The 72,089-nt window shown below is 32.9% G+C and overlaps 3 protein-coding genes across 4 annotated transcripts; all 3 read right to left on the reverse strand.

Moving 5' to 3' along the window:
* Positions 1–29,705: 29,705 nt before the first annotated feature.
* On the reverse strand, positions 29,706–32,560 carry LOC139852818 (peptidyl-prolyl cis-trans isomerase FKBP18, chloroplastic-like). Of its 2 annotated transcripts, none has more exons than XM_071842155.1 (6): positions 32,257–32,560; positions 31,762–31,835; positions 31,579–31,665; positions 30,315–30,464; positions 30,148–30,207; positions 29,706–30,041 (listed from the first exon to the last, which is right to left on the reverse strand). In XM_071842155.1, exons 1-6 carry the CDS (start codon positions 32,507–32,509, stop codon positions 29,979–29,981), a joined length of 687 nt encoding a protein of 228 aa, XP_071698256.1. In that variant the 5' UTR covers positions 32,510–32,560; the 3' UTR covers positions 29,706–29,978. The 2 variants fall into 2 exon arrangements, with proteins under 2 accessions (XP_071698256.1, XP_071698257.1); XM_071842156.1 differs by having other exon boundaries at positions 31,762–31,832; positions 32,257–32,559.
* Positions 32,561–33,150: 590 nt separating this feature from the next.
* On the reverse strand, positions 33,151–37,051 carry LOC139851729 (MLO-like protein 9). Its single transcript, XM_071840882.1, has 15 exons — positions 36,858–37,051; positions 36,668–36,725; positions 36,351–36,574; positions 35,732–35,848; positions 35,508–35,565; positions 35,338–35,426; positions 34,998–35,072; positions 34,815–34,903; positions 34,676–34,725; positions 34,356–34,396; positions 34,001–34,174; positions 33,800–33,835; positions 33,650–33,717; positions 33,505–33,565; positions 33,151–33,414 (listed from the first exon to the last, which is right to left on the reverse strand). The coding sequence occupies exons 1-15, from the start codon at positions 36,978–36,980 to the stop codon at positions 33,178–33,180; spliced, it is 1,500 nt and encodes a 499-aa protein (XP_071696983.1). The 5' UTR covers positions 36,981–37,051; the 3' UTR covers positions 33,151–33,177.
* Positions 37,052–37,636: 585 nt separating this feature from the next.
* LOC139852061 (protein S-acyltransferase 21-like) lies at positions 37,637–43,597 on the reverse strand. The gene is made up of 10 exons (XM_071841279.1): positions 43,121–43,597; positions 41,542–41,655; positions 41,318–41,438; positions 40,792–40,991; positions 40,554–40,622; positions 39,905–39,976; positions 39,685–39,813; positions 39,383–39,463; positions 38,754–38,963; positions 37,637–38,631 (listed from the first exon to the last, which is right to left on the reverse strand). The coding sequence occupies exons 1-10, from the start codon at positions 43,163–43,165 to the stop codon at positions 37,756–37,758; spliced, it is 1,917 nt and encodes a 638-aa protein (XP_071697380.1). The 5' UTR covers positions 43,166–43,597; the 3' UTR covers positions 37,637–37,755.
* Between the last annotated feature and the right edge of the window lie 28,492 nt (positions 43,598–72,089).

Consider the following 72,089-nt stretch of genomic DNA (forward strand, 5'->3'; position numbering starts at 1 on the left):
ATATATTGCGGGGAACCCAAATGCTATTTTACGCAATGGGTTAAGAAATTATTTTGACTCAATATATCCGAATATTGGACTTCGTGATTTAGAAAAAGCGGCTAACATGCAACATAAAGAAGCATGTTATGCTTACGGATTAGTAATGTTCGCTTCTCACCAAAGTGAGAACAAGAACATCGGCCTACAACTATTAAACAAAACGTTCCCACAAGTGACAGAGTCGGTAATTGGGGTAAGAAATGAGGTTTTTAGATTGTTACGGGACTGTTGGACATTACGTAACCCTCGTCCCTTTGACGACGTTACAACACGCTGTCTTATCAACGGCCATAACGGTTATGTTCCACAAGACCAAGGATGGGAAGTAATCCTAGTAAAACCAGAATGCATGACTTGTTTCTGGACGTATGAATTACGTTTCTTTATTGCCTTTGCTGAACGACTTGTGTACTAGCTAGAATTATCTTCACAACTATCTTGTATCAAAGTTATTGTGTGCTATATTTCATGCTTTATGTAAAATAAGCGGTATTGTAAGTTTGTATAGTATTGTATAAAAGTTTGAACGCGAAATATTATTATAATCAGTTTTTCATATAGAATTGTAGTAGTTGAATTGTATATTAGCTACTAAGTATGAACTTAACGGGTAGGTACTACCCGAATTTAAACTTATAAAACGCTAATATGAAGAAAAAGCTTTTATAAATGAGTTCATATTGTGCTATGAAATACTATTAACTACTCTTAATATTCTGTATGATTAACTTGTTCCATTTGACTATTTTGAAGGAAATAGCACCGACTACTCGACACACTGTGAATATGAATGAAGAGGAATTCCGTACTTTTCTAGCTTCAAACATAGCCGCAGTACAGGCTGCGCTACATACCAACAATAACCTTGGATCTAGCAGTACAGGAAATCGTGTAGGATGCACCTACAAAGAATTCACTTCCTGCAAACCTTTGGAATTTGATGGAACCGAAGGACCGATTGGATTGAAACGGTGGACCGAGAAGGTCGAATCGGTGTTTGCCATAAGTAAGTGTACTGAAGAGGACAAAGTAAAGTACGCTACGCATACCTTCACAGGTTCTGCGTTAACATGGTGGAATACCTATCTAGAGCAAGTGGGACAAGACGATGCGTACGTACTACCGTGGTCAGCATTCAAGCACTTGATGAACGAGAAGTACCGTCCCAGAACCGAGGTCAATAAGCTCAAGACAGAACTTAGAGGGTTACAAACCCAAGGATTTGATATTACCACGTACGAAAGACGATTCACAGAATTGTGCCTATTGTGTCCGGGAGCATTCGAAGATGAGGAAGAGAAGATCGACGCGTTTGTGAAAGGATTACCGGAAAGAATCCAAGAAGATATAAGTTCACACGAGCCCGCCTCCATACAACAGGCATGTAGAATGGCTCACAAACTAGTGAACCAGATTGAAGAAAGAATTAAAGAACAGACTGCTGAAGAGGCCAATGTGAAGCAAGTCAAAAGAAAGTGGGAGGAAAACGGTGATAAGAATCACCAATACAACAACAACAGCAATTACAACAATAATCGCAACAATTATCCCAACAATCGCAACATCAATCGTAACTACAACAAACGGCCCAACAACAACAGCAACAACAACAACAACAACAACAACAGCAACTACAACAATCATCCCAACAACAATAATAACCGCAACAACAACAACAACAATCAGAAGCAGCTATGCCAAAGGTGTGAAAAGTATCACTCGGGGTTCTGCACCAAATTTTGCAACAAGTGTAAAAGAAATGGTCATAGCGCGGCGAAGTGTGAGGTCTACGGACCAGGGGTTAATAGAACGAAAGGAACAAATGGTGTCAAAACGAGTAATGGCGGAGCAAGTAGTGTCGGAGCCAGTTATGCCAATGTAGTTTGTTATAAATGTGGAAAACCGGGCCACATTATTAGAAATTGCCCGAACCAGGAGAACACGAATGGACAAGGCCGCGGAAGAGTTTTCAATATTAATGCGGCAGAGGCACAGGAAGACCCGGAGCTTGTTACGGGTACGTTTCTTAATGACAATAAATCTGCTTACGTTTTATTTGATTCGGGTGCGGATAGAAGCTATATGAGTAGAGATTTTTGTGCTAAATTAAGTTGTCCATTGACGCCTTTGGATAGTAAATTTTTACTCGAATTAGCAAATGGTAAATTAATTTCAGCAGATAATATATGTCGGAATCGAGAAATTAAACTGGTTAGCGAAACATTTAAGATTGACTTGATACCAGTAGAGTTAGGGAGTTTTGATGTGATAATCGGTATGGACTGGTTGAAAGAAGTGAAAGCAGAGATCGTTTGTTACAAAAATGCAATTCGCATTATACGAGAAAAAGGAAAACCCTTAATGGTGTACGGAGAAAAGGGCAACACGAAGCTACATCTTATTAGTAATTTGAAGGCACAAAAACTGTAATGACCCGGACTTTTTCGATCGTTCTATACTTATAAGATTAATATTTACATAAATTAAACCTTACCAACATGATAAGCAATCCAAATTGTTTAGACTTATGTTTTTGAAAAGAGTTTTACACAACGTTTGACCGTCTAGTTTGACCGATGATATCACGAACTATATAATATATGATAATTATACGTTTGTATATATATATGTATATATACATATTTAACATGATTTATGGATGTTTTAATATCTTATTTTGTATTAATAACAATAAGTTATAAGTATATTTTGAACCTACTAACTTAAGTTTTCAAAACGATAACCATACGTAACGTTAGTTGACATAAATACTTATGACCTATAATGTTTATACATATATCGTATAAGTAATGTATTTAATCACTTTTTAAGGATTTAAATACATAAAACAATATAAGTATATTCACAAAAGATAGCTATATTTGAATTCTCATTCCATTTTCACAAGAATTCTATACGTATATCTAGAGTATATGTACCCGTATCATACCTAGCTTCTATACGTATTTACTATTGGTATATACACATCAAATCACCACCAACCAGCCCTTGTTCATGCCTTATGTATAAGGTAATTGAATTTGGAAGCAAGTATGACAAATTGCACAAAAGAACAACCTAAAATCTTGTCCTTGTTTCCCTTTGAATCACGTTTTTAAGGACATGGGGGGGATCATCATTTGATTCAAATTCTATCTTCATTTCTTAGTTAAACACCCACACACTTATAAGCCTTAAACCCTTAATCAATTCAGCAAAGTTACCATGAAGATCTAGCTTCAAAAACATCACTTAATCACCATAAGAAAACCCTTACAAAAACACTTCAAGAATCCTTCCAAGAACACAAGTTTACTTCCAATCTTTCATCCAACTCCACCACTCTTTTGGTTCTAGGTTTTTACTCCTCTTTTACAGCAATCTTGTCCAAGTAACTTGAGGTAGTAACTTTGTTCATAACCTTATTCGATTCATATATATATAGCTATCTTATTTTATGGTATAAAATTTTAACAACAAGAACATAGTTTGAATGTTTTCAAACTTGTTTGCAAACTAAATAGATCCTTCTAACTTAACTTTTAAAATACTTCAAGACATGTAATATATCATAAATATATGCTAATTTAACAAGGTATAACTTGGTTTTTCAAAGAACACCTTAAAAACTGAATTTACGACGTCGGAGTGCAACCGGGGGCTGTTTTGGGTTGGATAATTAAAAACTATTTTGAACCTTGAATTGGAGGTTTATTTTCTGGAAAAATGATATTTACTATGAATATGATAACACATAAAAATTTCATGATTTAACTCAAAGTATAAGTATTTTTAGAAAAATAATCATTTAATGTTGTTTGCATAAGGGAAAATGATTAACTTCATAAGTTTCACCAAAGTTTGACCTATGACCTGTGATTTCGAATACAAACTAAGGTATTTACAGTTCATATTCTTAAAGAGGGACTCGATCCAAGGAAGTGGCAAGTTGAACCAACGAAAACGGAGTTGTAACGAAGAAACTATGACCAAAACAAGATCGGATATCCAAAACTAGTTTAGCCACGAAAATAATTGGAGAAAAATTAAATAAATCACATCTTTCTAAAATAACATGATATTTTATATATATGTACTCATAATTTAATTTTATATATTTCAGGATCACCCGTAAACAACACGAGAAGATTAATCATAAGATCCCATGATTGTACGCAACACGTCATTTGACAACACCGGTACTTTATGTACGCAACACGTCATTTGACAACACCGGTACCGTGGGTCAAGATTAATCCCGACCAATACGAATTTCAATGGGGTTTTATTTATTTCGATGGGGGTTTTATTTATTTATTAAACACCTAAATATGAACCATTAAAATTGAATTGCTAACTACGGACTAAGAAGACATTAAAAGTATTATAAGTATATATATGAGACGATTGTTTAAAATGAAAATATATTGATATATTATATATGGATAGGTTCGTGATATCAATCGGAGACCAAGTCGAAATTACATATCTTCAAGACAAAAGTGAGTATATAGTCCCACTTTTAAACTCTAAGTATTTCGGGATGAGAATACATGTATTTTATGTTTTACGTTATGGACACAAGTAACTGAAAAATATATTCTACGTTGAGTTGTACCACTGGCATACTTCCCTGTAGCTTGGTAACTATTATTTACAGCGGTATTGTAAACGCGAATCCTGTTGATAGATCTATCGGGCCTGACAACCCCAACCGGACTGGACGACCAGTATTCAACGGTTGCACAGTACTTCATTTCGTAACTACACTTGGTACGGTGTAGTAAGATTTCATAATAAAGGGAATATGCGACGTGATTAAATGTTAAGTATGGTTACCAAGTGCTCAACTACTTAGAATATTTTTATTAAAATGTTTACATATGAAATCTTGTGGTCTATATTTATATCGCTGCCGGCATTAAACCTATATCTCACCAACTTTATGTTGATGTTTTAAACATGTCTATTCTCAGGTGATAACTAAAAGCTTCCGCTGCAACATGTTGAATTTAAGCAAGATCTTGCGTACGCATATTTGTGTCAAAAACAAAACTGCATATCCGAGGAGTTGTATTGTAAAATATGCTAGAAATCGTATTGTTATCATCATATGTAAAGTTTGTAAGTCTAAGATTATCGCTAAACGATAATCATCTTTATATTGTCTAAATCTTGTATTAAAATAAGAGTTATGGTTTGTAATGTAAAATAAATGAAGTTGTTCTTTTGAAAATGTCGCATATAGAGGTCAATACCTCGCAATGAAATCATACGTTATCTAACTCGTTCTTATGGTTAAGGACGGGTTATGACATGTGGTATCAGAGCGGTGGTCTTAGCGAACCAGGTTTGCATTAGTGTGTCTAACCGAGAAGTCGTTAGGATACATTAGTAAGTCTGGACTTTGACCGGGTCTGATTTAAAAACCATTGCTTATCATTGTTGGTTAAAATTTATATGTAAATATTATGTAGTACTAATGGGTTAGTTGTTGTGTGATAGATGTCGGGCTCAAAACTTGTTATCACATTCAGCGACTCCGAACCAGAATCTTCAGATGGTGTTCCAGTCATTAACCTATCCGATGACGAAAATGATATCTTTGGGGAAGACTCACAAATTCCGGATGAACCAACTATAGGGAACCCGGAAAGTGAACCCGAGGAGGAAAGTGAACCCGAGGAGGAAAGTGAACCCGAGGAAGAAATACAGGAAATTACAAAAGACAAGTTCGAACTAGGAAAGAAACGAACAGCTAATGAATTAGAAAATTCAAATCCCGAAGAGGATGATGTGACACCAACTCCACTAGACACTACCACCCCTATTCCCGCTATTCCTATTCGTTCTATCCCGGCATCTAGTTCTTCAGCCCTATAGCCAAAATATAGGCAGACAGCTAGGATAAGCGTTAGGCCATTCCTTGAACCTAAACGTCCTAGAAAATAGACGAAACGATGCGCTGCTGTATTAAACCATGGGATCACATACTGTTTTGTATAATATTACTAGTGTGGTTTGCTTAATGTTCGATGTAAGATAAGCATATGTAAAATAGTGAAGTATGAAATGCAATAATTTTCCATGGTTAAGTATTATTTAGATGGTAGTAATTGGTTCTGTACTAAGCTATTAAGTATGGACATTAACGGGTAGGTACTACCCTAGATATAATTATAAAATGCTAATAAGAAGAAAAGGCTTTTATAATAATACCTGGTTCATATTATTAACAAGCTATAATGTACTATAAACACACACTACATCTATAATATTCCATGTGAATAATTATTTTCTTTCATTAGGAAATGGCGCGATTGAATCGAATGACGGAACAAGAAGTCGAGGAATTCATCAACCAACGAGTGAACGACAGAATGTTATGGGTCGAGGCTGCAAGAGCTGCTGCAGTTAACTCAAATCCTCGTGTAGGATGCACCTACAAAACTTTTCAAGCTTGCAAGCCCTCATCATTCAGTGGAACAGAAGGACCGATCGGTTTAACCCGGTGGATAGAAAAGATGGAGACTGTGTTTAAAATCAGTGGTTGTGTTGAAAAGGACATGACCAAGTATGCATCGTGCACTTTACAAGATAGTGCACTCACGTGGTGGAAAAATTATGTGAAGGCTGTAGGAGGAGATGTAGCTTATGATACTTCATGGGAAGAATTCAAAATAATGTTAATCAACGAGTATTGTCCAAGGAACGAGGTTAGGAAGTTGAAAGATGAATTACGAAGCCTGAAGGTTGTTGGTACTGAAATCACCAACTACAATCAGCAATTCATGGAATTAGTTTTGCTATGTCCTGAATTGGTTCCAACCGAAGAACGGAAGATTGAAATGTACAAAGATGGTTTGCCCAAAAAGGTCAAGGCAAATGTTACAGCATCAAAACCTAAGACAATTCATGAAGCTATAACCATGGCAAACGAGCTAATGGATCAGGTCATCATGGATAAGAAAGCATCCAATACTGATGTGAAGGTATCAGGTAACAAAAGAAAGTGGAATGGAAATTATGATCGAGGTAACCAACAACAATCTTTTAAGAAACAAGAAATCACGCGAGGTGCGGGTAGTGGTTTAAGCTTGGGTTATAAAGGACAAAATCCTTTATGCAACCGATGCCACAAACATCACTCTGGTTACTGTAATGTGGTATGCAACAAATGTAATCGAAAGGGTCATCTTGCTGAAGATTGTAGGACTCTCGTTACAAATACAAATGGTACCAAGACTCCTGCCACCATTGCAAATAGAACTGCTTTAGCTACTGTTACTTGTTATGGGTGTGGGAAACAGGGTCATTATAAGAGCTAGTGCCCGAATCCAGAGAAGAATATTGGACCTGCACGTGGGAGAGCATTTATTATTAATGCTAGAGAGGCACGTGAAGACCCGGAGCTTGTTACGGGTACGTTTACCATTAATAACTTATCAGCATCTATTATATTTGATACTGGTGCCGATAGAAGTTACGTGTGTAGAAATTTTTACACTAAATTGAATTGTTCATCATTACCTCTAGATGCTAAGTACATGATTGAGTTAGCTAATGGTAAACTAATTAAAGCCGATAAAATTTGTCGTGATTGTGAAATAAATTTAGCCGGAGAAACGTTTAAAATTGACTTAATACCCGTAGAATTAGGAAGTTTTGATGTAATAGTCGGCATGGACTGGATGTCCAAAATAGGAGTTGAAGTTGTGTGTGCCAAGAAGGCAATTCGTATTCCTTGTAAAGATAAAATGCCGGTGATGATTTATGGAGAGAAGGGTAATTCAAAGCTAAAACTCATTAGCTGTTTGAAAGCCAAGAAGTGTTTAGAAAAAGGATGTTATGCTATTCTAGCACATGTTAATAAAGTCGAAAAGAAAGAAAAAGAGAAGTGCATCAACGACGTGCCGGTGGCAAGAGATTTTCCTGAAGTTTTTCCGGAAGAGTTGCCGGGATTACCTCCATTTAGATCTGTAGAATTTCAAATAGATTTAGTACCAGGAGCTGCACCAGTGGCTCGTGCTCCATATAGACTTGCACCGTCCGAATTAAAAGAACTTCAAGATCAGTTAAAAGAATTACTGGACCGTGGATTCATACGACCAAGCACTTCACCGTGGGGAGCTCCAATTTTGTTTGTTAAGAAGAAAGATGGATCTTTTAGGATGTGTATAGATTATCGTGAATTAAATAAGTTAACTATCAAGAATCGGTATCCACTACCGAGAATTGATGACTTATTTGATCAACTGCAAGGATCATGTGTTTATTCGAAAATCGACCTAAGATCGGGTTATCATCAATTACGTGTCAAAGAAGAGGACATTCCGAAAACTGCTTTTCGGACACGTTATGGTCATTACGAATTTTTGGTCATGCCGTTTGGGTTGACAAATGCGCCAGCTGTATTCATGGACCTCATGAATCGAGTTTGTGGTCCGTATTTAGATAAGTTTGTTATCGTTTTCATTGATGATATTCTTATCTATTCCAAGAGTGAGCAAGAGCATGAGCAGCATTTAAGGTTGATATTAGAGTTGTTGAGAAAAGAACAGCTATATGCTAAATTTTCTAAATGTGCTTTCTGGTTGAAAGAAGTGCAATTTCTTGGCCACGTTGTTAGTAGCAAAGGAATTCAGGTTGATCCAGCAAAAATTGAAGCCATTGAAAAATGGGAGACTCCTAAGACACCAACGCAGATACGCCAATTTTTGGGTTTAGCCGGTTATTATAGAAGGTTTATTCAAGATTTTTCCCGAATAGCTAAGCCGTTGACAGCGTTAACGCAAAAAGGGAAGAAATATGAATGGACCTCTGAGCAGGAGAGTGCATTTCAATTACTAAAGAAGAAGTTAACTACGGCGCCTATTTTATCGTTACCAGAAGGGAACGATGATTTTGAAATATATTGTGACGCTTCGCGACAAGGTTTTGGTTGCGTTCTTATGCAACGGAAGAAAGTTATTGCATACGCATCCCGACAATTGAAGATTCACGAGCGGAATTATACGACGCATGATCTAGAACTGGGAGCAGTCGTGTTTGCATTGAAGATATGGAGACACTACTTGTATGGGGTTAAATGCACTGTGTTTACTGATCATAAAAGTCTTCAACATATTTTTGATCAGAAACAGCTGAACATGAGGCAACGTAGGTGGGTCGAGCTGATAAACGACTATGATTGTGAAATTCGTTATCATCCCGGGAAGGCGAACGTGGTGGCCGATGCTCTAAGCAGAAAGGAACGAGAACCAATTCGAGTACGAGCGATGAACATAAAAATTCGCATGAATCTCAACTCACAAATCAAAAAGGTTCAACGAGAAGCACTTACTAAAGAAAACATAGGAAATGAAATAATGAAGAAGTATGAGAAACAACTCGTTATACGGGAAGACGGAATTCGATATTTTGCAAACCGTATTTGGGTACCAAAGTTGGGTGGATTAAGGAAGTTGATATTGAATGAGGCACATAAGACAAGATACTCGATACATCCTGGAGTTGGAAAGATGTATCAAGATCTTAAGACACATTATTGGTGGCCTAATTTAAAGACAGACGTTGCAACATATGTTGGGGAGTGTTTAACTTGTTCCAAAGTCAAAGCAGAACACCAGAAGCCGTCAGGGTTACTTCAACAACCAGAAATCCCAGAATGGAAATGGGATGGTATTACCATGGATTTCATCACGAAGTTACCAAAGACTGCCTGGGGATACGACACCATCTGGGTAATAGTTGATCGTCTCACCAAATCTGCACATTTCTTGCCTATAAAGGAAACGGATAGAATGGAGAAACTATTACGATTATATATAAAGGAAATTGTTTCAAGGCATGGAATACCTATTTCCATTATATCTGATCGTGATAGTAGATTTACCTCAAAGTTCTGGCAATCACTACAGGAGGCATTAGGAACTCGTTTAGATATGAGTACCGCATATCATCCGCAAACTGACGGGCAGAGTGAAAGAACAATTCAGACTCTTGAAGACATGCTCAGGGCATGTGTGATCGATTTTGGAAACGGATGGGATAAATATCTACCATTAGCAGAATTCTCGTATAATAATAGTTATCATGCGAGCATTAAAGCTGCGCCATTCGAAGCATTGTACGGAAGGAAGTGTAGATCTCCTATTTGTTGGAATGAAGTAGGAGATCGACAATTAACTGGTCACGAGATCATACATGAAACTACTGAAAAGATAGTACAAATCAAGGAGAGATTGAAAACATCCCGTAGTCGCCAAAAGAGCTACGCCGATGTCCGAAGGAAACCATTAGAGTTTCAGATCGGGGACATGGTTATGTTAAAGGTGTCACCGTGGAAAGGTGTAATACGCTTCGGAAAAAGGGGTAAACTGAACCCAAGATATGTAGGCCCGTTCAAGATCATCGAACGCATTGGACCGGTAGCTTATCGACTCGAGTTACCGCAACAACTTGCCGGAGTACATAATACCTTTCACGTCTCAAACCTTAAGAAGTGTCTTGCAAAGGAAGACCTCACCATTCCTCTTGAAGAAATCCAAGTTGACGAGAAATTACAATTCGTAGAAGAACCGGTCGAAATCATGGACCGTGAAGTTAAACAGCTCAAGCAGAGCAACATACCGATCGTTAAGGTTTGTTGGAATGCTCGAAGAGGTCCCGAGTTTACGTGGGAATGGGAGGACCAGATAAAACGAAAGTATCCACACTTGTTTCTCGATGACGCAAAATAGGTACAATTTTAAAATTTCGGGACGAAATTTATTTAACGGGTAGGTACTGTAATGACCCGGACTTTTTCGATCGTTCTATACTTATAAGATTAATATTTACATAAATTAAACCTTACCAACATGATAAGCAATCCAAATTGTTTAGACTTATGTTTTTGAAAAGAGTTTTACACAACGTTTGACCGTCTAGTTTGACCGATGATATCACGAACTATATAATATATGATAATTATACGTTTGTGTATATATATGTATATATACATATTTAACATGATTTATGGATGTTTTAATATCTTATTTTGTATTAATAACAATAAGTTATAAGTATATTTTGAACCTACTAACTTAAGTTTTCAAAATGATAACCATACGTAACGTTAGTTGACATAAATACTTATGACCTATAATGTTTATACATATATCGTATAAGTAATGTATTTAATCACTTTTTAAGGATTTAAATACATAAAACAATATAAGTATATTCACAAAAGATAGCTATATTTGAATTCTCATTCCATTTTCACAAGAATTCTATACGTATATCTAGAGTATATGTACCCGTATCATACCTAGCTTCTATACGTATTTACTATTGGTATATACACATCAAATCACCACCAACCAGCCCTTGTTCATGCCTTATGTATAAGGTAATTGAATTTGGAAGCAAGTATGACAAATTGCACAAAAGAACAACCTAAAATCTTGTCCTTGTTTCCCTTTGAATCACGTTTTTAAGGACATGGGGGGATCATCATTTGATTCAAATTCTATCTTCATTTCTTAGTTAAACACCCACACACTTATAAGCCTTAAACCCTTAATCAATTCAGCAAAGTTACCATGAAGATCTAGCTTCAAAAACATCACTTAATCACCATAAGAAAACCCTTACAAAAACACTTCAAGAATCCTTCCAAGAACACAAGTTTACTTCCAATCTTTCATCCAACTCCACCACTCTTTTGGTTCTAGGTTTTTACTCCTCTTTTACAGCAATCTTGTCCAAGTAACTTGAGGTAGTAACTTTGTTCATAACCTTATTCGATTCATATATATATAACTATCTTATTTTATGGTATAAAATTTTAACAACAAGAACATAGTTTGAATGTTTTCAAACTTGTTTGCAAACTAAATAGATCCTTCTAACTTAACTTTTAAAATACTTCAAGACATGTAATATATCATAAATATATGCTAATTTAACAAGGTATAACTTGGTTTTTCAAAGAACACCTTAAAAACTGAATTTACGACGTCGGAGTGCAACCGGGGGCTGTTTTGGGTTGGATAATTAAAAACTATTTTGAACCTTGAATTGGAGGTTTATTTTCTGGAAAAATGATATTTACTATGAATATGATAACACATAAAAATTTCATGATTTAACTCAAAGTATAAGTATTTTTAGAAAAATAATCATTTAATGTTGTTTGCAAAAGGGAAAATGATTAACTTCATAAGTTTCACCAAAGTTTGACCTATGACCTGTGATTTCGAATACAAACTAAGGTATTTACAGTTCATATTCTTAAAGAGGGACTCGATCCAAGGAAGTGGCAAGTTGAACCAACGAAAACGGAGTTGTAACGAAGAAACTATGACCAAAACAAGATCAGATATCCAAAACTAGTTTAGCCACGAAAATAATTGGAAAAAAATTAAATAAATCACATCTTTCTAAAATAACATGATATTTTATATATATGTACTCATAATTTAATTTTATATATTTCAGGATCACCCGTAAACAACACGAGAAGATTAATCATAAGATCCCATGATTGTACGCAACACGTCATTTGACAACACCGGTACTTTATGTACGCAACACGTCATTTGACAACACCGGTACCGTGGGTTAAGATTAATCCCGACCAATACGAATTTCGATGGGGTTTTATTTATTTCGATGGGGGTTTTATTTATTTATTAAACACCTAAATATGAACCATTAAAATTGAATTGCTAACTACGGACTAAGAAGACATTAAAAGTATTATAAGTATATATATGAGACGATTGTTTAAAATGAAAATATATTGATATATTATATATGGATAGGTTCGTGATATCAATCGGAGACCAAGTCGAAATTACATATCTTCAAGACAAAAGTGAGTATATAGTCCCACTTTTAAACTCTAAGTATTTCGGGATGAGAATACATGTATTTTATGTTTTACGTTATGGACACAAGTAACTGAAAAATATATTCTACGTTGAGTTGTACCACTGGCATACTTCCCTGTAGCTTGGTAACTATTATTTACAGCGGTATTGTAAATGCGAATCCTGTTGATAGATCTATCGGGCCTGACAACCCCAACCGGACTGGACGACCAGTATTCAACGGTTGCACAGTACTTTGTTTCGTAACTACACTTGGTACGGTGTAGTAAGATTTCATAATAAAGGGAATATGCGACGTGATTAAATTTTAAGTATGGTTACCAAGTGCTCAACTACTTAGAATATTTTTATTAAAATGTTTACATATGAAATCTTGTGGTCTATATTTATATCGCTGCCGGCATTAAACCTATATCTCACCAACTTTATGTTGACGTTTTAAACATGTCTATTCTCAGGTGATAACTAAAAGCTTCCGCTGCAACATGTTGAATTTAAGCAAGATCTTGCGTACGCATATTTGTGTCAAAAATAAAACTGCATATCCGAGGAGTTGTATTGTAAAATATGCTAGAAATCGTATTGTTATCATCATATGTAAAGTTTGTAAGTCTAAGATTATCGCTAAACGATAATCATCTTTATATTGTCTAAATCTTGTATTAAAATAAGAGTTATGGTTTGTAATGTAAAATAAATGCAGTTGTTCTTTTGAAAATGTCGCATATAGAGGTCAATACCTCGCAATGAAATCATACGTTATCTAACTCGTTCTTATGGTTAAGGACGGGTTATGACAAAAACTAATAAGAAAAGGTTGTTATGCTGTTCTAGCACACGTCGAGAAAGTACAAACCAAAGAAAAGAGCATCAATGATGTTCCCATTGCAAAAGAATTTCCCGATGTATTTCCGAAAGAATTACCGAGATTACCCCCACATCGATCCGTTGAATTTCAAATAGATCTTGTACCAGGAGCTGCACCAATAGCTCGTGCTCCTTACAGACTCGCACCCAGCGAGATGAAAGAACTGCAAAGCCAATTACAAGAACTTTTAGAGCGTGGTTTCATTCGACCAAGCACATCACCGTGGGGAGCTCCTGTTTTGTTTGTCAAGAAGAAAGATGGTACATTCAGGTTGTGTATCGACTACCGAGAGTTGAACAAACTTACCATCAAGAACCGCTACCCACTACCGAGAATCGACGACTTATTTGATCAACTACAAGGCTCGTCTGTTTATTTAAAGATTGACTTACGTTCCGGGTATCATCAAATGCGGGTGAAAGAAGATGATATTCCAAAGACTGCTTTCAGAACACGTTACGGTCATTACGAGTTTATGGTCATGCTATTTGGTTTAACTAATGCACCAGCTGTGTTCATGGACCTTATGAACCGAGTGTGTGGACCATACCTTGACATGTTTGTCATTGTTTTCATTGATGACATACTTATTTACTCAAAGAATGACCAAGAACACGGTGAACATTTGAGAAAGGTGTTAGAAGTATTGAGGATGGAAGAATTGTACGCTAAGTTTTCAAAGTGTGCATTTTGGTTGGAAGAAGTTCAATTCCTCGGTCACATAGTGAACAAAGAAGGTATTAAGGTGGATCCGGCAAAGATAGAAACTGTTGAAAAGTGGGAAACCCCGAAAACTCCGAAGCACATACGCCAGTTTTTAGGACTAGCTGGTTACTACAGAAGGTTCATCCAAGACTTTTCCAGAATAGCAAAACCCTTGACTGCATTAACGCATAAAGGTAAGAAATTTGAATGGAATGATGAACAAGAGAAAGCGTTTCAGTTATTGAATAAAAAGCTAACTACGGCACCTATATTGTCATTGCCTGAAGGGAATGATGATTTTGTGATTTATTGTGACGCATCAAAGCAAGGTCTCGGTTGTGTATTAATGCAACGAACGAAGGTGATTGCTTATGCGTCTAGACAATTGAAGATTCACGAACAAAATTATACAACGCATGATTTGGAATTAGGCGCGGTTGTTTTTGCATTAAAGACTTGGAGGCACTACTTATATGGGGTCAAAAGTATTATAATACCGACCACAAAAGTCTTCAACACATATTTAATCAGAAACAACTGAATATGAGGCAGCGTAGGTGGATTGAATTGTTGAATGATTACGACTTTGAGATTCGTTACCACCCGGGGAAGGCAAATGTGGTAGCCGATGCCTTGAGCAGGAAGGACAGAGAACCCATTCGAGTAAAATCTATGAATATAATGATTCATAATAACCTTACTACTCAAATAAAGGAGGCGCAACAAGGAGTTTTAAAAGAGGGAAATTTAAAGGATGAAATACCCAAAGGATCGGAGAAGCATCTTAATATTCGGGAAGACGGAACCCGGTATAGGGCTGAAAGGATTTGGGTACCAAAATTTGGAGATATGAGAGAAATGGTACTTAGAGAAGCTCATAAAACCAGATACTCAATACATCCTGGAACGGGGAAGATGTATAAGGATCTCAAGAAACATTTTTGGTGGCCGGGTATGAATGCCGATGTTGCTAAATACGTAGGAGAATGTTTGACGTGTTCTAAGGTCAAAGCTGAGCATCAGAAACCATCAGGTCTACTTCAACAACCCGAAATCCTGGAATGGAAATGGGAAAACATTACCATGGATTTCATCACTAAATTGCCAAGGACTGCAAGTGGTTTTGATACTATTTGGGTAATAGTTGATCGTCTCACCAAATCAGCATACTTCCTGCCGATAAGAGAAGATGACAAGATGGAGAAGTTAGCACGACTGTATTTGAAGGAAGTCGTCTCCAGACATGGAATATCAATCTCTATTATCTCTGATAGGGATGGTAGATTTATTTCAAGATTCTGGCAGACATTACAGCAAGCATTAGGAACTCGTCTAGACATGAGTACTGCCTATCATCCACAAACTGATGGGCAGAGCGAAAGGACGATACAAACGCTTGAAGACATGCTATGAGCATGTGTTATTGATTTAGGAAACAGTTGGGATCGACATCTACCGTTAGCAGAATTTTCCTACAACAACAGCTACCATTCAAGCATTGAGATGGTGCCGTTTGAAGCACTTTATGGTAGAAAGTGCAGGTCTCCGATTTGTTGGAGTGAAGTGGGGGATAGATAGATTACGGGTCCGGAGATTATACAAGAAACTACCGAGAAGATCATCCAAATTCAACAACGGTTGAAAACCGCCCAAAGTCGACAAAAGAGCTATGCAGACATTAAAAGAAAAGATATAGAATTTGAAATTGGAGAGATGGTCATGCTTAAAGTTGCACCTTCGAAAGGCGTTGTTCGATTTGGTAAATGAGGGAAATTAAATCCAAGGTATATTGGACCATTCAAGATTATTGATCGTGTCGGACCAGTAGCTTACCGACTTGAGTTACCTCAACAACTCGCGACTGTACATAACAATTTCCACGTCTCGAATTTGAAGAAATGTTTTGCTAAAGAAGATCTCACTATTCCGTTAGATGAAATCCAAATCAACGAAAAACTTCAATTCATCGAAGAACCCGTCGAAATAATGGATCGTGAGGTTAAAAGACTTAAGCAAAACAAGATACCAATTGTTAAGGTTCGATGGAATGCTCGTAGAGGACCCGAGTTCACCTGGGAGCGTGAAGATCAGATGAAGAAGAAATACCCGCATCTATTTCCAGAAGATTCGTCAACACCTTCAACAGCTTAAAATTTCGGGACGAAATTTATTTAACGGGTAGGTACTGTAGTGACCCGAACTTTTCCATGTTTATATATATTAATTGAGATTGATATTTACATGATTAAATATTTCCAACATGTTAAGCAATCAAACTTGTTAAGACTTGATTAATTGATATATGTTTCATATAGACAATTGACCACCCAAGTTGACTGGCGATTCACGAACGTTAAAACTTGTAAAAACGACATGACGATATATATATATATGGATATACATATGGTTAACATGAGATTATGATAAGTAAGTATCTCCATAAGTATATTAACAATGAGTTATATACATATAAACAAGACTACTAACTTAAGGATTTCGAAACGAGACATATATGTAACGATTATCGTTATAACGACATTTAAATGTATATATATCATATTAAGATATATTAATATATCATAATATCATGATAATATAATAATTTAACATCTCATTAGATATAATAAACAATGGGTTAACAACATTAATTGAGATCGTTAACTTAAAGGTTTCAAAACAACACTTACATGTAACGACTAACGATGACTTAACGACTCAGTTAAAATGTATATACATGTAGTGTATTTAGATGTATTAAAATACTTTTGGAAGACTTCAAGACATATATCAAAACACTCATACTTAACGAAAATGGTTACAGTTACTTTCCCATTCTTTTCTTTCATCAAGAATTCTAGTCGTATTCTTACCCGTATTATACACAGCTTCAAAACGTACTTACTATAGGTATATACCAATAGGAACTAGCATGGGATTCCACTCTTGATTATGTCATGTATGACTAATCAATTTTAACTTCTACCATGAGCTAGTCAACTAACTAGAACTCCTTTTAACCCCACTCACCACTCACCAATTACCACTCATCATTCACTCCATTTCACTTCCAATTCTCTTTCTAATTCTCTCTCAACACACACACACACTATTATGAACGTATTTTTCCAGTAGTTAATCATCATCTTCATCAAAAATCACTTCAAGAATCAAGCTATAATCATCATAGGAAGAACACTTCAAGAACACTTCAAAAATCCCTTCAAGTTTACTAATTTACTTCCAAGCTTTCTAATCCATTCCAAGTAATCATCTAAGATCAAGAAACCTTTGTTATATACAGTAGGTTATCTTTCTTATTCAAGGTAATATTAATATTCAAACTTTGATTCAATTTCTATAACTATAAACTATCTTAATTCGAGTAAAAATCTTACTTGAACTTGTTTTTGTGTCATGATCCTACTTCAAGAACTTTCAAGCCATCCAAGATCCTTTGAAGCTAGATCATTTCTTGTCACTTCCAGTAGGTTTACCTACTAAACTTGAGGTAGTAATGATGTTCATAACATCATTTGATTCATATATATAAAACTATCTTATTCGAAGGTTTAAACTCGTAATCACTAGAACAAAGTTTAGTTAATTCTAAACTTGTTCGCAAACAAAAGTTAATCCTTCTAACTTGACTTTTAAAATTAACTAAACACATGTTCTATATCTATATGATATGCTAACTTAATGATTTAAAACCTGGAAACACGAAAAACACCGTAAAACCGGATTTACGCCGTCGTAGTAACACCGCGGGCTGTTTTGGGTTAGTTAATTAAAAAATATGATAAACTTTGATTTAAAAGTTGTTATTCTGAGAAAATGATTTTTATTATGAACATGAAACTATATCCAAAAATTATGGTTAAACTCAAAGTGGAAGTATGTTTTCTAAAATGGTCATCTAGACGTCGTTCTTTCGACTGAAATGACTACCTTTACAAAAACAACTTGTAACTTATTTTTCTGACTATAAACCTATACTTTTTCTGTTTAGATTCATAAAATAGAGTTCAATATGAAACCATAGCAATTTGATTCACTCAAAACGGATTTAAAATGAAGAAGTTATGGGTAAAACAAGATTGGATAATTTTTCTCATTTTAGCTACGTGAAAATTGGTAACAAATCTATTCCAACCATAACTTAATCAACTTGTATTGTATATTATGTAATCTTGAGATACCATATACACGTATACAATGTTTCGACCTATCATGTCGACACATCTATATATATTTCGGAACAACCATAGACACTCTATATGTGAATATTGGAGTTAGCTATACAGGGTTGAGGTTGATTCCAAAATATATATAGTTTGAGTTGTGATCAATACTGAGATACGTATACACTGGGTCGTGGATTGATTCAAGATAATATTTATCGATTTATTTCTGTACATCTAACTGTGGACAACTAGTTGTAGGTTACTAACGAGGACAGCTGACTTAATAAACTTAAAACATCAAAATATATTAAAAGTATTGTAAATATATTTTGAACATACTTTAATATATATGTATATATTGTTATAGGTTCGTGAATCAACAGTGGCCAAGTCTTACTTCTCGACGAAGTACAAATATGTGAAAGTGAGTTATAGTCCCACTTTTAAAATCTAATATTTTTGGGATGAGAATACATGCAGGTTTTATAAATGATTTACAAAATAGACACAAGTACGTGAAACTACATTCTATGGTTGAATTATCGAAATCGAATATGCCCCTTTTTATTAAGTCTGGTAATCTAAGAATTAGGGAACAGACACCCTAATTGACGCGAATCCTAAAGATAGATCTATTGGGCCTAACAAACCCCATCCAAAGTACCGGATGCTTTAGTACTTCGAAATTTATATCATATCCGAAGGGTGTCCCGGAATGATGGGGATATTCTTATATATGCATCTTGTTAATGTCGGTTACCAGGTGTTCACCATATGAATGATTTTTATCTCTATGTATGGGATGTGTATTGAAATATGAAATCTTGTGGTCTATTGTTACGATTTGATATATATAGGTTAAACCTATAACTCACCAACATTTTTTGTTGACGTTTAAAGCATGTTTATTCTCAGGTGAATACTAAGAGCTTCCGCTGTTGCATACTAAAATAAGGACAAGATTTGGAGTCCATGTTTGTATGATACTGTGTAAAAACTGCATTCAAGAAACTGATTTCGATGTAACATTTTGTATTGTAAACCATTATGTAATGGTCGTGTGTAAACAGGATATTTTAGATTATCATTATTTGATAATCTACGTAAAGCTTTTTAAACCTTTATTTATGAAATAAAGGTTATGGTTTGTTTTAAAAATGAATGCAGTCTTTGAAAAACGTCTCATATAGAGGTCAAAACCTCGCAACGAAATCAATTAATATGGAACGTTTTTAATCAATAAGAACGGGACATTTCATTCTCAGCCCAAAAATATATTGCAAAAGCAATTAAAAAGGGAGCAATGAAACTCACCTTAGCAGCACATAAGGTCATTCATCAAAAAGTGACCGTAACTCGGAATACAAGATTAACCGTAGATCTCAACCTAGAGAACATATGTTGGTCAATACATGTCCAATAAACTAGGTTGGGTTATAGTGTATCACAATCCTAATGCTCGAGATCGACATACAAAAGTTATCAAAAGTCATTTCAAAAAGTCAATTTTGACAATTATTCAACAAAACGAGACGTGCCTTATATAAGGATTCATTTACTTGGCTAGTAGTATTTTATCAATCTCATAAACAGGTTGTTTAAATATTAATTGCAGATTCAAAAGCAATTCCAATTAACGTCAATTATAATTCAGTTGACCATATCTTTTGATTCGTTCATCGAAATTACGCGATTTCTAAATGAAAAGTTATTGATTTTTCGCCAGCTTTCCAAAAACATGTATATCATATACCTTTTACCAGTAATATATGTATTTAATTCGTGATTCATTATAAACTGTTTAACGACGAAATTTAGCATACAAGCATGTATAAATATATACTCGAGCACTAGACATGTATACACTATTAATATATAAAAGATAAGATATGAATGCTCACGTATCAATATTGAGATTCAATATTGCAGGAAAGTACGTAGATGCAACATAGATGACAAATACTAGGTTTGACTTGCGAACAATACCCATGAACATTACCCATAACCTTCATAGCTATAACCCATAATTTCCTTAGTTCTATCCCGTTTGAAGCTTGTTTTGAAAGTGACACGCTCATGACCTCGTCGTAATATTTTATTTATATAATATTACTAAAAATATTAAGATTAATAATAATAATAATCTTAATAATAATAATATAATAATAATAATAATAATAATAATAATAATAATAATAATAATAATAATAATTATAATTATAATTATAATAAATAAATACTTATGGAGTAATATATGTGTAAAAAAACTCGAGCAGAAACCTGGTATTTATAGCCATAATTCCTGATTCTGATGCCCATGCGAGTGCATGGGATTTTAGTGCAAATCTCATGCACTTGCATGAGCTCATGCACTCGCATGGGTTTTATGCCTATTTCCCATGCGATCGCATGGCCGTCAGATCCAGCTCACATATTTTTTGTTTTCTTGTTTGTCGACATAATTAAATATAATATATATAATATATAATTTAAATAATTAATTATATATTATATTAAATTCATGTGCATAGTTGACTTGTAATTTTCGTTCCGATGACTCGTACGTTGTCACTCGACTTATGTCCCGGTTCCGGTTTCTCGAACGCATTTTCAAACGCTTAGAAAACTCTCAATTTACGTTTTGTGACTCGTACCTTTGTCAAAATATAGTCTTAAATTATCAATAAACTATATCATTCAAAGTGTATCTTAAACTTTCGAGTGTTTTGGTCATTTACTTCTATAAATCATTGTCTCGCTATTTGTTGATATATATATATATAATAACAAATCGTTTTATTGTGACGACCCGGAAATTTTCGACTAAATTTAAACTTAATCTTTATATGTTTTCGACACGATAAGAAAAGTCTGTAATATTGAAATCTCAAAAACCTTGAACTGTGTTCATTTATACATTTGACCTTTAGCTGTTTCCGGCGATTCACGAACCTATAAACGTAAATAGAAAGGTACATATAATTAACTATACATATAAATAATTATATATTGTAAAATAATTATAGTAGAGAACTGATATATGATTTAGTTATTATGAAAGATAATTATAATAACAAAAATTTATTATTTAATGATTTCGAACATAATTCGTCAATGATTAACAAACAATAAATGTCTAATGTTATACTTTGAATTTAAATTGTTTTACTGTATATAATTAACACATCTATCTAAGTAATAAATTAGGATATGTAAAACATAATTATGTATAATAATTGAAATATACATATGATATATAAACATGATTACTACTATATGTATATTGATAAAATGTATAAAGATTATTAAATGAGTATTAAATAACACATAATTAATAATAGGTACTGTAAATATATTAAATTTAATTGGAAGTAAGACATAAATGTTACACCAATATTACTTTCATTATTATCAGTAAATATTAACATTAATGTCTGTATTGTTATTATCATAATATATTGAGATAAAAAGATTTAAAACATGTAAATTGTTATATCTTTATTATTACTAAAATATTATTAGATATTAGTATTATTACTATTATTGAGAATTATTGATATTGATATTATAAATTATTAATAATGTCATATTATTAAAGTTATTATTAGAAATAATACAATACAATTTATTATTATTATTATAAATAATATCATTACTATTTTTATGATTAGTGTATTGTTATTATTTGTTATTATTAATATAACTATTATTATTATTTTTATTTATCTATTTATTTCATTTTTTTTACCGAATATATATATATATATATATATATATATATATATATATATATATATATATATATATATATATATATATATATATATCAAATAAATAAATGGGAGCAGTTTCAAGTAACAATCAAATGTACTAATTTTGTCTTAGGCCCCCATCTGAATTATTTTCTTTGTCATATTTTTCCTGCTTGTGAACAAAATGTCGACGTATACATCACTTCACTTACATCAATCGACCAATTCCAAATATTAAACAAATCATTTGATCATCCATTAACTTTAACTTTATCAATTATACAAATTCTCTAAATTGCTATTCGAGGGATTTAATCAGAAAGCAAGAAACCCAACCACCCCATATTATGCAAATTCCTTTCTGTTTCCAACTCATTACAACTAACTTTTATATAAAATTATCTATATAACTACATATACATATACTAGAAAACACGATACATATGACTACACTTCATTATCATTCTCCATCTTCTTTTCAAACCACAACCCCCATCAAGGTTTTACTCACTACAACAATTATTTCTTGCTACTATTACTGTATGCTTTCTCCTATCTCTGCTGTCCCACTACTCGAAAAGAACCCACAAAGGGGCTGCTGCATCTATGATTGCTGTTACAGCAACGAATGGCCATTTCTGTTCGACGGGTTATAAGCTTAAACCATAAATCACCATCCCAACCGTTTTGTTGCCTGCAAATCGAAGTATAGCTATTACAAAAGCTGCTGTCGCCACTTTTCTGTCTAAAAACCATCACCCATGACCCAGCAAAACACCACTGTTTCGCTGTTGAACCCGTCACATTTGCTTCTGCTATTATATCCATTGCTCGTCTCTTGCTGCAGGTCAATACCACCCAAAAGCCACCATAGGTATCGTCATTTATCTCCTACTACTACTACTACATACAATTAAACAAACTCATGAGGGAAATGATTATACGAAGAACAAAAGAAACGTTAAAGTATATTATTTATTGTAAAGAGAGAGGTATCAAAAGAAGAACACGATTGATTGGGTTCCAACTATCATCACGTTTAAAGAAAAGAACCCTCATCCAAAACCGAAACCACCACCAACCTTAAAACTTCAAACAGACCACATCACTTACTACAATGGTTGCAGTTTTCTTTATGATACCCATTGCCGTGCACCACACAACAAACACACCCCTGCAACCTCTTTTGTTTCGCTATTCGATCAACACAAACATATCTTCCTGCTCCTGCTCTTATGCTATTATCTGTAACTCATCATCACCCCATTCAACGAACCTGCAACACACATTCAATATTACTGATTTACTACGGTACGCGTTATGAAACCCTCAAACACCACAAAACTATATAGAACTACTATGTATTTTTTTTCTTTTCTGTTTAGTCTAGTAGTGAAGACCTAAAAACCACCTCATCATCCCTCTCTTCCTCTCTTTAAATCAACCTATAAACTGCGAATCCACGATACTACTATACTGTATATTATTCGACCACATAAACTACTGTAACCAATTCTAATTTTGAACCGACAACAAACAAATATATATACATAAAATTCGGCATAAACAAATTCAATTGTACTAATAAGATCCCTAGCATTCGAATAAATTAAAAGTGAATTGAACTTACGTACATAGATCCTTAATTGTGTGTATCGATTGAAACAGAGAATTGAATCGAATCTGATGGCCGATGAAGAATAATGATGTAAATGATATGACGATGATGATGATGAATAGATGGCCTGTTATACTCCGATGATGGTTGATTGATCGATTGATCAATTAATCGATCGAAGAACCGAAGACCCAAGAACCCTAATTTATTCTGCCTTTTTCTTATTATCTCGATCTGTTTTTGGAAGCACAAAAAAAAAACGCGTGAGCTGTTATATATTAGGTATCATTATCATTATTATTATTATTATTAATTATTATTATTAATTATTATTATTATTATTATTATTATTATTATTATTATTATTATTATTATTATTATTATTATTATTATTATTATTATTACTAATAAAAATTATCATTTATGTTACTAAAAGTATCATTTTTATTAAAGACTATTTTTTTTTAAATATTATTTTTATTAATACTAGTATCATTATTTTTATCATAACAACTATTATTATTATTATTATTATTATTATTATTATTATTATTATTATTATTATTATTATTATTATTATTATTATTATTATTATTATTATTATAAAAAGAAACAACTTTATGGGTATTATTATTAATATTATCAAATAACTATTAGTTATATAAAACTATACTTAATACATATAATATAACTATATTTTATTTATTAAAGTACATAAAATGAATACATTTACGAAATATATAAGTTAGTAATGTAAAATGATATCATTACTAAATATATATAAATTTATTCGATTACAATCATATGTGTTAATATATATATAAATGATATAGGTTCGTGAATCCGAGGCCAACTCTGCATTTGTTCAATATCGTAATATGTATTTTTACTACAAAATACATTAGGTGAGTTTCATTTGCCCTTTTTACTCTTTACATTTTTGGGCTGAGAATACATGCAAATGCTTTATTAACTGTTTTACAATATTTATATGCGTGAGTTTCATTTGCTCCCTTTTTAAATGCTTTTGCAATATATTTTTGGGACTGAGAATACATGCGTTGTTTTTATAAATGTTTTACGATATAGACACGAGTAATCGAAACTACATTCTATGGTTGAATTATCGAAATCGAATATGCCCCTTTTTATTAAGTCTGGTAATCTAAGAATTAGGGAACAGACACCTAATTGACGCGAACTCTAAAGATAGATCTATCGGGCCCAACAAGCCCCATCCAAAGTATCGGATACTTTAGTACTTCGAAATTTATATCATGTCCGAAGGAGGATCCCGGAATGATGGGGATATTCTTATATGCATATTGTGAATGTCGGTTACCAGGTGTTCAATCCATATGAATGATATTTTTGTCTCTATGCATGGGACGTATGTTTATGAGAAATGAAAATATGAAATCTTGTGGTCTATTAAAATTATGAAATGATTATTTATGTTAAACTAATGAACTCACCAACCTTTTGGTTGACACTTTTAAACATGTTTATTCTCAGGTATGAAAGAAATCTTCTGCTGTGCATTTGCTCATGTTAAAGATATTACATGGATTCGTTTATGGCATATAGAATTCAGTTTATCGCGATGGTACCACATGTTGAAGACTTCGTCCAAGTGAATAAGGACGAGTCCTTTCATTTATGACCAAGTTAATATATATTTTCAACATTCATAAACACGTTTTAAATATACGTCGCAAGTTATTCATACAATTAATATTCCAACTTATCATATATATTCAAATAAATATTTAAACCAATAAGTTTAATGTACGGTATTAAACAATTAATACATTGTTACGTTTTCAAGTTATAGTATATATATATATATATATGTATCTATATACATATAATTGTTCGCGAATCGTCGAGAACAACCGAAAGGTATTTGAATAGTTCAAAAATTTTGAGATTCAGTTTTACAGACTTTGCTTATCGTGTCGAAAATGTTAATCATACAAAGATTAAGTTTAAATTTGGTCAGAAATTTCCGGGTCATCACAAAAACAAACACTTGTTGCTACATCATCAAATCATGCCGAAGTGATTGCATTACATGAAGCTACTCGGGAATGTTTTTGGTTGAGACCAATGACACAACTCATTACTGATTCTTGTGGACTAGAACGCGATAAAAATCCAACAACTATCTATGAAGATAATGCAGCTTGTATAGCACAGATGAAAGAAAGGTACATCAAAAGTGTCCAAACAAAACACATACCTCCTAGATTCTTCTCATACACTCAAAATCTCATTAAGGACAACCAGATTGAAATGAGATATGTGCAATCCAGCAAAAACTCTGCTAATCTTTTCACGAAAGCATCCAACTGCTATTTTCAGAACACACGTTCATAACATTGGCATGAGACATGTTCAAAAGATGTAACAGCTGAAGCGATGTCTACTTGAGGGGGAGTCAACTCCATGCTGCACTCTTTTTCCCTTAGCTAAAGTTTTTTCCCACTGGGTTTTCTTTAGCAAGGTTATTAACGAGGCAGTAATTTATAGTTGATCTTCAACAAAACAAAATTGCTATCCAAGGGGGAGTGTTATAATAATAATAATAATAATATAGATATGGATAGTCAATTTTAGTGTATACATATAGTCAATTTTGGTACATAAAGTATGTATTTTTATATTGAGATTTTAGGCTATAAATACTCATGAATACAAGCATTAAACTTGCACCATTTCTCACACTTACAAAGTGTTTCTTTCTTTCTCTCCATTATCATCTACTTTCTTACACTTCATTATTAGTATTCTTAATCAAGAATCAAACCACTAAAGGTAGTTATAAGCCTACTGAATTATAACATAATCAAACTACTAAAGGTAGTTATAAGCCTACTGAATTATAACAATATATACAATATACAATAAATATACAATTGCATAAAGTGACATGAATTTGCCTCGCACCTAGAAAAGCACCAACTAGCAAACGTAACGAAAACACAAAAACTATAGACTATCTAGGATCTAGCTGAAGCACAAAGAGCTACGCACAACAAACAAAGCAAATACAAACGAATAGACAAAAAACACCAACAAATAGCTAAAAAGACATTGAGACCTACACTCATATTCGAACCAAACATGAAAGCAACACAAACAACCTAAACCTAATCAACCATCAAGATTTCCCGTCGGCGTAGACACCTTATTGTTTCTATTACCCGGCCCGATAAATTTACCTTCGACTTGTTTGTACGAAACCACTTTATCAAATCGAGACTGAAAATCACAAGATAAAATAGCAGAATCAAGTCCCACATTAGAAGGTCTCGGAACTTGAAGGTCCACCACCTGCGACGCCGAACTAAAACCAACCCCGACTGCCTCATAATTCACCTCTTTGTCCAACGAACCAAAAGCGAGATCAACATCTTCATATCGAGGAAGGAAGGAACTAACACAATCGGGTTTCTTCTTTGATGATTATTCCGCACTTTAGAAACACATTCAAAGGCACCTTATATTCATGGGCAAATTTCCAAGTCTTTAAACACACATTTTCGCACTTTTAACTATAACATGGACAGGCAAACGGGCAGTCCTCAAGGGTTTTACCACCAACAAACGGAGCATCAGAAAAGGCAGAAACCTGTTATGGACTTATCTCATATGGACAGGCAAACGGGCAGTCCTCAAGGGTTTTACCACCAACAAACGGAGCATCAGAAAAGGCAGAAACCTGTTATGGACTTATCTCATACTAAGCACATATCAACATTACATAAGCTATAAACTCATCCCATACTAAGTTTATAACCAAGCTCATAAGTCCAAGTGTAGAACTCACTCTCAAAAGCTATCTTGAAGGAGGAGGGGACACCTTGACTTATAAGTCACCCACTAGATTTAACTCTAGGCGATGAGGGATCGTTACAATACCCACCGGATTTGAACGCCACCGCCTTTCAACCCTGTTTGAACTTCCTTAAGGTGGTTCAAATATTATGCAGCAAACAACGAGAAAATTATACCATTACAATCCGGGTTACCCGATACATTTTCACAATCAGGTAAAGGTTTATGGCCACCTATCACAACCCGATTAACTTTGGAAACGAAATCAAACGAAAAATAAATGTGAAAGAAAGCGGGAGAGAACCAAGGGATCACCTATCTCATTTCCTCAAATATGAGATTTAAAGTTATTAACATTGCCAAGCTCGACCTCGAACAATTTATGAATATGCTTTACGCAACTGGATTCGATAAATACAAAAATGTTCCTTATATTTTCCAAAGAAGCTGACAGTTTTGACACATGAATCACCTCCACTAGATGCGAAGATACATTCTTAATGTTCTCGCGCTAAGCAAATTAAATCGGTACACCCAGTGGCGATTCCAGAAATTTAACTCATTGGGGTCCCCATTTTTTTTCCAGTACTAATTATATTTGAATTTGAATGCTATTTTAGTGGTAGTTTACTTTTAAAAAACTAAAAATTCAAAAAATGTATGGGGTCCGATTAGTTAAATTTAGCAGTGACCTATACAAATTAAAAGAAACACTATAAATATGAAAAGTGTATGGGTCCTACAGTTAAATTTAACGATGTCTTAAACAATTTAAATAGTATTTTCTACTAAAATATTTTAAACTAATGGTGTCCCGTGACCACACGAGTTTTTTACTAGTAGCGAAAACAGAAAAAAAATTCACCAGGGGCTATTTTTTTTTTTACATCGCAATTTTTTTATGGTCAAAATATGGAGGCTTCGGCCAAAATATGAAAACTTTTCGGCAAAATACGAAGTGTATCGGGAAAATCTGGAGGCTTTGGGGGCAAATATGAAGATTTTTTAGCAAAACAAATTCACCTGGGACAAAATGAAAAAACTCAAATTTTTTTGCACTAAAAATAAAAATCCACTCGGGTCATGTGCCCCCCTGCCCCCACCTGCTTCCACCACTGCTTCTGACTAAACTTGCCACTGGTCAACCCAAGGAAAACGAGAGAAACAAGCGGCCCTTGATTCGAACGGTTTGTTTGGTTGTTTCTTTGCGTTACTAGGTGTAATTGACTTGGTTGAGCTATCCGTGAGTTAACCGGCTAAACGCTCGATTCGAAAAATTGACTTTTTAACGAGTTTAAGTCGAGTCAGAAAGAATTTGAACATCACTTTTAAGCTTAAGCTTTAAATTTTATGTCGAATCGAACAATGTACATTTAGATTAACTAATTATATTATATTATTAATAATAGTAATATAAGATATATTATATATAGACGATCGTATAATATCAAACGAGTAGAACTCAAGCCGAGCTCAAGATTGCATGATATGGAGCTGGAAGTTAATAATTAGACTTGAAACGATTTGCGCTTGAGCCTTTTAAATCTTAAACTAGTCGAGTTTTAGCCTAATCGAGATCAACCTCACCTCTGTAGTAAGAAGCCATTGAACAAGGTCTATTCCTTTCTGTTGTTGCCAGCACTTTCGCGGGTCGAGCCGTAATTCTTTATTAGAAAGGGCAGGCAAAGCCGAAGGCTGCTATCCCAATAGGCCAATTTTGTGGTGACTCAATATGACAAGATGTCCATCTCGAGCTATAAAAAATCCTTATAATAGTAATAGTTTTCAATAAAATATGATCCAATCTTGTTTGACTTAATAAATAAATTACTTTATTTAGTACGATCTTTTATAAATTTGCAATTTTGTTACACACTTACACATGTGGTATATAAATACAAGTGTTACAAAGTGTTATTTGTAAATTGTAATGTACTGTCATGTACAAATTCATATTACAAAGCTTCATACACTTTACAAAAAAAAAAAAAAAAAAAAAAAAAAAAAAATATGTAGCTCTCCATACTAAAACTACCTCTGCAAGCTCATTGGAAAGAACAAGATGCAGATACTAGCAGTCCAGTAAAATTACTTTCCTTCAGGTCTCATTACTTGCAATAGCTCAAGATTCAATTCGAACGTTGCTCCTGGCTACAAAACCGAAACAAAGAAACCTAAAAGCATCAAATCCTGGTCTTTCATCAAGTCAAACAGACCAACTTATGAGTAAAGAAAGTTAGTTTGAAAAATGACGCACCGGAATTTCATTCATTCCCTTTTTACCATACCCTGCTTCTGGGGGTACAATCACCCTCCTCTGTGCAATAAATCAATAGCAAATGTAACTTTTAAAAGGAGGATAAAAAATAGGAATAGTTTCTAAATTTATAGGCAAAAATACATGTGGGTATGCTAAAAAATCACCTTTCCGCCCACTTTCATTCCCTCCACAATGTTGTACATGGCGGGAGGAGGTTTTGGTGCAGCTTGAGCGGAAAATAAACCATTAGGGTTGTCTACAAAATCACGTTTACGTTCTCTTCCTGGGGGAGCTCCAACCTTAAACTCGTAAGGCTACTTAAGGCCATAAAACAAACATGTCAACATACTAAACCATCCATGTCAGTCATGGTAAATAGTAGCCGAAAAAAGAAAGAGAATTATGATTTTGATGGGTGAAATATTATAATCCGGAGAAGCATGTAAGAAATTTTAGCGAACATTTAATATGGTTTTTGAATGGAGAAACACTTTGCAAAATTCAGTTGCCCTCCCTTTTTAAAAGTACGGAACCGGTACCGAACCGTACCGGAACCGAAAAGTACCGGTACCGAATTTACCCAATTTCGAATACCGGTACCGTACCGTTTTTCCAATACCGGTACCGGTAATTTTCGGTATTATACCGTTTGTCCCAAATTTACATTTTTTTCGATTTTTACATGTATTTAATACGGTTTAAATACGTTTTTTTCGGTATTTTTCGGTACCGTACCGAAAAATACCGATACCGAATTAGCTTAAAATCAAGGACCGGAACCGATACCGAATCCCGATCGGTACCGATTTTCGGTACCGGTACGGTACCGGTTCGGTTTCGGGAAATCTGCTCATCCCTAGTATTAACACAAGCTGACGTAAAAAAATCAAACTTAAACTCCAAAATACATATGGATTCTTTTAATTATCACGAAAATTTTGACAGTGGATAAACTAGGGTACAGGGGGTCCTAGGGGCAACGCCCCCTAACGGGCTTCAAACCTCAAACATGACCAGGTTTAATGTATGTGAAAACAGTTTTCGGACAGAAAACAGATTTATAACTTGGAATATCACAAACACAAAGCACACACACATAACCATTGTGGATTCTGATTCTGGTATAAAAAACAGACTCATTTCTCTGAATTTAATCCCAAAGTGAATTTCGTGAAGCCCGGGCATCAATTAGGGTCGAAAGATTGCTTTCGGAAAGTGATACCGACACTCGGCTCACAGAGATTATCCAGATTGAAATCTTACCTTGTTTACACGAAATTTCCAACACAACTCAAATCTGGGTCTTATAAAACATATAGTTTTTACCTCAACTCACTGTATAGTGTGCAAAAATCTGGTTCCACATAAACAAGTCACTTTATTGTGTGCATAAAGAAAAGCGCATGAATGGGGACGGTAGAATTAAACCTGTGCAATGGTACGGTTTCCAGCTAAAATCTTAGATTCCCTGCTTGAAACTGCGGTAATTTTGTTGTAAACACAATCAAAGTGCACCTGCACAAAACCACAGCTCAGTGTAATCAACCCTAAACCTATAACAAACACAGTCACAAACAGAATTTAGTTCAAGGATTAAGATTCAACACAAACCTGAACAGCTGATCCCTTTTCAGCTGTGGGGCCCTTTCCTTCAACAAGATCATAGTATTTCAACCCTTCAGCTGCTTCAAAGTTCAGATTCAGGAAACTCATTAGCAACGGTAATTTTCTTCTTTTCTACAAATATTCTTGCATAATGAACATCTAGTTGTAAATTAAGTATGTCAACCATACTAAACTAAATGTATTAAAGCTTGAAACTTTAATCTGCAAAACAGTATCAACCATCTTATCTTCAATTTTTCTGAACCACATTTTTCCCAGCTGATTATATATTAGTAAAAAAATTACTGAATATCCATTCCTACAATCCTATTATTACAGAACCACCCTCAAATGCCATTAATATGAATCACATTCCTTTCATCTTGTATTCCCAAATACAATTTCTAAGCACAAAACAAGATACTCATAAAAAATCAACAAATTAATCATTTTTCAAAGTAAACCCACGTAGTATACTAAAAAAGGTACTAATTGACTAACATGTAGTTTGATAATCTTCAAGTGGGATAATTTTTCTATTGCGCCTTTCTCTTGCCAAAGATTCTTGAGGATTTGAAATTAGGGTAAGTGGAAGCACAGATATCAAAATTGCTGATCTTCTTGAAATGGGTAATGCCAAAAATGGTTGATTTTGATTTGTATGCAATTCTTGATGACTTTTTATGGGTCTGTTGTATGAAATCATGTGATTTTCAAGATTTATTTTTTGCAAGGAAGCCATAGCCATGGTCATGTGAAAAAGACAAGAACCCCAAAATCACAAAGCTATCCACTTTACTTGAACCAAAATTTACATCAGAATCCCTCCAATTTTTCAAGTTTTTTATTTTTATAAGAAAATAAAAATAAATGATTAAATGAATTTTGTGTTTTTCTTTTGCGAAAATAAAGATTACTACTGTATTAAAAGTAAAATTATGATACCTTACATGAAGGATTCACAAAACCAATACATCCAAAATAACCATTAAGGATCGCAAAAAGTAAACATGCTAGATCGAAAATTGAACGTATTCATTTTTGACAACTAATGTGTGGGACAAAGATCAGTCTCTTTCGTCGTTGCGTGTTTCTTCTGCTTAGCTCGGCTTTTAATAAAGGTAAATAAACATCCATAAATTTTACCAAAGCAGAAACGACCGATTCTAACAATATACAACGTTATTACACAAGATACAAAACAATGTAGCGTTATTCAGCTAATTTGACTATGTACCTACTTATAGTAAATCATAATAATGTTAAACTTGAAAGCAACCAATATAGTCACTCAATTTTTGTTCAAAAGTCACATTTTACTATTGAAGAACAATGTCTTTGCACAGCTAAGAAAACGTCTACACATGTAGATTCTCGTGGATTCTGAATGCACTTTGATTGTGTTTTATAAGGTTAAAATAACTAGGACTTATCGTCAGGTATATCAACACTAGCAACAATGTTGGCAGATGGTCTAGACGATACCGTTGTTACTGAATCACCTTTGACCTTGACTTTAGCATCTACAGGTGGTACTGGTGGATTAGTCAACGTCTTTGATTTAAGACTTTTGTCCTTCTTTTTCACATGTTCATGCCAACTCTTGAGAGCTTTCGATGTGTGTTCATCAAATATAGACTGCTTCATCGTTGAACCCATCTGAATATTGAAGTTTTTCATGATTAGTTTTCAACGATGTTATTCATTTTTAAGGGATTAAGTTATAATGGCTTTGTTAGTTAAAAGTACCTGTGTAACAAGAGCGTAGAGTGGAAGTATACTGTAGCTGCATAAGCCTTGTACAAGTATTCTGTGAATACATCAAGAATCATGAATATTAAGATAATGTCATAGTAATAATCTAATACGCAGTATTAAGAAACGAATTACTTACCCTATAATGACTCTACCGTATTGCATAAAAGGATTTTCGTAAAAGCAAGTATCAAGTCCAAACTCATACTGCAAGATATAAAGACATCACAAGTGTTTTTCGGTACAACTAAACGAGCAAAGTATTAGAATGATTAGAAACACTACTTACCCAAATCCAAAAGAAGTGTGTTATCTCAAATGAATTCTGCAAAAGAAAATAAAAATTCAATTGTTTCACCATACAACATTTATTAATTTTGTTCTTATATCTACCAAATTCATTGGTATTTGTATTCTAATCATTGTTTTATTTGAGTTTTCAACAACGATTAGGAGTTTTCTTTTTACAACAAATGAATTGAATATATACCTGAAACAGGGTGAGTTGTATAAGGTATAAAATTAATCTAGGCTGATTAAACCAGAAGTGTCTGTCAGAAAGTTCCACAACAGGTATCCCTTGTACAACCGATTGTCGTTCTTGAATTTCAACAGCCATTTGTGTTACAATTGCTTGAAGCTTTGTTCCAACTGCTAAGATAATCTTTACCAGAATCAATGGTTAGTTATTAGTTAGTCCTCTTCTATTAGCCAAATCAGCATGTACATGTAAAACAATAAATGTATTATGGACGTGTTATCTAAAATAAGGTATTGCACTTATTTCGGGTGTATATTGTTTATGCCATTGCGCAGATCAATGAAAGATGACAAGAGATGCTTACGATAACAGGAAATAGAGAAAGATATGTCATCGCACGAGCTCCTGCATGCATTACCCATAACTAATCAAAACACTGCCCTTTTCAAAAAAAAAAAAAAAAAAAATATGTAGACAAAATGGGTAAAATGTAGTTAAGTTAACATGTGGTATGGTAAGTTTGGTACATATATTTTAACTACACAGTAATAATTTTTAAGTATTAACTAAAACAGCCTTTATTGTTAAAACCATATATTATATATCTTATTAATACAGTAAACCAGTTACAGTGTTTCAAAAGCTAATATCTATGATATTAAGATACAAAGATGGGCGTGTTACCATCAACGTTTGCAAATAGAAAAAGGACCGCAGTAGCCCATAGCAGTGGGCTGGAAGTGATAAAAAAATGTTAGAACAACAATGGAAGAGTAAGATTGAATAAGTTTTAACTATTTCATCTTAATTGTAACAGAATTACCTGATTCCTACAATTATTTTAAAGTCATCTTCTAATGACCTCTTTATATATTTTTGAAAGTTGAAGTGACTCCCAGGAGATAAATGAACCTGTATATGAAAAATGGAACAAAACTCTCCATTACGCGAAACTTAATCACTCGATGTACAGAATCACATAAGTATTGGATAATTTAGAACTCACAGAGAAAAAAGCATGGCGCATGGCCAAGTAATCTGATCTACGAACAGACGTAAAAAACTGCCTAAAGAAGCAAACCTGAAACAAATGACATTGTAAATAAGTTTATAATCATTTTAATTCTTGTATGTATGTAAACTAATCACTATAATAACTATTTGTTACAGAGTAACCATTGGAATTGTTAAAGTTCGCCACGAACGTACTATTTTAGTTTTTTTGTTTATGTTAATTAAAAAAAAAAAATCAGTTTTTACTGAAATTGCAAGTACACTAGTTATGGTACAATACTATATATGTATATTTTAGTTTCTATTATGTTATTTGGTTATAGTTTACTTACAACATAGAACATTGCAGGAGTGTTAACCAAAGCACCCGTGTGATGTTTTACAAAAGATAGCTCCTTAGTAAGACGGTACTTTGATGGATCTGCACACGAGCATACACGAATTAGTTGTCTAAAAAGCGTCAAATGTCATGACATCATTATACTTATATCCGTGATAATACCAGCGCCAGGGTCGTGATCCTGCAAAATCTCTCTTTCCCAAATTTTCCACATTCGAGTCTGTGTATATAAGAAAAAACCATAGCTATTAAGTGAGCACACTGTTTTCATTAGCAAATGAGTTTTTTTTAACCATTATGATATAGTTTGGTAGCCTTAAATCAAGCATATTAATAAACAAAAGTTAATTATTAAAGTAGTCAAAGTATAAATAAATGATTCTAACCTTTGCTCTTCCAAATATCATTGTGAGGGTACTATAAAATACATGAAAACAAGCCAAAAAAAATATAAAGATGTGCAGTTGGTGCAATCCTGCAACTGATATTATTTGCTCATATCCCTGTCACAGTATACAACATTTGAGTTAACCAGTCGTTAAACTAGCCATTTATGTTTGTTGAAATAGTATGAAGATAACAATGACTCAATTTTTTATATTGGATACCAGACTTTGGTTCAAATTGCAAAACACGTTTGAATGAAAAAGTCTACCTAAACAAAATTAGAGCAAATTCATTATGATTTATACAATTTGCAAATGCACTATTTTGGATTTCTTTTTTATAAAATTGGCTACGAATTTCAGGTGGTATGATATATGCATTTAGCAAACGAAATAGCTTAGTTGTTGGGCTCGTGTTATTGTTAGAGCCGAGGTATGAGGTTCAAATTTCACTAACAACATATTTTGGGGTGGTCGGGTAAAAGGTTCAAAAACGGTAACGAGATAACCATGTTAGGTCGCGTCATCTGAGTAAAAAAATCCCTTTGAAGTTTACCAGTTTATCCGTACCCATTTACCCGGTATATACATTTGGCAATTTGAAATACCACATTTTTACCTCTTTGCATTCTTTTGGTGGGCCATCTGCTAACTTTCTCTGATCATACCACAACAATCTCCTAGTCTCTACCCCACCACCATCCTCATCTATATCATCCTTTTCATATTTTTCTTTCTTGCAGGGCAAGAAATCTTTTGTAAGATCCTTCGATACACAAATCGACGCAATATAGTTCTGGCTAAACACCAGTAGCAACGAAATAAACCCGAGAACCATAAGCTCTGCAACAACAAATACATTCCGACATATTATAAAAAAAACATACACATTGATATAACTGAAAACAAAACATACAAGAACCTTAACATATGTACCATTTTTAATTTTTTCTAGTGCTTCCATTAGCCCCGGTTTATGTCTCTTTTTCAAAAGCTAAAACAAAAAACATTTCACATGTTAGCAACCGTATTGTCAAAAATTTCATGATCTGCAAAATATGATAATTGATTGATTATGAGATTATATAAATGTAAACAGCCGCAATTAGAAAATCAAGATACTTACATGACCGACGGTATGAAGACTATGTTCCAACATTACTGAGATTATAACGATGACTGCACAAACACAGGCAACGGACCATGTTGCCGTTTGGTCGAGCATTCGTTCATCTCCACCTCCACCCATTTTTAAGTTATTTTAGGATCAAGGTTACAGTCTCACAATAATCTTCCTCCTATTTGTTTATGTTTAATGCCTTTTCCGACCATAAAAAATGGCAAACAATCTAATTCCCATCTGCAACAAAAAGAAATCCTGTTGATTTGTTTTTTTGTTTGGAAAAAGAAAACCAGACAAAAATGGGAAAAGAGATTGTTTTAACTAACTTGAACCGGGTTTTGTTTAGATTGAAGAAAAACTAGTTAACGAGAGTGTTAATAGGAGATTTAGTTATCTGATTATAAAACCATGGCCACAAGATCCTCAATCCTCAAAAGGGCATAATATAGCAAGCAAAACATCTTGCAAAGTTTTTGTTTTTTGTTAAATCATTTACAATTTAATATTTTAATCATCTAACAATATGCTTGACAAGGAAAGAAAAAAAACTTTGTAAAAATTTACACAGCTAAATGTATTTTAACCTAATTTGTATTGTATGTAAGCTATAAATGTCACCTAAAAACATGTTAAGAATAGTTGGTGATTCTAAAACCATGTCAAATAATCAGCTTTATTACAATTTCTAATCTAATTCTAATTCTACATAATTTGATGTTAAATAAATAAACACAGATTTAAAATCATATGCAGCCACACATTCAACCACTTACTGAGCTAAATTGAGAAACAAGTCCAACTTTGATAATTGCAAAGGTCAAAGTCAAACATTTGAAAAAACTACTCTACAAATTACAAAAACAAATCCTATGATAAAAAAAAAAAAAAAAAAAAAAGTACATCAAATGTCTCTATTTAATCTTTGCTGAGAAGGATCACTTGGAACAAACACCGGAAGCTGCCCACCGCGCTGTAATCTACCCTGTTGATAATAACTAGACGTGTTGGTGGTTACCGCAGCATTTGTGGTGGTTTCCCTATGTGGACCACCACCGCTGCCGCTAGGCCCAACTAGTGGCCCACCAAAGAAAATCGATTGACCCGTGTATGTAAGCTCAGTGCCGGAACCCTGAGAGGACGAACCACCACCTACGGCTTTCACCGTTGCAGCAGACACAAACCGGCCTGCTTCTTGATCCCAATATACAGATGACGATCTCGTACCTTCATTGACCGCCGTGTTTCTCCTAGGAACCTGTGGGACCCGCACCGGTGGTGGCAGTGGCACTGGCACCGGCACAGGTGCGACTACAGGTACGGGCTCGTGAGAGAAAGGAGACTGGGTCCCGGAAGACTGGTACATTGGGTTGAAATGATCCCTAGCGGGTGGTGGGCTGCTCATGTTACTAACAACACTATGAGCACAAGTTTCGGTATCATCACGGCTAGCTCGACTAGGCGGATATGAGCTTTTGGAGTGATTGAACCGATGGTGATGGGAACTATTCGGGCTGCTTTTGATGCTCGCGTTGCTGCTAGATAACTGATCGGGGTCGTATTGATTATGTTTAGAGCCAACAGGTCGAAGAACAGAAGAGGAAGCTCGGGCTTTAGCACCTGCTTTCATGGCTTCGGTTGAGTCCAGTTTTGCGAGCTTCCATGCACTGATTCGAACAGGACGGTTAGGTGGTCGTTTACCCTTGTCGCCTGGCTGGACCGCATCCGGGTCAACTGTTGATGGAAGTCGTCCGGGCTCCAGATGAGGAATGACTTCGTCCTGATTTCAGAACAAGAGATTATTATCATCAAGTGAAATGAGCATACTTTAAAAACATTGATTTTGGTAGATAGCTCAAGGGTATTTTAAGACATTTCATATATGAGGGAGGGGGTGGATACCTGATGATCCATAAAGATTCTTGGAGGAGTACACCAAGCACCTTTATATTGCAAACCTAAACCAAGTGAGCTGCTGCGGCCACTCATAGCAGTGACAGCAGAGCTGGTTGGGGAAGATTGCAAGCTTTGTTGATCCATTCCGTCTATCGAAGGTCCTGGAGGTTCGCTTTGGGTCCTCATCGCAACAACGTATTCATATGTTGTGATACCCTGCATTGAGACATTACATCATATTCATATGTCTCAAGTCGACACAGGTCAGCAGGGGTTGAGATGACACTTTTCTAAAAAAGAAAAAAATATTCTAGAAAAAAAAAATATCAGAATAACGGAACTCTTTTTGTAATGTCTCAAGTCGAAACCAGCGCAAGTTGAGATGGCATACTTTTTTCTCAAAGAAATATATTTTAAAAAGTTAGTGAGTCAAAATAAGATACAAAATGTTGATTCAGAATAGTAAAATCTTTGGATAAGTTGATTTGGGAGGTTTTATGTACTAAGATACAATATGGTTGACTTCGGCCCTCTTTGACATGTCATCTTTCAAACTGAACTTATTTACTTAACTCAACAAGAATAAAACATAGCCTGGGCTGGCCCACTAATGGTCAAAATTGCCAAGAACAAACCTTGCGGATTAGAATTATGTGGAAAAAGAAGAGTTCTCCAAGTGGAATAGTGGCTAGTAAGGAGACAAGTGTACAAATAGCCTGCAACGGAAGCAAACAATGGTAAAAATAAATTAAAATTGGAACGTGTTTAATTTTGACCGTAAACATGATTATATCCTCTAAAAAAGCACGATCAAAAAAATTAAATTTGAAGAACTGATTTTATTTTATTCTATAGATAACAAGCAAATGAGTCACATAAACATTTAATTTATGGAATTGGTAAATGTCATTATAGCAGGTTAAAGAAATAAACATACCACAACAGTTGCAAATGGGGCTCGACTAAACCCTTCTCCAAGTCTATCAGCAATTTGGTCTTCCGTAGCATGTTTATTAACAAAGCATCGAACAAGAACAGCAATACCAACCCCACATTCAAACGTGAGCTGAAACAAAAATAGAAGACAACAGTTGAATTTGACAACTTCGTTAATAACCGAAACAGAGAAATTTCAGCTTCTTAATTGTAAGACGTACCCAAACAAGGCTGACAGCCATTAAGCTTACGAACGTGAAGTAATTTTTCCTGCCTACACAATTGTTTAACCACTACACACACAAAAAATATAAATAAGAAAACTAATATATATAATTTAAAAAACTGGATACTGTGACTGTATAGATAAAGGCAATGTTGAAACCAAGCAATGCGAATAATAATAGTCGAAGGTAGCAAATTTAACTTATGTGAAAATGGGCATAGTTACATATTAAGCTAAAAAAAAACTTAGCTACAAAGAAAACGGATTGAACGATTCAGTTCGCCAAATGTGTACTCAAGTGTTTACAACCTCCAAATTTACTTCATAACATAATACTTGATCATTGTTCTAACAATAGTTCATATTAGTTATTTATGGGATTCAGAAAGAATGATGAGTCAACACAAACCATAACCATATTAGAATTTGTACTCCTCTAGAACCATTATACGCCTTGAATGTTTTGCTACTAACAATCATATTAGAAGATATAACTGTAAAAATTGACAAACACATAACATGCACTTAGTGTATAACACAATCATTTAATGAGTACCATTTACATGTTTTGAGAAGCTATAACAATAAGACACTGACCTATGTTTAGTTGATAAATGCTATAAAAATCAAGTCTAGAAACTTACCCGACAATGATGATCAAATCCATCAACACATTTATCACAACTTCTGCAATGTTTGCTGAACTTGCGCACCTACAATAACCCAAACAAATTTGTTGCTTCATATAATATACTAAATAACTTCATTGATTAATAATTTCTTACTAAACAAAAGCCTTTATAAATATTGTTGATAAGCGTAGAATGTTTCGAAATTTGGATTAGTAATTTACGTTAAGGTAGAAAAACACTATGTATATACCTCTGCATTGCACAATGTACAGAATAAAGCCTCTTCTTCTCCTCCTTGTTGCATCTCTTCGTCGTTACGGCAATCTTCTTTGACAATACACCCACAAAATACCGCCCCAAATTTTGAACAACAACCGGAACTACCGTTATCATATACTCCTCCGTTTCCATAACCTGACTTGCTAATTTCTCCAACAGAAGATCCATTTCCTGAAATCGAATTGACATTTGACCAGTTCGACACATTTGACCAATCTCCATTTTAGCTAAATTTTAAATAATTTAGCAGTTTAATTCTTTATAGAACATACCACAAATCGACACACTCTTTCAAAACATTAATTAGTTGGAAAATAATTCTTTGAGGAACCTCAGCTAATAGTAAATTTGGATTATTTCATATTACCAAATTGGAAATGTTTTTGTTTCATACTGTATGTAACAAGTGTTTTGACTTCTCCAATATTCAAGCACATATTTTTAGTGTCAGCTACTAAAAGTCTCTAAAACCATTGCACAAGAAGTGAATCACTAACCACGAACTTCGGTACCATTATGAGACCTATTTGGCGATGGCCGTCCCGGTTCAATTAAAATGCCAGGATCGGCAGGGTCAATAGCTGTGCATCTTACGTAGAGAATAAATACACTAAGAGCCTGAAACAAGATATCGTTCAGAATAAAATATAAGCAAAGAAACACAAAAGGGTGCATAATACATATACATATAATGATAAATTTAGCGGGGAAAATCATTTACCAAGAATGAATAAACACCAATGGCCACATGCTCATAAATATCCTTTCCAAGAAAAGGAGAGAAAAATGCGTAGAAGGCAACGGACAACAAGAAGAATACTGTAATAGCCACAACCTGCACATTTAGCATGTACTAAAAAAAAAAGCGAATCTCAAAAAACAAAACAAAAAATGGAAGGATCGAACCGGAACGCAATTTATATAATATCTAAGGAGACAAACATGTACAAAACAGTTTACAGAAAAAGAGGCTTACAAGTGATAATCAGAGCATACTTAATGGATAAAACATTGTATCTCGATTATACTAAAAAAAAAATAGATTATACGCCTTCTTTGACCATATATGGCACATATTATTATCTATTAAAGGAAAGTTTGGACAAAACTGTTTCGGGTCAACACCACCTGCCCTTACCGAATAACATCCTGTTATGACTCGTTGCCAAGTAACCTCGTTGTACCACATTAGCAAAACAGTACTTTTTGGGCTGTTACCACGTGCTTTTAAAGTGATAACCAGTTCTGAGTGTTCAACCATATCCATAACTATGATTCCAATAGTAGTATTTTAACTTCCTTGAGAATATGTAACTCACATTAAAGTTTTGCATAACACATAAATGTTGCATCAAGTTTATGACATCCCCAAAACACTATAAGTTACAAGATTCATAAAATTATAATTGCATTTCATCTGCGAACATCAAACATTTTTTTGTAAAGTAGCTAGCAAAGTAGCAAAACAAAATACTCAATCATACCGAATAAATCGTTATGTTTACTTTACAGAGTATATCTCAAGCAGTGCTTTTCTTGAATTTGTGAAAGGTATCAACTTTTCAGTAAAAAAGTAAATAATCAAAATCATAAGACCACAACTTACAATACAACTAACAGTATAATTTCATTCATAATCAAAGATTAAAGCAAATGGCAGAGGTGTATGGATTAATTATGATGTTCTGACTAATTATTATAGTCAAAATAACAAAAAATTCAGAAGAATCACTTAACAAGCAACCATATCAATCATCCATACAGATGTAAATTTACTTAAATATCTGATGTAGAATTAGACTCAAATGCTAATGGGTTGATAGACAGATTGTTGAAGACATCAAATGCTTATTTTGGAGAATGTAATGATCGGCCCAAAACATGGTGGAATGGGCCTGGTTGACATGCACGTGGAAAGTAGCTGGAAGGATTTGAATGCAATGAGTTTCAATTTTGATAAGTTTGTTTGTTTTAGATTAGGATTAGTTTTCTTTATCCTTATCTAATTAGATCCTATTTCCTAGTCTTTTGTTTAGTATTTATATTTGGTTATTGTTTGCAACAGAACTCAGTTTTTGGTATTAATATTTTCCTTGAATAAAAAAGCCGAGGCTTTTGTTTATCCTATGTGTGTTCATCAATCATTAATTAATTTCTGTTTGGCCACGATTCACGCATTAATATCCTTACTTCCTAATTCATTCATACTTCTCATCAAACAACAATCAAAAAGTAACACGTACACAACAATCAAAGTAACAAATTTAGCAAAAATAAAAATAAAAATAAAAATTGCATACCTGAAAAGTATGAGCAGGAAGTTCCCATCCATGGCGTCTAGCCATTATTAAAAACCAGAGTTAAAACCTAAATCCCCAAAATCAAAGACCATTCAAACCCAGCGAAAACACAGACAAAAACACCACCATTGTCAGCATTAAATCTCTTAATGTTCTCACGAATTAGTCATCAAGTTGAAGACTTGATCTTGACCCAGATGTTAAAACCGAAAAATAACCGGACCCGGAAGCTTGATTTATCAAATTCTAGGGTTTTTTTGTTGGGATTGAGTTTTAATTGATCAATGAGAAGTGAAAGAATGGGAGGAGATTTGGGGGTTTTTGGTTTCTTAAACTATGATTAGTACTACAAATTACAATCTTGAAAGATGAGCAATTTGTTGGAGTTTAAGTTTGTGAAGTGTGTGTTTGAAAGTAGTGCTACTTCTAGTAGGCCTGCTAAGCACAAACTTTGTAGTCGGAAGTTACTGCACAGACACCTTGCCGGCTGTACAAACCTTGTATTTGTGTATTTGGGTATATGTAATGTTGTATAAGTTTTCAAAGCATGACAATATTTAATTAATTAATAATAATAATTTTTTATTTTTTTTTGAAAGGCCAACAACAATTTTATTAGAAGCACGAAAGATACAAAGAAACTCGTCCGTGTTGCAAAGAGAGCAACACCAAAACACGACAAAAATAGTTACAAATTACAAATTAATAAGATAGTAACTCGGGTTTGATAACCAAGTTAACCAATCCAACTTTGTTTTATTTTTTCCCAACCGGTTTGAAATCCACTCGAATGCCATGACTTGAATTTCATTTAGCGCGATCGGGCCGTTCCACTTTTTCCCATAAAAAACCGAATTATTCCGCTTCTTCCAAATTTGGTACATAGTTATCCACCTCATTGCTTGCCACACTTTTGCTCCAAGAGAACTCGCGGTAGTGTTACTAACATCATTGACAAGCTCGGATATACTAAAACTTGAATACACGTTTAGACCCCAACATTTAAACACCCTTTCCCAAACGTCACGAGCATGCTTACAAAAAAAGAGAGTGTGGTCTACCGATTCAAGGTCTTCATCACAAACGGGGCATCTAACATTGCCAAGATCAATACCCCGTTTGTCAAGTTCAACCCGAACCGGGAGTCGCTTTTACCTCGCTCTCCACATGAAAATTTCAATTTTTTTCGGGACAAGATTGTTCAAAAGGTGAGGGTCATGTGAGGGTGTAAGACCAAGTAAGTTTTCATCCGTAACCTGCGCAAGCTTCCTGACTTCGAAGATGTTGCTGTTTGAGAGAGTCCATTTCCAGCCGTCACTTGAGTTGCCGTCGAATTCCACTTCCATAACAGCCTGCTCCAGTTTCATTAGCTCATCCCATGATCGTCCAATAGGATCACGATTCCAGCTCCATGCAAAGACAAAACTACCATCGATTTTTTTGACTCGGTCCTTTACGGTTGCTGCTGTGTTACTTTCAAGTCTATAAAACCTTGGAAAAAGATTGCAGAGTTTACCACCGTTGATCCATTGCTCGTTCCAAAAATAAATTGTTCCCCAACCCCAATTTTCCTAACGAAAGAGTTAGAGAACGGGACATGGAGGTCTTCAAGAGATTTACCTGTTAACACGATATTTCGCCAAGTACCTAACGTTGATTGATGAGTGAAACTATCTCCCAACGTTAGGCCCCCGCAAAATCCATAGATACTACGAATGACCTTAGCCCAAAGGGATGTAGTTTCGATTTTAAACCTCCACCACCATTTCCCTAATAATGCTAAGTTTTTCGCATGTAAAGATCCAATATTAAGCCCCCCGTTCCGGTAGTTGTTTAAAACACACTCCCATTTAACCCACGAAATTTTATTACAAGACCCAAACCCGACCCAAAAAACGATCTCCTCACCCTCTCAAGAATTTTAATCACACAAGGCGGAGCGTGAAAGAGCGAAAAGTAGTACAACAGGAGACTATTGAGAACCGATTTAATGAGAACCAATCTTCCTCCAAATGACAACGAGCGCATTTTCCAACCCGATAACCGAGAATTGAACTTTTCAATAACCGAACACCAATCCTTAGCTCTATTCATTTTCGATCCAATTGGCAACCCGAGATATGTGCATGCAAATTTACCAACCTTACACCCTAGATAATTCGCAATGGAAAGCACTTCATCATGGTTTACCCCAACACCAAAAACACTACCTTTTTGGAAATTAACCTTTAGATCCGAGGCAAGCTCAAAACACTTAAGTAGTTACCAAGACTATTGACGTTCACTCTACTCCATTCACCGAAAAAAATCGTATCATCCGCGTATTGCAAATGAGAAACAATGACCTTATCATTACCCACTTCAACCCCTTTGAAAAGTCCTTTCTCAACCGCAATTTTTGTGAGAATATTCAATCGCTCCGCCGCTAAGATAAAGAGAAAAGACGATAACGGGTCGCCTTGCCGAACCCCCCTTCCTAGAGAAAATTCTCGAGTAGGCGACCCATTAATGAGAATCGAAACGGAGGCCGATTTAAGACAACAAAGAATCCAATTACGCCATTTTTCACCGAATCCCATACATTTCATAACTTCCATTAGAAAACACCAATTAATACTATCAAATGCCTTTTCGAAGACCACCTTAATAATAATAATAATTAAATAATAATATTCTTCAAAATATATGTGTAAAAGCTTTCAAAGCATGACAAAAAGTATATACCTCCTTGAGTCCTTGTAATGTTATGTAAATCTATAGTGTTAGTCTAAACTTACTATAATATCTCTTCGAAATATTTATTTTGATAAACTAATACTAATACTAATATTTTCATAAATTAATACTAATACTTTTAAAAAGAAAACTAAACTAAGACTAATAATTCCATAAATTATTATTGTTAACGAAATTATAAACGAATTGAAGTTGATTCATTTAAATAATGTTATTGTTGTTACGTAAAAAGATAAAGTATAATACGGATTATATTTTAAAGAAAAATGTGGGCTTGTTAATTACCGACTACAATTATTCTATTAATTTTCTACGAATATAATATTATCCAAAGTCAGTATTAACGTGTGGAGTGGTTTGCTTTGTGGGGAATAGTGAGTTGCAAAAAACTAGTGTGTGTATTGTTTTAACATTGCATGTTGTCTTCAAGGCGTATTTGGTTCTATTGTTTTTTAGAACATTTTGTCTTTCCTTAAATTTGACTTTTATTTAATTTTATGTTTAATGGAAAACTCAATACCAACTATATAAAATTATTGGATCATTAAGTTTGCAAACCATCACAAAAATATTATTCTTGCAAGATATCTCATGTATTTTTTTTAACGGCCAAAGAATATATTAAAAAAATAAAGCGATCCCTAGCAAGACGCTAAGGGAAATTACAAGGGCATAGACAACCATAAGTTCCAGTTAGAAACTAAATGGCCTCTATTTTTAATCCAACAAAATGAAAAAAGCCTAATAACATCGAATAAACTACTTTTAGAACAAAAAGAATCGTGAAAAACAACACCGTTCCTGAAACGCCATAAGACCCACAAAGAAGTAACTACGACCGCAATGATCCGATTCTTTGAAGAGACCGGTAATCGAACGCCCTCTAACCAAACCATAAACGAATCCCAAGAAGAAAATTGAGGCATACCGCAACCGAGCCAAATCTGGATTCTATGCCATAAAGCACGAGCCACATCGCAATCAAAAAACAAATGATCCCGGGTTTCAACTCCAAGATATCTCATGTATAAATTTTTATACTAGCTTGTCAGAAAAAAGTTGGAAACACCAAGAAAGAGATCAATCATGTTGAGGTTAATACATTAATATGTTTTAAGAAAGTACGTTAATAACAATTCCGATTTTAATATATTGACCGGTTTAACCATCATATTCATTAATCATTGTATGTGTTTTTGATTGTTTGTGTAGTTATATAAGATAGTATGAGAAATCTGATCATTAATGCATATCTATATATATATTCTAAGAAGTAAACAATTATTGTAGGACAAATTAATAAATACGATGATCATATAATTTGAGGTGGGGAAAGTATGTCTATCAATTATGAAAGTATAAGTAATCACACTACTTTTTCACATTTTAACTACCTTAAATGTAACATAAAATAAAAGGGAAAAATCATTGACTATTTGTAAGATCAAACAGAATTCATCACCCGATTAATTATACTTTTCTCCTGTGTGATGAGTTATTTCATGTTTCATCTAATACTGTTTATTTTAACTATGAAGAATTTGAGACATCCATTAATTGTTATTTTTAGTACTTTACTGATCATAAGTATATTGATATTGATATTTTCTCAACAAACATATAGAAAATTAAGAATATAGTAGTAATATTTTATTGCATCTTGATAATCTTGTTAATAACAAATTTTTAAGAACACTTTGACTTGGGGTGGTGAGCTACCCTGCCTTCCATGAAAAAAAAAATGCATGATTCATTGATTCCCACGTTTCATTACACCAAGGACTTGGATTTTTTGTCCCAAGAGTCAGTGGTGTCTTTTACTAGTTTATTTAGTTAAAATATAACACATGCATTTCATTTTGAATAAATGTTCAACTAATTATAGTGTCATGTTTTATGTATTCGGTAGTCCTTAAAGCTTATTTATATGTTTAATTTAGAAGGTACTTAAAAGATACTATCAATTACAACTAATCTCACCCAACTATGCAATGCTTAATTATCCAACACCCTTAGTGTCTTTTCTTTCAGATTGTTGTTTTTGTCTGCAATAGTTTATAGTCAAATGGGAAGTTGTGATGTGGTCCAGCGGTTGGTGGTCTGCCTCCTTTAGGGGAGGTCAGGAGTTCGACCCCCATTGGCTACATATTAAAAACACAATTTCATCTCTGCCATGAAGTATCCACCCATGGCACCTTTCCCATATCGTTTGGGGGTAAAGGGGATGGGGGTTTTATTTGGCCGTGCCATTGAATCGGTTTCAAGGTTTCCTCCCGGGCAGCGATGGGGGCGGGGTTATTATCGCTGCATCGGCATAGTCGAAACGGGAGATGATCGCAACAGGTGGTTTAGTCCCCCTCGAGTGATCCCAATCGCTGTTCAAAAAAAAAGTTTATAGTCAAATGGCTTTGAAGTAGTCAGCGTATTATCTCGTTCATTCGATTTTGATTTTAGATATTCGAGTGACTTATGAATGTATAAGCCTCATTAGATATTCTTATTTTGTTTCATGTACATAGTGAAAAACAAACAATGAGAGGCATACAATATGTATCCGGTCATTTATAGAAATGGATAATTAATTTGAAACATTTCAATATAAAATATTGAACAATAGAAATGGAATGAAGGAAGTGATATTTAGCATGATTAAAGTGATATTCTTGTTAGGTGTTATTTGATCCACTTATTCTTTTATATCAAAAAATTGTCTAAATCATATCATCCCATATACCATATCATACTTTTATAAATATGGTCCCCAAAAAGTTACATTATGTAATACGGAGTAGTAGAATGTACCAAACCTAGCAAAAGATCCAAAGATAAAAGCCAACAAAGTTTTTTTTCGAAACATTACAAAATACTTAGATAGGCTTTAAGCCCGTAAGATTCAAATCCATGACCTTTAACTTATAAGGATTACTCACGCACCCTTACCAAAATACACCTATGTTTGAATAAGGTTCGCATAAGCCACGATTCGAATACATCATGGCCACATTTTCCAATACGATGGTCGTTGACCACGGCTTATAGGAACCAGACTATCTATGTAACAACTGTAGTGACCCGTCCTAATCCACCTGGACGAAGTCTTCAACAGCTGGTCTCATTGCGAGGTACAACCCCTATATGCCATGAACGACTCCATGTAATATCTTTTAAAATGAGCAAATGCACAGCGGAAGATTTCTTTCATACCTGAGAATAAACATGCTTAAAAGTGTCAACCAAAAGGTTGGTGAGTTCATAGGTTTATCATAAACAATAAAATTCATAATTTTGATAAAGCACAAGATTTAAATGTGCATGGTACAAATGGGCCCGAATCATATACCCACCTGTAATGTACATGCGACATCTCTTAAATACAGTACACATATCTCGTGTACGAAATCATTTTTCATAAATCTTAGTAACCGTACACATATCTCGTGTACAAAATATCATACACATAACATGTGTATAAAATCATTCTCTCGATACATAACATTCGCTTTTCTTTGCTTGCTTTCGTTGCTTGGTAACCGACCTTAACATTTAATGCGCATCATAAATATCCCCAAATAAACAAAACTTTCAGTCTGTAATCAATATATAAACCTCGAAGTACTAAACACCACGCCCACTAGCTCTTCCGTCTAGTGAACATTCTGGGTGGGGGTGTTAAACCCGGTAGCTACCTTTAGGATTCACGTGAATTAGGGGCCATACCCGTTTCCTAATTCTTAGGTTACCAAGCTATAATATTCAGGGGAAATATTCACATCAATTAGTGGCAATTATCACGTCCAACTAATTCAATAATAATCAACAGAACCTCTGTCTGTATAATAATTCATTCGAGGAATGTTTTGTTTGTGTCTATCTCGTCAAACATTTATAAAAGCATCTCATGCATTCTCAGTCCAAAAATATAGATTGCAAAAGCATTTAATAAAACAGTTATAAAAACAGCGCATGTATTCTCAGTCCCAAAAATGTAAAGAGTAAAAGAGAATCAAATGAACTCACAATACAATATTCTGTAGTAAAAATATTCATACGACGATAGCGAACAATGCAGGGTTGGCCTCGGATTCACGAACCTATATCAGTTTTGTATATATTAAAACCTATATTGAATATGTAATGGCATTCAGACTGTGTTACATATATTAATTATTTAATATATTACTTATTTAAAAGAGTAATGTATTTATTATTTTCAATGTTATATATATCTACATAAGTTATTTTTATATTAAAACAGTAAGTTAGTTATACTTATGATATATGTAATAAATATATTTCTATATAAATATCTTTTGTTTGTAAAAATAATAATTTTAATAATACTAAATTAATTTTTAATAATAATAATACTTTTAATAATAATAATAATTTTAATAAAAATGATAAGTTTAATAATAAGGAATACTAAATATAATAACTATAAAAATAATGATTTTTTTAATAATAATACTAATACTTATGATAATAATAATAATGATAATGATAATAATAATAATGATGATAATAATAATAATGGAAGACTACTGTCACACCCCCAAATAGGACCTGGGGTATTTGTGACTAATTATATCAAATCACAGTTGTATAAACGAGAACGACTCTATATGAGACGTTTTATTGAGTTTTGCAGCGGAAGATAAATAGATTACATTGTATTTAGAGCATTAAATGTCTTTAATTAATATGATATGTACTGAAGACTCCAAGCATAGCAAGCAATCATCATCAAAGCAGCAGATATACATCGGAAGCAATATTTAAGTACCTGAGAATAAACATGCTTTAAAAAGTCAACACTAGGTTGAGTGAGTTCATAGGTTTGTCATAAATAATGATTTCAGTAATAGATCACAAGATTTAATAAAAGACGATATATCATGTATATCAAAAGTATGCTATGAGCGTATAATATCAAAACTAAACGATTTTACCCCGAGACAATACATATGTAATTGTTGAGATCATTATTATACCACCAATTGACCTGAGGTCAACAGTGCGGGACGTTACTCCCAATAGCGCTATTTATAATAATTTTGTTTGCCTCTTCATTATCTAGCAATTAATGATATTACAAAGTAGGGTTTTGCATATTTCATATGAACACAATAACATGTTACATATCAACACAATAAAAGTACTCATGTTTGTCGCATAATAGTTTGCACTTGTGTCTATCCGTTATAAAAATATTGCATTTATTCTCAGCCCAAAAATATATAAAAAGGGAGCAGATGAACTCACGATACGATACGATAGTTTGTAGTAAATATGCATAGGATGACACTTAACAAGTACAGAGTTGACCTTGGATTCACGAACCTATATCAAGTATATGTATAATGGTAATTGAACAAGTTTATATATTATTAATGACTTTATTTGTTATTTTTATGTGTTATGTTAGATAAATTTAATATATTTAATTTATATATATATACTAATATTTATCATTCGTTATGACATTTTAATATATTAAAGTTTAAAGAATATATAAAATATATTAATTGATATCTTTTATATATATTTTAATTAATATCCTTTTAATAATAAGAATATAATGATATTTAATAATAATAATAATAGTATTGTTAATAAGTTAATTTTAAAAATGACACTTTTTAATAAAGATAATTATAAAAATGATAATTTTATTAAAAATATTAATTTCAATAATAATACTAATTTTACAAGAAATTTTGACAGAATTTAAAGTACGGTTACTTTTAGTACTAATGGTGATAATGATAGTAATTTTAATACTAATAATTATAATCTTATTAATAACATTAATATTAATACTTATGTTAATAATACTAATTAATAATAATAACTATAATACTAATTTTAATAGTACTAATTCATTTAAATCATAAATTAATTTTAATTTAAATCATTTTCATAAACTTATAATAATAATAATAATAATAATAATAATAATAATAATAATAATAATAATAATAATAATAATAATATTAATAATAATATTAATAATATTAAAAATTTTAGGAAATGAAAACTACCTCAAAATAAGCCCTTTTAAAAAAAATGCCCAAAGTCAGGCTCGAACCCGTGACCTCTCGCTAACCCGACAAACACCCAAACCAGTCCCTCTGTTCTGCTTTTCTGATATTATACCCAACTTAAAACTACATAACCCATACTAGACTGTTTTCGATTTCTTCTTCCTTTTCAGAACTCAAATGACCCAACATCAAATTAATCATAATAACAATGATTTATATTCTTCCAATTAATTAGAAACATTAATATTAAGTAGTTGTAGTATTTGAAAAACAAAAAAAAAATAATAAGAAAAATACTGCTGCTGCTTCGCTGCTACAGAAGAAAAAAAATTCGATTTTTTTTAAGAACGTTATAGACCAATATTATAACACAAATTGTGTTTCAAATCACTCTTAAAGACTTTCTCAATCGTCAATTTAACTTGAAACATCACAGGAAATTCGAATTTTATGGAAGAACAATTGTTGACTTTTTAAACTCGAAACTTTGACTCGAAAATTCGACTTCGATAATGTAGTGACCTGAACTTTTTCATGTTTATATATATTAAATGAAATTGATATTTACATGATTAAGTGTTTCCAATATGTTAAGCAATCAAACTTGTTAAGATTTGATTAATTGATATAGGTTTCATATAGACAATTGACCACCCAAGTTGACCGGTGATTCACGAACGTTAAAACTTGTAAAAACTATATGATGACATATATATGATTATATATATAGTTAACATGATATTATGATAAGTAAGTATCTCATTAGGTATTTTAACAATGAGTTATATACATGAAATTGTGTTTATTGAATTAAGAAACTCGAAACGATATATATAACGATTATCGTTATAACAACGTCTTACTAATTACATATGAATCATATTAAGATATTGTTACACTATGTTTAATCATGATAAATGATAAGTAAACATGTCATTATGTATATTAACAATGAGCTACATATGTAAAACAAGACTACTAACTTAAGAATTTCGAAACGAGACATATATGTAACGATTATCGTTGTAACAACATTTAACTGTATATATATCATACTAAGATATATTAATATATCATAATATCATGATAATGTAATAATTTAACATCTCTTTAGATATAATAAACAATGGGTTAACAACATTTAACAAGATCGTTAACCTAAAGGTTTCAAAACAACATTTACATGTAACGACTAACGATGACTTAAGGACTCAGTTAAAATGTATATACATGCAGTGTTTTAATATGTATTCATACACTTTTGAAAGACTTCAAGACACTTATCAAAATACTTCTACTTAACAAAAATGCTTACAATTACATCCTCGTTCAGTTTCATCAACAATTCTACTCGTATGCACCCGTATTCGTACTCGTACAATACACAGCTTCTAAATGTATGTACTATTGGTATATACACTCCAATGATCAACTCTTAGCGGCCCATGTGAGTCACCTAACACATGTAGGAACCATCATTTGGCAACTAGCATGGAATATCTCATAAAATTACAAAAATATTAGTAATCATTCATGACTTATTTACATGAAAACAAAATTACATATCCTTGATATATAATCCATATACCAACGACCAAAAACACCTAAAAATACTTTCATTCTTCAATTTTCTTCATCTAATTAATCTCTCTCAAGTTCTATCTTCAAGTTCTAAGTGTTCTTCATAAATTTTACAAGTTCTAGTTTCATAAAATCAAGAATACTTCTAAGTTTACTAGCTCACTTCCAATCTTGTAAAGTGATCATCCAACCTCAAGAAATCCTTGTTGTTTATAGTAATATATCATTCTAAATCAAGGTAATACTCATATACAAACTTTGATTCAATTTCTATAACTATAACAATCTTATTTCGAGTGGAAATCTTACTTGAACTTGTTTTCGTGTCATGATTCTACTTCAAGAACTTTCAAGCCATCCAAGATCCTTTAAAGCTAGATCCATTTGTCTCTTTTCCAGTAGGTTTATCCACAAAACTTGAGGTAGTAATTATGTTCATAACATCATTCGATTCATACATATAAAGCTATCTTATTCGAAGGTTTAAACTTGAAATCACTAGAACATAGTTTAGTTAATTCTAAACTTGTTCGCAAACAAAAGTTAATCCTTCTAACTTGACTTTTAAAATCAAATAAACACATGTTCTATATCTATATGATATGCTAACTTAATAATTTAAAACCGGAAAACACGAAAAACACCGTAAAACCGGATATACGTCGTCGTAGTAACACCGCGGGCTGTTTTGGGTTAGTTAATTAAAAACTATGATAAACTTTGATTTAAAAGTTGTTCTTCTGGGAAAATGATTTTTCTTATGAACATGAAACTATATCCAAAAATCATGGTTAAACTCAAAGTGGAAGTATGTTTTCCAAAATGGTCATCTAGACGTCGTTCTTTCGACTGAAATGACTACCTTTACAAAAATGACTTGTAACTTATATTTCTGACTATAAATCTATACTTTTTATGTTTAGATTCATAAAATAGATTTCAATATGAAACCATAGCAATTTTATTCACTCAAAACGGATTTAAAACGAAGAAGTTATGGGTAAAACAAGATTGGATATTTTTGCTTGTTGTAGCTACGTGAAAATTGGTAACAAATTTATATTAATCATATCCTAGCTAACTTATATTGTATTATACATGTATTCTAATATATTATGTAATCTTGGGATACCATAGACACGTATGCAAATGTTTTGACATATCATATCGACCCATGTATATATATTATTTGGAACAACCATAGACACTCTATATGCAGTAATATTGGAGTTAGCTATACAGGGTTGAGGTTGATTCCAAAAATATATATACTTTGAGTTGTGATCTAGCCTGAGACGTGTATACACTGAGTCGTGGATTGATTCAACATAATATATATCGATTTATTTCTGTACATCTAACTATGGACAACTAGTTGTAGGTTACTAACGAGGACAACTGACTTAATAAATTTAAAACAGTAAAACGTATTAAAAATGTTGTAAATATATTTTGAACATACTTTGATATATATGTACATATTTGTCATAGGTTCGTGAATCGACCAGTGGCCAAGTCTTACTTCACGACGAAGTAAAAATCTGTGAAAGTGAGTTATAGTCCCACTTTTAAAATCTAATATTTTGGGATGAGAATACATGCAGTTTTATAAATGTTTTACGAAATAGACACAAGTAAATGAAACTACATTATATGGGTGAATAATCGAAGCCGAATATGCCCATTTTGCTTGGTAGCCTAAGAATTAGTAAACCGATCTACTAATTGAAGCGAATCCTAAAGATAGATCTATTGGGCCTAACGAACCCCATCCAAAGTACCGGATGCTTTAGTACTTCGAATTCGTTTATATCATGTCCGAAGGATTTCCCAGAATGATAGGGGATATTCTTATATGCATCTTGTTAATGTCGGTTACCAGGTGTTCACCATATGAATGAATTTTATCTCTATGTATGGGATGCATATTGAAATATGAAATCTTGTGGTCTATTATTATGATTTGATAATATATAGGTTAAACCTATAACTCACCAACATTTTTGTTGACGTTTTAAGCATGTTTATTCTTAGGTGATTATTAAGAGCTTCCGCTGTTGCATACTAAAATAAGGACAAGATTTGGAGTCCATGCTTGTATGATATTATGTAAAAACTGCATTCAAGAAACTTATTTTTGATGTAATATATTCTTATTGTAAACCATTATGTAATGGTCGTGTGTAAACGGTATATTTTAGATTATCATTATTTGATAATCTACGTAATGCTTTTTAAACCTTTATCGATAAAATAAAGGTTATGGTTATTTTAAAAATGAATGCAGTCTTTGAAAAACGTCTCATATAGAGGTCAAAACCTCGCGATGAAATCAATTAATATGGAACGTTTATAATCAATATGAACGGGACATTTCAGTTGGTATCTGAGCGTTGGTCTTAGAGAACCAGAAAATTGCATTAGTGTGTCTTACCGAGTTTGTTAGGATGCATTAGTGAGTCTGGACTTCGACCGTATTTTTCTTCAAAAACGATTGCTTAACATTTTTTTGTTGGAAACTATATATTATTAACATGTAAATATTATGTGATATATTAATCTCTTAACGTGTTTGATATTGTGTGATAGATGTCTATCTCTAGTATAAATCCCATTGATTCACCTAATAATAATGAAGAGTCGAATATATTTTAGGAAGATTCACAAATTCCCGAAGAGGAACCGGAAGAGGAGGAACCGGAAGAGGAGGAACCGGAAGAGGAGGAACCGGAAGAGGAGGAATCGGAAGAGGAGGAACCAGAAGAAGAAGAGGTTCCGGAGGAAGAAATATTGATACCTATAGTAAATCGATTAAATAAAAGAAAATCCTCAACCAACGGACCAAAGTTAAAAATGGTCAATGGTGTTTCCGCCGAGGAAGCAAAATATTGGGAAGATTACCAATTTTTCGATGAATCAGATCCCGATGAGGATTTCGATGATGTTATAGAAATTACCTCGACCCAATTTAATAAAGCGAAAGAAAATAATAAGGGAAAAGGTATAAAAATAGAGAAACCCGATTCCAACCCAGATGAACTTTGTATGTATCAGCAACATCCGTATTTCCTAAAATGTAACAATGACCCGGGAACCTCTAAACCACTAGGTTTTTCTAAACCATTATGGAAAATGACGGCTCGTATTAGAGGAACACCATATATTCCTAGAAAATTAGGAAAACGAACCAAGTTCAAAGAAGAAGAAACCAGTGATTCAGATTAGAGGGTTGTAATCATGTTGTGTATTATATGTATTGTAGTGTGCTTGTACTTTTATGTTCTATGTAAAAATTGCTTGTATTGTTTGTTATTACGAATCTAATCCTTGTCTATTTTACAATATAAAAACAAAATGGACGTTAAGGGTAGACAACCGAATATTTTAGAAGACCTACCTGAAGATATGATTGAGAAAATCTTGTCTAGAGTCGATCAGAATTCATCAGAACATTTAGTTATGGCGAAATTAACTTGTCAAACATTTGAAAGACTTTCCAGAAATGCCTTAGTTTATAAAAGGCTTCCCTTTGATAGGTGGTGTGACGACCCGAAAATTTCCGACCAAATTTAAACTTTAATCCTTATATGTTTCCGACACGATAAGAAAAATCTGTAATGTTAAGTCTGGAAAGTTTTGAAATCTATATTCATGTAATCAATAACCTTCGACTGTTTCCGACGATTCACGAGTGATTGTTTGTAAATAAATATGTACACATATATATATATATAAATATAAATATATAGTATATAGATATAAAATTTGATACATGTAATTTGTTATATTATTATTAATATTACTAACATTATTATTAGATATTATTACAACTATCAATTCTAGAATTATTATTACTATTATTTTTATTACTACCATTATCAATAAAAATCATTACTATCATAAAAATAAATACAATTTATTATTATTATCATTAATAATATTATTTGTATCATTTTATAGTTAATTAATATCATTATTATTATTTATTAATATTATAATTATTATTATTATAATTATTATTAATTATTAATATGTAATAACTATAAATCGATTAAATTAAGGAATCTGTGCACATCGTTATTAAATTATTATTTGTCTGTTTGTAAAAGTAATTGGAATCGAATATCATTGCTATATCATTGCTATAAGACAACTGGTCAATTACAAATTCAGTTATCACTTTCTACTTTTAATTTTTTCTTCATTTCCTATATCTCTAATTGATTTCTGTCGACCCTAAAAACCCCACACCACAAGCATACAAAAGTAATCAAATTATGAGTATTAGTTTTCAGTGCATGCATTGCTAGCTGCTATGTTCTTCACTTCTTTCTGTTTCAAATCGTTAGTAACCTCCATCACCCACACACCTCATTCGTCGACATCCTACAGCCATCACTACCACTTTCCACCATCGTTAATCACCACCATATTACACCTCTCTCTCTCTATCTCTATCTCTCTCCAAATCCTTGTAACCGAAACTCACTTCATCGTGAACCACTTCCACCACCACAACCACCACCTACGCCACCGTCACCATATCAAACAACCCATCATCATCACCAAAATCACAACCCTTTAGTGATTTATATCATCAAACTTTGGTTAGAACCAAGAACAACTCTATTATTTGATCACCACTTACAAATCAATCGAGACCCATTATGATTGATGATATTTGAAATCTTTTCTGATATTAGGTCGATCACCATCATCAACCTACTATTACACCCATCACTGCCTCGGTTTTAGTCGACGTATAAGGTAACCAAGAATACCCACATTTATTACCTTCTATTTTCTAATGGATGAAACTACAAACCCTCGTAATTCACCCGTTTACTTGTTACTGTTATTACTTCCATCTGTTCGCTGTTTCTACTTCTTCTTAATGACTACCATCGAAAACCACCTGCAAATACTATGAGACTTTCCTGCTGCAATACCTTTTCCTTCTGTGTTATGAATAGACGTGAATGAAGATGATGATTGAGTATTTTTCTTGGTAGCCGACATTTCTTTTCCACGATACCCTTTATTTTTTCTTTTTGGCTGCTACTCGAAAAGATGTCGTTGTTTATCCTTTTAAAGGAGAACATCACCTTATTTAAATACCCTATAAGTGCTACTGCTTGCGTGAATTTTTTCTACCTGTGGTCAACATATACCAAACCCATAACCCCACTTGTAAAGAAAAAGGAAATCAAATAATAATTTGATAATTGATATGATGAATCGAATTAATAAAGGGACGGTTGATTTTCCTTGTATGATGAAAGCATGCATGTTATTGAAGACCCTACCCACTAAATCTTTTGATTTACTTAATTCTCAAAACCTTACAAAAGTACTACTAAAGTGGCTATCAAATTGTGATAAAGGAGTTAGTACGCATACTTGAGCTATCTTTATGATTATTATATTAGAGGGTGATGTAGGGATGAGGTATGAGGTGATGAAGATAAGCACCAAAAGTTTTGTTAAAGTGCCCATGTTTCCCATATTGCTGTCGACTTCCAAGGCAGCCCACTTGGTTGTGTTCCTTTTGATAATACCGAAATCTATTTTTTTTTCTTCTCTGTATCGCATTCTAATGAATTAAACTGCATCCTATTTTTCTACATTTGGGTCTTGCAAGATGATTTAATGGGTCGAGCATTTGTATGGTTGTTGGGCCGAAGCAAAGATGGACCGAATCCTTTATGGTGGGCTGCTCATTTGAACTACTAGTTGTTACCGATCGCTGCTACTTCACTTGTTTGGGTTCGACAAACAGTGGTGTTGATAATTGATGAAAAAGAATGATAATGATCGAAAGGTTGATGACTCGATGACATCGTGATAATATGTAAAAGAGAATAGAAGTGATCATGATCGAAGATTATCATTAGAATAGTAGGAGTATGAGTATTTGCGTATAAGAATAATGATAATCAAGATGCTAGAACGATGATGATGATGGTTACTAGATGATGATGATTCAAGGTATATGATGTCGTAGATTGTTATGATTTTGATTTTTATGATGATACACATGACACAGAATGATGACGATGGTGAGATGATATTAAAGGATGAGGATGAAGTGGTGTTAAACAATAAAACAGTTTCGTAAATGATATGTAATTAATCGATCAGATTATAACAAAAAGAAACTAGCAGAGCAGTGGTTAGGCGTGTTTGTGGGTTTCGAGAGGTCGTGGGTTCGAGTCCCATCTGGAGCATGTATTTTTACTAAAAGCTTTTAAGGGTATACACATTTATTATTACTTATCATTTATTATTATTATTATGATTAATTTATAATTTATTATTATTATTATTATTATTATTATTATTATTATTATTATTATTATTATTATTATTATTATTATTATTATTATTATTATTATTATTATTATTAGTATGATGATTGTTATTAACCCTAATATATTAGAAGTATCATTATCATTGATCGCACTAGGAGTATTATCATTATCGTTATTATTAGTATAAGCATTATAATTATTATAAGTGTTATAACCATTATTATTATCATTAATATTAGTATTAGTATCATTTTAGACGTATTATTATTATTAGGATTATCATTCGTAATAAGGTTGCTATAATTATTATTAGATATTAAGTATTAATATCAAAATTATTATTTTTATCATCATTATTATTAAATTATTCATTATATTAAAAACTACTGATATTATCATTATTAGTATTGTTATTATTAAAAACTATTATTTTTACAACTATATTATTATTAAAAGAATCATTATTAGTAAAACTATCATTTTATCATTTTTATATCTAAGTATTAGCATTATTATCTTTACTTAAACAGTATTATAATTATTATTTTTTTTAAACCAAAAGAGATTTATAGATAAAAGTATATTAGCTACTATATTTTCATATGAAATATTATTAACTATAATGATATCAAAATTTCATATAGTATATAAAAATACTTTAAGATATTATAATTAATAATTTAAACACATATAAAAATATAAATATTAATTTTGATACATTATATATACATAACAATAAATTACAATTTAATAATATATATATATATATATATATATATATATATATATATATATACAACTTTGTTCGATTACAAGTGTGTGTGTGTTTTAATATATATATGAATAATATAGGTTCGTGAATCCGAGGCCAACCCTGCATTGTTCAGTTGTTCAATATAGTCATATGTATTTTTACTACAAAATACATTAGGTGAGTTTCATTTACCTTTTTACCCTTTATATTTTTGGGCTGAGAATACATGCGCAATTTTTATAAATGATTTACGAAATAGACACAAGTACGTGAAACTACATTCTATGGTTGAATTATCGAAATCGAATATGCCCTTTTTATTAAGTCTGGTAATCTAAGAATTAGGGAACAGACACCCTAATTGACGTGAATCCTAAAGATAGATCTATCGTGCCCAACAAGCCCCATCCAAAGTACTGGATGGTTTAGTACTTCGAAATTTATATCATGTCCGAAGGAGGATCCCGGAATGATGGGGATATTCTTATATGCATATTGTGAATGTCGGTTACCAGGTGTTCAATCCATATGAATGATATTTTTATCTCTATGCATGAGACGTATATTTATGAGTACTGAAAATGAAATCTTGTGGTCTATTAAAAATTATGAAATGATTATTTATGATAAACTAATGAACTCACCAACCTTTTGGTTGACACTTGAAAGCATGTTTATTCTCAGGTACGAAAGAAATCTTCTGCTGTGCATTTGCTCATTTTAGAGATATTACTTGGAGTCATTCATGACATATTTTAAAAGACGTTGCATTCAAGTCGTTGAGTTCATCAAGATTATTATTAAATTATAGATAGATATATTATTAAATGGTATGCATGCCGTCAACTTTCGATGTAATGAAAGATTGTCTTTTCAAAAACGAATGCAATGTTTGTAAAATGTATCATATAGAGGTCAAGTACCTCGCAATGTAATCAACTGTTTTGAATCGTTTATAATCGATATGGACTTCGTCCGGATGGATTAGGACGGGTTTCTACATTTGGTATCAGAGCGGTGGTCTTAGCGAACCAGGTCTTGCATTAGAGTGTCTAATTAGTAGTTGTTTAGATGCATTAGTGAGTCTAGACTTCGACCGTGTCTGCATGTCAAAAAGTTTTGCTTATCATTTCTAGTCGGAAATCATCTGCTTATCATCCTTAGAAAATTACCTACTTATCATTCTTAGTCTAGACACATCCTACTGCAATGATTGCATGAATAGTGTATAGACAAAAATCCGTATCTTAGTATATCTGCTAATTCATATCTTAGCATATCTGTTACTGTAGACTTTGCCTGACAACTTCCGTGAATTTCTCCGTAACTTATGGGATTTTAGTATTATATATGCATATGTAAATTATGTATTGCAGGGTACTATTCTACATCTTATAATCTATTCTTATCGAAAATCCTTCATCTGATCGTACGAAATGAATCCCTCAACCAGTTCGAGTCCCTCAGATTCCGATAGTTATTCCGATAGTTATTCCGACAGCTAATCCAATATGGATTTCCACTCGAACTCCGAAAGCAGTATAACCAGAATGAATCAACCAATCATCCATCCCCAATTCATCTAATGGGTTCGTAGTCGACTTAATCAATAGAGATGCGAAGAAGGTGATCTCTTCCACCAACCGAATTCACCTATTGGCGAAAAACCTGAAACACTTACCGGCGAACCAGTCCGAAACATCAATTTCACCATCATTTCCCGAACATCTCGCCATGATTATATACTATCTCAAAATTCTAAACCTTATTCATCCGCTTGTTCCGATCGACAATCATCCCGGTATAATAAAAGAAGTCAATGAGCTTCGCGCTCAAGTTGTAACCTTGGAAAATATGGTGCAAAACGTATCAGCTTCAGCAACATCACCGGCACCAACAGTACCACTAACATCAATACCATTACCACCAATAACCCAAGTTTCAACGTCACATGCCTCAACATCTCATTCTGTACCTCGAGTATAATCATCGTTCTACATGATGTTCTACATCATTTATCTTTGTTTGACATGGTGATTATGTAATCTCTAATGTTCTAGAGATTATATATTCCAGATCTAACGGTAAACCAAATGAGTTTAATATTTTATCTACTCATTAAATCCTTGATTTCATCTGAAGAAAATATATATGTATATATATTTTCATAAAGATTGTAATTAAAAAAAAAATTCTTTTGTACAAACTGTTAATGGTGAAAATATTTTCACGGGTAGGTAATACCCGAGAAATATTCATATTTCACATTAATAAGCTACACTGTACATTCTTCGAAGCTGATTCAACAGTCGTTTACTATCCTACTTACATCCACCGATATACAAATCCGTTCACCACAAAATACCCATATTCATCCAAATTTCATATTTAGATTTTGATTTATCAGAATCCAACAGGTGGCATAATGAAGAAAACATTTGACAAAATAAAATTTGTTAGAAACAAACAAATTAACTATGAGAAATTTTGTTAAGAATTCACGCTAACTGTTCCTAGCTAATTGTTCCTAGCTAACTGTTAATTCCGTATTACCCTTTAGTTATCGCAATTTATTTATCACATTTTATTTCTCGCAATTTTATTTATCGTCATTTAATTTATGTATTTATTTTACGCACTTTAAATATCGGGACACGTATACAAGGTTTTGACATATCATATCGACGCATATATATATATATATATATATATATATATATATATATATATATATTATTTGGAATAATCATAGACACTCTATATACAGTAATGATCGAGCTCTCTATACAGGGTTGAGGTTGATTCTATAATAATATATATACTTTGAGTTGTGATCGAGTCTGAGACGAATACGGGTCACGATACGTATTAATTAATTCGAATATTATATATTAAACTGTATATGAATTATTGGACTGTTAATTGTGGACTATCGACTGTGGACTACCAACATTGGACAATTAAAATGAATTAAAATATTGATTATAATATATGAAAACTAAATAATTCTTCAAGGTTGCCAATTGATTTCATCTTAAACCTCAATTGTATCTTGACAATTCTAATCTGCGTTCAAACCTTCCAAGATTCTTGAAAACACCTCAATCGAGAGGATGAACCAACCGCACTTCATCTACGGAAGAAAAGATTAATGCATATAGTTATGCACTTGAAAACACTCGGAACCTGAGTAAACGTTTAACACGTATCTATGCTAGCTCCTTTGGCGTTGTTATTACCGAAAATAACTTTACAATCCCAATTCAAAATAGCCAATTTTGTCACAGCTCCAGCAAGTCAACTTCAACTGTTCGTTCGAAACAACCTTATTATAACTTTGATATATATGCGTGCTCTTTTATTGTTACCAAGAAATCTTTTATATTCCACTATATTACCAGCAGACGTACCAGCAACCTCGTTGCTCCTTGGCTTAAATCTCTGCGACAAATCAATATATTTATCTATTGAAGTCTCATCATGAACTCATCGGTATCTTGTAACGATAATTACCATACCAAATACCGGAAGGCATCAATCGACAATTTCGAAATTTTCAACGATTCTACGACAACAATTTATATATATACGAATATATATATATAAAGATAAATATAACTTCTATCTCCTGGATTTACGAATTTCAATTTTGAATTTCTGAAAAGCGCTTTAGCTTATGAATCAGTTTCCTGAGTTTTGAAAAAGCTGATTACAGCAGCAAAAACTGTACACGACCTTAACCGTTGAAAGTTTGATGATAAAGAATGGAGTATTGGAAACACTCAATAGAAAATTTAGTACCGAAAAGTGGATTATGCGAAACTATGAAGGAAACCGTGGACAAATCACAAAGAATAAGTTTGACTTCAAAGAATCCAAATGATTCTGTTTCTGATGAAATCTTTAGCGAATATCTTGCTCCTTATTTATTCTAAATCCTTGCGAAAGGATTTTTTTCATCAACCTTAGATCTTAGAAATTCTGGAAATATCATCATAAATATCTTCGATATTTCTGAGGATATTTTCATAACTATTCTTATCTGAAATCATTAATCTCTTCGTGCTATCAGTGTTACATCATATAGAAACTGTTAGTTTCTATATTCTGTAAACTTTCAAGCTTAAAATATGAATGTTATTGAAGTAATGTTGGGAACTGATGCATGAGTTAGTATAATATAATGACATTTGATCAACGTGCTTATATTACAGTAAGTCATGCCGAGTTTCTAATGGGACGTGATGGTTCATAGATTATAACGTCATCATGTGCCATGTTACATAACTCTTTCATTCTGTTTAACTTCTGAACATATCAAGAAAATATATTCTTGATAGTTCTATTCTCAGTGATTCTGGAAATTTGATAAATCAAATCGTGCTAATACGTTCTTTCTTGTTTAGAACATGATGTCCATTCGAAACTCCATACTTATGAATTCTGGACCGTTACTCGCTTTACTAGAGGTTGAGAAGATAATAAAAAGGCAAAGAGCTCCAAAATATAAGAGAAAATATAAAGCCCAATAACAACCCAGAAATTACAAACCGTGGATATTAATACGGATAGCAATATAAAGACACGGTATAATTAGGAATAGTATCACCCCAAGACAATAGTAGAAGTAAACAGATTCTTCTGGTGGAAGATTAAAAAGAAGGATGACAGATATGAAAGTCAGGAATATATCCAGAATTAAAACTGGATGAAACATATTGACTGATGATTTGAAAGTATGAATTAAAATATAGAAAATGGGAGTGGAGAGAAGTAACGGAATGGAAGAATTCATTTATAGTGGAAATACTGGACCGGGCAATCGAGGCAGATCATCGCATTTAGTTAAAGAGATCTTAATTTCCTTATTCGATGAAGAATCAGATCTTACAGATTTCCAAAGATTTTCTTTTAAATCCCTTGAATTCCGAAATTCAACCAAGACAACGTCAAAAGTTAAGATGCACCTTATTTTCTAAATTCCACCCTGACTACATTAAAAAGTTAAAACTCTATCTCAATTTTTTTTTTGTGATAGCTTCGCTCGTACTTTTTATAAAAATTGAATTATTTGATCCCTATTACTCGGTGGTAATAAAACTCAAATTTCTAACTCGTATGAGTCATGAAAACATATTTATTGTTAACCATGACTACCTCACTCAAATTTCGGGACGAAATTTCTTTAACGGGTAGATACTGTGACGACCCAGAAATTTCCGACCAAATTTAAACTTTAATCCTTATATGTTTCCGACACGATAAGAAAAATCTGTAATGTTAAGTCTGGAAAGTTTTGAAATCTATATTCATGTAATCAATAACCTTCGACTGTTTCCGACGATTCACGAATGAATGTTTGTAAATAAATATGTACATATATATATATATATATAAATATAAATATATAGTATATAGATATAAAATTTGATACATGTAATTTGTTATATTATTATTAATATTACTAACATTATTATTAGATATTATTACAACTATCAATTCTAGAATTATTATTACTATTATTTTTATTACTACCATTATCAATAAAAATCATTACTATCATAAAAATAAATACAATTTATTATTATTATCATTAATAATATTATTTGTATCATTTTATAGTTAATTAATATCATTATTATTATTTATTAATATTATAATTATTATTATTAATATAATTATTATTAATTATTAATATGTAATAACTATAAATCGATTAAATTAGGGAATCTATGCACATCGTTATTAAATTATTATTTGTCTGTTTGTAAAAGTAATTGGAATCGAATATCATTGCTATATCATTGCTATAAGACAACTAGTCAATTACAAATTCAGTTATCACTTTCTACTTTTAATTTTTTCTTCATTTCCTATATCTCTAATTGATTTATGTCGACCCTAAAAACCCCACACCACAAGCATACAAAAGTAATCAAATTATGAGTATTAGTTTTCAGTGCATGCATTGCTAGCTGCTATGTTCTTCACTTCTTTCTGTTTCAAATCGTTAGTAACCTCCATCACCCACACACCTCATCCGTCGACATCCTACAGCCATCACTACCACTTTCCACCATCGTTAATCACCACCATATTACACCTCTCTCTCTATCTCTATCTCTCTCCAAATCCTTGTAACCGAAACTCACTTCATCGTAAACCACTTCCACCACCACAACCACCACCTACGCCACCCTCACCATATCAAACAACCCATCATCATCACCAAAATCACAACCCTTTAGTGATTTATATCATCAAACTTTGGTTAGAACCAAGAACAACTCTATTATTCGATCACCACTTACAAATCAATCGAGACCCATTATGATTGATGATATTTGAAATCTTTTCTGATATTAGGTCGATCACCATCATCAACCTACTATTACACCCATCACTACCTCGATTTTATTCGACGTATAAGGTAACCAAGAATACCCACATTTATTACCTTCTATTTTCTAATGGATGAAACTACAAACCCTCGTAATTCACCCGTTTACTTGTTACTGTTATTACTTCCATCTGTTCGCTGTTTCTACTTCTTCTTAATGACTACCATCGAAAACCACCTGCAAATACTATGAGACTATCCTGCTGCAATACCTTTTCCTTCTGTGTTATGAATAGACGTGAATGAAGATGATGATTGAGTATTTTTCTTGGTAGCCAACATTTCTTTTCCACGATACCCTTTATTTTTTCTTTTTGGCTGCTACTCGGAAAGATGTTGTTGTTTATCCTTTTAAAGGAGAACATCACCTTATTTAAATACCCTATAAGTGCTACTGCTTGCGTGAATTTTTCCTACCTGTGGTCAACATATACCAAACCCATAACCCCACTTGTAAAGAAAAAGGAAATCGAATAATAATTTGATAATTGATATGATGAATCGAATTAATAAAGGGACGGTTGATTTTCCTTGTATGATGAAAGCATGCACGTTCTTGAAGACCCTACCCACTAAATCTTTTGATTTACTTAATTCTCAAAACCTTACAAAAGTACTACTAAAGTGGCTATCAAATTGTGATAAAGGAGTTAGTACGCATACTTGAGCTGTCTTTATGATTATTATATTAGAGGGTGATGTAGGGATGAGGTATGAGGTGATGAAGATAAGCACCGAAAGTTTTGTTGAAGTGCCCATGTTTCCCATATTGCTGTCGACATCCAAGGCAGCCCACTTGGTTGTGTTCCTTTTGATAATGCCGAAATCTATTTTTTTTTCTTCTTCTCTGTATCGCATTCTAATGAATTAAACTGCATCCTATTTTTCTACATTTGGGTCTTGCAAGATGATTTAATGGGTCGAGCATTTGTATGGTTGTTGGGCCGAAGCAAAGATGGACCGAATCCTTTATGATGGGCTGCTCATTTGAACTACTAGTTGTTACCGATCGCTACTACTTCACTTGTTTGGGTTCGACAAACAATGGTGTTGATAATTGATGAAAAAGAATGATAATGATCGAAAGGTTGATGACTCGATGACATCGTGATAATATGTAAAAGAGAATAGAAGTGATCATGATCGAAGATTATCATTAGAATAGTAGGAGTATGAGTATTTGCGTATAAGAATAATGATAATCAAGATGCTAGAACGATGATGATGATGGTTACTAGATGATGATGATTCAAGGTATATGATGTCGTAGATTGTTATGATTTTGATTTTTATGATGATACACATGACACAGGATGATGACGATGGTGAGATGATATTAAAGGATGAGGATGAAGTGGTGTTAAACAATAAAACAGTTTCGTAAATGATATGTAATTAATCGATCGGATTATAACAAAAAGAAACTAGCAGAGCAGTGGTTAGGCGTGTTTGTGGGTTTCGAGAGGTCGTGGGTTCGAGTCCCATCTGGAGCATGTATTTTTACTAAAAGCTTTTAAGGGTATACACATTTATTATTACTTATCATTTATTATTATTATTATTATGATTAATTTATAATTTATTATTATTATTATTATTATTATTATTATTATTATTATTATTATTATTATTATTATTATTATTATTATTATTATTATTATTATTATTATTATTATTATTATTATTATTATTATTATTATTATTAGTATGATGATTGTTATTAACCCTAATATATTAGAAGTATCATTATCATTGATCGTACTAGGAGTATTATCATTATCGTTATTATTAGTATAAGCATTATAATTATTATAAGTGTTATAACCATTATTATTATCATTAATATTAGTATTAGTATCATTTTAGACGTATTATTATTATTAGGATTATCATTCATAATAAGGTTGCTATAATTATTATTAGATATTAAGTATTAATATCAAAATTATTATTTTTATCATCATTATTATTAAATTATTCATTATATTAAAAACTACTGATATTATCATTATTAGTATTGTTATTATTAAAAACTATTATTTTTACAACTATATTATTATTAAAAGAATCATTATTAGTAAAACTATCATTTTATCATTTTTATATCTAAGTATTAGCATTATTATCTTTACTTAAACAGTATTATAATTATTATTATTTTTTAAACCAAAAGAGATTTATAGATAAAAGTATATTAGCTACTATATTTTCATATGAAATATTATTAACTGTAATGATAACAAAATTTCATATAGTATATAAAAATACTTTAAGATATTATAATTAATAATTTAAACACATATAAAAATATAAATATTAATTTTGATACATTATATATACATAACAATAAATTACAATTTAATAATATATATATATATATATATATATATATATATATATATATATATATATATATATATATATATATATATATATATATATATATATATATATATTATATACAACTTTGTTCGATTACAAGTGTGTGTGTTTTAATATATATATGAATAATATAGGTTCGTGAATCCGAGGCTAACCCTGCATTGTTCAGTTGTTCAATATAGTCATATGTATTTTTACTACAAAATACATTAGGTGAGTTTCATTTACCTTTTTACCCTTTATATTTTTGGGCTGAGAATACATGCGCAATTTTTATAAATGATTTACGAAATAGACACAAGTACGTGAAACTACATTCTATGGTTGAATTATCGAAATCAAATATGCCCTTTTTATTAAGTCTGGTAATCTAAGAATTAGGGAACAGACACCCTAATTGACGCGAATCCTAAAGATAGATCTATCGGGCCCAACAAGCCCCATCTAAAGTACCGGATGGTTTAGTACTTCGAAATTTATATCATGTCCGAAGGAGGATCCCGGAATGATGGGGATATTCTTATATGCATATTGTGAATGTCGGTTACCAGGTGTTCAATCCATATGAATGATATTTTTATCTCTATGCATGAGACGTATATTTATGAGTACTGAAAATGAAATCTTGTGGTCTATTAATAATTATGAAATGATTATTTATGATAAACTAATGAACTCACCAACCTTTTGGTTGACACTTGAAAGCATGTTTATTCTCAGGTACGAAAGAAATCTTCCGCTGTGCATTTGCTCATTTTAGAGATATTACTTGGAGTCATTCATGACATATTTCAAAAGACGTTGCATTCAAGTCGTTGAGTTCATCACGATTATTATTAAATTATAGATAGATATATTATTAAATGGTATGCATGCCGTCAACTTTCGATGTAATGAAAGATTGTCTTTTCAAAAACGAATGCAATGTTTGTAAAATGTATCATATAGAGGTCAAGTACCTCGCAATGTAATCAACTGTTTTGAATCATTTATAATCGATATGGACTTCGTCCGGATGAATTAGGACGGGTTTCTACAGGTGGGGTATATCACATTGAGGAGACCGTAAGTTACGCCGTGTTTTCTTTAAAGCATTAAATGCGGAGAACCCAAATGCAATTTTACGCTACGAGTTAAGAACCTATTTTGACTCAACATATCCCAACATAGGATTTCGTGAATTAGAAAGAGCTTCTAACATGCAACATAAAGAAGCATGTTATGCTTACGGGCTAGTGATGTTCGCTTCTTACCAAAGTGAGAAAAAGAACATCGGATTGCAACTTTTAAATAAAACCTTCCCACAAGTGACGGATTCAGTAGTTGGGGTGAGAAACAAGGTTTTTAGATTATTACGGGGCTGTTGGACATTACGAAATCCTCGTCCTTTTGACGACATTACAACATGCTGCCTAGCCAATGGTCATAACGGTTATTTTCCACAAGACCAAGGATGGGAAGTCGTCTTAGTAAAACCAGAATGCATGACTTGTTTCTGGACTTATGAATTACGTGTCTTTATTTTCTTTGTTGAACAACTTGCGTATTAAGTAGATTTATCTTCAAAACTGTCCTGTATCATAGTGTACTTTATTTCATGTTATATGTAATATAGCGGAGTTGTAAGTTTGAAGAATATTTGTATGTGATATATTATTATAATCAGTTTTTCATATGGAATTGTAGTAGTTGAATTGTATATTAGCTACTAAGTATGAACTTAACGGGTAGGTAGTACCCGAATTTAAACTTATAAAACGCTAATATGAAGAAAAAGCTTTTATAAATGAGTTCATATTATGCTACGAAATACTATTGACTACTCTTAATATTCTGTATGATTAACTCGATTCAGTTGGCTATTTTGAAGGAAATGGCACCGACTACTCGACACACCATGAATATGAGCGAAGAGGAACTTCGTACCTTTCTTGCTGCAAACATAGCCGCAGTACAGGCTGCGCTACATACCAACAATAACTATGAACCTAGGAATGCAGCTAACAGCACAAGAAATCGTGTAGGATGCTCCTACAAAGAATTCACTGCCTGCAAACCTTTGGAATTTGATGGAACCGAAGGACCTATTGGATTGAAATGGTGGACCGAGAAAGTCGAATCAGTGTTTGCCATAAGTAAGTGTACTGAAGATGAAAAAGTTAAGTACGCTACGCATACCTTCACAGGTACTGCGTTAATGTGATGGAACACCTATCTTGACCAGGTAGGACAAAATGCTGCTTACGCACTACCGTGGTCGGCATTCAAGCAATTGATGAACGAGCAGTACCGTCCTAGAAACGAAGTCAATAAACTCAAGGCAGAACTTAGAGAGTTACGAACACAAGGGTTCGACGTTACCACATATGAACGACAATTCACAGAGTTGTGCATATTGTGTCCGGGAGCATTCGAAGATGAAGAAGAGAAGATCGATGCGTTTGTAAAAGGGTTACCAGTAAGGATTCAAGAAGATGTGAGTTCACACGAGCCCGCTTCTATACAGAAGGCAAGTCGAATGCCTCATAAATTTATAAATCAGATTGAGGGAAGAATTAAAGAGCAGGCGACCGAAGAAGCCAACACGAAATAACTCAAGAGGAAGTGGGAGGAAAACGGTGACAAGAGTCACCAGTACAACAACAACAACAACAATTACAACCACAATCGCAACAACTATCCCAACAACCGCAACAACAATCGCAACAATAACCGCAATCCTAACAATAACTACAACAAACATCCCAACAACAACAACAAC

This window comes from Rutidosis leptorrhynchoides, chromosome 6 (assembly GCF_046630445.1).
Source record: "Rutidosis leptorrhynchoides isolate AG116_Rl617_1_P2 chromosome 6, CSIRO_AGI_Rlap_v1, whole genome shotgun sequence".
In the NCBI taxonomy this organism is placed as follows: Eukaryota; Viridiplantae; Streptophyta; class Magnoliopsida; order Asterales; family Asteraceae; genus Rutidosis; species Rutidosis leptorrhynchoides.

Excerpts from the sequence above, each read along its gene's own strand:
- LOC139852818 (XM_071842155.1), bottom strand. The coding sequence starts at position 32,509 with ATGACCATGGCTATGGCTTCCTTGCAAAAAATAAATCTTGAAAATCAC. Across the intron at positions 31,836-32,256 it reads TGAAGATTATCAAACTACAT|CAGCTGAAGGGTTGAAATAC; the intron begins GTTAGTCAATTA and ends TGAACTTTGAAG. Across the intron at positions 30,042-30,147 it reads AGGGAATGAATGAAATTCCG|CCAGGAGCAACGTTCGAATT; the intron begins GTGCGTCATTTT and ends TCGGTTTTGTAG.
- LOC139852061 (XM_071841279.1), bottom strand. The coding sequence starts at position 43,165 with ATGGCTAGACGCCATGGATGGGAACTTCCTGCTCATACTTTTCAG. Across the intron at positions 40,623-40,791 it reads GTACATTGTGCAATGCAGAG|GTGCGCAAGTTCAGCAAACA; the intron begins GTATATACATAG and ends GGGTTATTGTAG. Across the intron at positions 39,464-39,684 it reads CCCCATTTGCAACTGTTGTG|GCTATTTGTACACTTGTCTC; the intron begins GTATGTTTATTT and ends CTTCCGTTGCAG.
- LOC139851729 (XM_071840882.1), bottom strand. The coding sequence starts at position 36,980 with ATGGGTGGAGGTGGAGATGAACGAATGCTCGACCAAACGGCAACATGG. Across the intron at positions 35,849-36,350 it reads CACCAAAAGAATGCAAAGAG|GGATATGAGCAAATAATATC; the intron begins GTAAAAATGTGG and ends ATACTGTGACAG. Across the intron at positions 33,836-34,000 it reads TACAACTCACCCTGTTTCAG|AATTCATTTGAGATAACACA; the intron begins GTATATATTCAA and ends TTTCTTTTGCAG.